The following is a 60948-nucleotide window of genomic DNA, read 5'->3' as shown; positions in this document are numbered from 1 at the left end:
ATTTCAGCATGCAGAAAACATTGAATAGAAAGCGAAAGCTTCCCCTCCACTCCCATCTCCACTCCTATTTGTGGAGGTACGTGCTGTCAATCACACAGTGACGAACCCTCCTGACTTTGGACTGTGCCTGAGCGGACAGATCTACAGACAAAACTGAATCACACTTTACACACTGCTCAACCACTCATCTCTCAGGAATTCATTTCTGTTTCTCATGGATATCTTGCCGTGTCAACACAGGCTCGATTTTCTTCTAAAAACAACATTTTATGTGGTGTGTGCCTGAGACTATATGCACTACATGCATGCAGGAACCCAAGGAGGCTGGAGGAGGGCGTCTGATCCCCTGGAACTAGTTAGAGGGGCTGTGAGCTCCCTGATGTGTGTGTCCAATGGGATCCAAACCTGGGTCTTCTCTCTAAACTACTGAGTCATCGCGCCTGCTCTTAAAATTAAGAGGTCAGAAGGCAACTTTTGGGGAGTTGGTTTTCTCCTTCTGCTTTTATACCCAGACGCTCATTTCTGCCTTTTTTCCGAAATTAATCCACAATTGCTTCATATGTTAGTGTGATGGTTGTTTTTTGTCAACTGGATACAAACCTACACATATCTAAACAGGGGGAATTTTAATTGATAAAATGCCTCCATATGTTTGGCCTATAGGCAGCAAGTCTGTGGATACTTTCTTGATTAGTGGTTGACATAAGGGGGCCCAGACCATTGTGGGTGGTGCCACCCCTGGGCTGGTGGTCTTGGATAGTATAGGAAAGAAAACTGAGGGGGAGGAAGTATGGTAGGACCCAGTGGTGTCAAGGACACCACAAGAAAATCCACATAACCAACTAACCTGGGTTCACAGGGGCTCACAGAGACTGAACAGACAACCAGGGAGCCTGTATAGGACTGACCTAGGCCCTCTGCATGTATGTTACAGTTGTGTAGCTTGGTCTTTGTGTGGGACTCCTAGCAGTGAGAGTGGGGGATGTCACTGACTATGTTGCCAGCTTTGGGGACCCAATTCCTTCTGCCGGATTGCCTCATCTAACCTTGGTGGAGGAGGAGGTGCCTGGTCTCACTGCAGCTTGATACACCATGGCTGGTTGATAGGCTGGCCTGGATCTGAAAGGAAACAGTGGATAGGGTAAGGTGAGGGAGGGGAAATGGAGGGGGAGGGGACCCCCAATGGAAGAGGGGAGGGAGGGGAAGCTTTAGTTAGGATGTAAAAACAAGAAAGAAAAAAAAGTAAAACAAACTGAGCAGGCCAGAGAGCAGTACTCCTTCATGGCCTCTGCTTCAGTTCCCGCCCGACGTCCCTGAGTGATGGACTCTTCTCTGGAAGTGAGAGCTGAAGCAAGCCCTTCCTTCCCAAGCTGCTTTTGGTCACTATCTCAGTCAGTGTTCTATTGTGTGAAGAGACACCATGACCACGGCAACTCTTATGAAGGAAAACATTTAATTGAGGTGGTATACCCAAAGAGTCTGGAATGTGTGGGTGGAAAGTTCCATCCCAAGCCCCCTCCCCTGGGAGTTGCCTCAGTCCAGACTCCACCCCCAAGAAAGCCCACCAAAACGATGACCCCTCCTCAGAGATGCTCAAGACCACTCCCACAGGGTATTTAAACAGCAACCCAGAGAACAAATGCGTGGTCTTCTGGTCTCCCTTCCCCATCTCCTCTCTGGGGCGCTGGAAAGCCATCCGGGAGCATTGGTATCCATTAAACCTGGGCTTTTTCTAATTCGGTTTGATTTGGTCTGATTTGGATTATTGCGTTGGTGGAGAGGTTTATTGGGACACAAACACTTTTCAGCGGGGAGCGTGATGGGGAACAGGCAGACATGGTGCAGGAGAAGGACCTGTAACTTGTTGGTACGCAGGCAACAGGAAGTAGACTGTCTCTTCCGGGTGTGGCCTGAGCACATACAAACCCTCAAAGTCCACCTCCATAGTGACACACTTCCTTCAACAAGGTCACACCTGTTCCAATAAAGCCACACCTCCTAATAGTGCTACTCCCTTTGGGGGCCATTTTCATACCATCACAGTCATGATGTTTTGTTGTTTTGTTTTGCTTAATATTTTTTTTTTGATACAGACTTTCTCTGTGTAACAACTCTGGCTATCTTGGAGCTCACTCTGTAGACCAGGCTGGCCTTGAATGTACAGAGATCTCCCTGCCTCTGCCTCCAGAGTGCTGGGATTAAAGGCGTGCACCACCACATCCAGCTAGTCACAATGTTTTTCGCAGCAATAGAAATCTTAATTAAGGCAAATGGCTTGAAAAATTGCCTCTGTTTGTAGAATATACGTATATGGTTATTATACGTAGAAAGAACATACATATATCACGTATTGCTTTATGATGGATATCTGATCTTAGATGTCTTATCAGGTGATCTCATATGAGGATCATACATAGTACTTCTATAAACTAAGATAGACATAGAGTTACTAGACTTAGTTATAAGATAATTATCCTAATTGTGGTACATTATCGACTACATATTGAATATCTTTACTGAGAATTATATATTTTCATACACAATTCTAATAGAAACATTATATCCTCCTAATATGTCAGTTTGAGTTTATTTAGCTCTTTCCCTCCTTTCTGGACCTGCTCATTCTCATATTCTTTACAGATACTGTCTGCTGTCTCTGTGGCCTTTCCTTTCTCATGATTTTGGAAATTCTCCAGGAGTCTCTCATGTTTAATGGCCTGCTTAATGGATCTTATGAATTCCCCTCACAATATTTTATTATGAACTAGGGAGATGGCTCAGTGGGTAAAGTCATTACCAGAAAAGCCTGACAAGTTTGATCCCCCAAATCCACTATGGCTGGACAAAGTAGCTCAAGCATCTGTCACCACACTGAACCCCTATTGGGACAGAGGAAATGGACACTGGAGAATCACCAGAAGCCCCCAGGCCAGCCAGCTTAGTGAACAAATGGTGAACAAGAGGTATCCTGTCTCAAACAGGGTGGAAGGTGAGGATCGACATCCAGGGTTGTCCTCTGACCTCCAAACATGCACACCCACGCTCACATATGCAAATTATTTTATTGTGGTATATATGTATGTGTATACAGATATATCTATACACACATATGTATATGGTGGTATTTACCATTTTAACCATCTTTAATGTGCGGTTCAGTGGCATTAAGAGTTGCTGACTTTTAAAGGCCATTCCCTCTGGGTTTTGCTTTGGGATAATTAGTGCAACAGTGGGAGCTGACACATTTTGGGTTGCTCATTGCAGATGTATAAACATGCAACTGATCTTGTGATTAATCTTCTATCTTGCATCTCTGATGAACTAGCTTAATAGTTCTGGCAGTTTAACTGGTTCTTATTGGGACTTCTCTAGAAATAAGATCATATTATTTTTTAACATAATTTTACTTCTTTTCAAACTTGGATTCTTTTCCTTTTCTCTTTTCTTCTTCTTCTTTTTTTTTTTTGTTTTTTTTTTTTTGTTTTTCGAGACAGGGTTTCTCTGTGGTTTTTGGAGCCTGCCCTGGAACTAGCTCTGTAAACCAGGCTGGTCTCGAACTCACAGAGATCCGCCTGCCTCTGCCTCCCGAGTGCTGGGATTAAAGGCGTGCGCCACCACCGCCCGGCTTTCCTTTTCTTTTTTTCTTATCTCTGCTGAAACAGCCAATAAAGGCAGAGCAGCAGCAACGAAAGCAGCAGGAGTCTCTTCGTCTTCTTCTTGACCCTTGACACAAAGGTTCGGCTTTCCACCACGGAGCTCGGTACTCGTTGTGGACTTTGTGCAGATGCCCTTTGCCATATTGTGTAAGATTTCTTCTGTTTTTCTCATGTCGAAGCTTGTCAAAGGCCTTTTTGTGTCATTTGGGATTATCATGTTCCCTGTATGTTTTATAATGTACTGTCACCTAGGTTTTCTTTTTTTTTCTTTTTGATTTTTTGAGATAGGGTTTCTCTGTGTAGCCCTGGTTGAACCAGAACTTGCTTTGTAGAACAGGCTGGTTTCAAACGCAGAGATCCATTTGCCTCTCAAATTCTGGGATTAAAGGCGTGCATCATCACACCTGATAAACCTAGATTTTCTTAATTGAACCATATTTGATTTCTGGGATCTTCCTCTTTAAAATCTTATTTTATCTGTCCCTTTTTTTTGTTGGTGGGGGAGGGCAGCATTTAATATAGGGTATCACCAGGTAACTCTGGAAAGTCTGGAACTTTTTATGCAGACCAGGCTGGCTCCGAACTCACAGAGATTGGTCTGATTTTAGGCATGTGCCACCTTGGCCGGCTACTTTTGGAGTCTCATGGGGTGCATCACCCATGGGCAGGTGCACAGGAGGTGGATGGCTGAAGAGCTGGATGCTCATGAATATTCATGCTTGTAAATATTCTGCCTTCGTGACTGATTGACAGCCTCACTGGGTACGCATGTCTCTTTTCTTTGACCATTTTTATTTTCCCCTTTTCCTCTCCTTGCAGGTAATTGGTTCTGGGGCTTACTGCATGGTAGATTCGTTCTCTCTTTTCCTTTAAAATTGCTCCGCGTGTTGTCTCAGCAATTGCTACAGAGAAACCCAGTGCCATTATCATTCCTGTTCCCTGGTTTTGCTCCCACTGAAAGCTTTTCTTCCTATCTTCTTCTTATTCTCATTACTCTGATATTTTACAGTGTTGCAGTTTGGTACTATTCCTTTGTCCTGGCACTTGGTGTGACCGCTCAATTTGGAGACTAGCTTGTCTCAATTCTGTTTTTATTTTTAATTTTTTTTATGTGTGTGAATGTTTTGCTTGCATGTATGTCTGTACCACATGCATATCTGGTACCCCAGGAGGGCAGAAGAGGGCATCGGATCCTCTGGAAGTAGAGTTGCAGATGCTTGTGTCCAGGAACATGGGTCCTCTGGGTCTTAGCCACTAAGCCATCTCTCCAGTCCTTAGTTTATTTTTTATTAATATAATTCAATATTTGACTAGTCTGCTGATTTTCAAATATGTTTTTTCTATTTTCCTCTCATTGTCTTGTCTGTTTGGAGACAGGTTGGCCTTGTCTTTGTGCAATCCTCCTGCCTCTGCCTCCTGAAGCTTACGATTGCAGGATTACAGGATGGCAGCCACTATGCCCCCTCCATGTCTTCTACTTTCCAGAAGGTGTCCTCACCTTTAACTTTTGAACCTTGTATTAAAATTTTATTTCTGCAATCACATTTTAAAGTTCCAAAGCCTTTCCTTGTGTGTCAGTGTCTCCTTTATTGCAGTGAGCTGGTCAAGGATTAGCTTCCAGGAAGAAGAGTCACCTTTTCCACTATGACAGGAAAGGAAGAGGACAGATGTGGGTGAAAGACACCGTGTAGATGAGGTGGCACGGAGGTGCAAGCTTTGTTTCCTGGGACATAGCTGGTGAGGCCACGGAGGAGAAGACGGCAGAGGAAATGGTATAGGGGGCTTGAGGAACAAGTGGAAAAAAGCTGGAGCCAAGCTCCTTAAGGCCCAGTTGCCCCTTAGATAGCCAAAGGAGTTCAATTCACAGAAGCCTGAGGCCATCAGTCTACCTAGACACCAATCTGTCCAGTCTGCTGAATTCCTGCACCAGAGGAGAAAGCTGCGCTCTTGGGCAGCTCCATGGTTGGTGTTTTCCTGGTGAAATGGTTTGGAAGGGCAGGGGGGCAAAGGCGTTAAAGGTTTTGATGAGACAGCCACAGTGAGAGCATGGCAGCCCTACCATGTTCCCACCTGCTTGCACACTCTGGTAACTGTAGAGTCGAACCCTCCAGGCTGACATTTCTGCATGAGAGCTTCATGCTAATTTTAAAACTGAAGGATCCATTGACTTCTCTGGCGTGGACCATTTATATAAAATTATATAAAATGTCAAGTTATCAGACCCCAGGAGTTCTTATTGTTCGTGTTTTTAATTTAAACAATTATGTGTGTGGTTATGTGGATGTGGAAGGACAAACATATCTGGGGTGAGTGCATTGCACGCATGTGGTCAGAGAGAAGAAACCCGTGTTAGCCATGGGCCTCATCAAGTAGGCTAGTCTCACTGGCCGAAGCTTCCAGGAATTTGAACTTAGGTCTTCAGCATGCTAGGCAGGCATTTTACTGACTGAGTCATCTCCCCAGTCCTGTTGTTTATACTGTTGTTTTTAAAGTGGAGATTTATTTATTCAGGAGATATTTATTGAACACACACTTCTATGTGCCCAGCAGTGATTGTATGAGTTTTCCTTGTATGTATATCTGTGCAACATGTGTGTGCCTGGTACCTGAAGGGCCAGAAAAGGGCGTCAGATCCCCTAGAACTGGAGCTACAGTTGTGAGCTGCCATGTGGGTGCTGGGAATTGAACCTGGGTCTTCTGTGAGAGGAAGTGCTCTTACCCACCGAGCAGTCTCTCCAGCCCCAAGCTGGTTACACTTGTAAGACAAGCAGGTGCATTGCCATTAAACAGTTACCATCGTCTCTTTCTTTCTTCTTTGGTTTTTGTTTGTTTTCCAAGGCAGGGTTTCTCTTTCTCTGTGCAACAGCTCTGGCTGTTCTGGAATTCATTTTGTAGACCAGGCTGGCCCTGAACTCAGAGATCCATCTGCCTTTGCCATCTGAGTGATGGGATTAAAGGCTTGCAACACCACTGAATGTCTCTTTTTTCTTAACAATAACTCTCATGTATCTCAGGCTAGTCTCAAACTCACCAAGTAGAAAATGGCCTTCAGCTTCTCATCTTCCTGTCTCCATCTCCCCAGTGCTGGAATTGCAGGGGTACACCCACAGACCTGGTTCATGTGGTATCAGGGAACAATCTTGAGCTTCCCGTGTGCTAGACAAGCGCTCCACTAAACAGTCCTATCTTCAGCTAACGCCAAATCCTGCAGTTCCGTATCTGGGATCCTGAGCTCTTAGTGGAATCATCTGGGCTCATATTGTGGCCCTCAGCAGCCCTGCCTCTCCAGCTCTGCTGCCTGTGATACAGATAACCTCTCTCTTAGCCTGGTGCTACTTTATACCTGCATCTGTCCCTAGTGGGCACACCACAGCCCTGGCACCTCAGAAATCAAGGTGTCTTCACTGCAATTTGGGGTCCACCCTTATAGATTCATATAACGGCGATCAGGGCCTGCTTTCAAAAATATCTGGCCCAACAGCATGGTGCCCAGCTCTCTGGAACCCCGGATCAAGCTTTCATGACCCCGTCACTCTCTCTTCTCTTATGCTTGCGAGACCAGTGCCATGTGGACAGGCTGCCAAGTTCCCGTCAGCTTGAGATACAGTCTGACCCACTTTGGCCACAGCCTCTGTTTACCTTGGTGGCTAAATATGAGGCATTTTCCGAGGTAAGTGTTCCTAAGCAGGGAATCCCTTCCACCGTGTTCTCAATTTGGCTTTCTCCTTTGAATGCATTTTTTTATTTTTATAAGCTGTATCTTTTAAATTTAAATTCAGATTTTCTAGGAAAGTGGTTCTTAACCTTCCTAAGGCTGTGACCCTTTAATACAATTCCTAATACTGTGGTGACCTTCAACTATAAAATTATTTTCATTGCTACTTCATTACTATAATTTTGCTACCATTATGAATCATAATGTAAATATCTGTGTTTTCCAGTGGTCTTAGGCAACCCCTGAGAAACAGTCATTTGAATCCCTATAGGGGTTGCAGCCCACAGGTTGAGACACTAGGACCTCTACCTAGCAGCAGAGGGAAGGAATTGCTCTCCTCAGACATGGCAGCACTGATGTTCACCTGTGTGTGTATTCTAGGCATTTCACCACAAAAAGAGAAACAGACTCTGGCTGCAGACTGTTCAATGATGTGAATTTATTTATGTTGTTACAATACACAGACAAATCATAATGTATTTTCTTTATAATGTTTCCTCTCTCAAGAGTCACTTTAGTTTAAACCAGAGGATTTTCTTTGAGAATGCGCGCGCACACACACACACACACACCAAGAATAAACATGTAACTCCATAATTAGCACGTGTGAATAAGGGGAGAAACAGGCTTCATTTTCAAACCCTGGGGCCATTCTCTCTGCCTTAGAAATTAAACAGAAAGTTCATCCCTGTCCTAGGCCAGGGCTGGGCAGAGGCTGGAGAAGCCTGGTGGGGACAAAGTGTAAGTGGTTGGCATTGCTAGAGACCAGGACGCAGGGTGCCAGAAATAGCCACCCACTCCCTCTCCTCCTGTGCTCCCAGGTCAAGGTGCAATGGTCTCATCTGGGGACACAGTGGGTGGTGGAATGCTCAGAAGGCAGATGTCTTTTGACTTTTTTATGATTTGATTTCTTTCCACGGAGTCTGATATTAGTGCAGAATAGCTGAGGTCTCAGAGTTGGGAGGCCTGCGAGCCCTCTTCTCCAAGGCCTTTGGTCCATCTGGCCTTTTCCCACAGGTAACTGTTACTGGCCGAGCTGCATGGCAAAGACTGTTGTTCCTCTCCCTGGGAGCTGTGTGGTCTTACAGCCCCAGTCAAGAACACAGAACATTTGCTGCCTTCTCAGAACAGTCAGCGAGTGACCGGGCAGACTAAAGACAAGAAGATGACAGGTTCCACAGCAACCCGGACAGTTGAGATAGCAGAGGCTGACTCCTCTTTACTCCCAGCAAAGGGGCAATGATGTCACAGCTGTCAACCTAACCCTCCCTCCCCTTGGCCCTTCTTGCCCAGTGTTCTCCCAGAAAGATTGTGCTCAGTTACCCTTGAGGGCTGAAAGGGAAAGGCAATCCACTTGGTTGAGGCCACCAGGGTGTTAAATGGCTCTCCCCCTAGGAGGCCTAGGGAGGGGAGGTCTCCAAAGGGCTAAACCAGGAAATCAACAGACCCTTTGTTTTCTCACTTCTGATGAAATAATAAAGCTCCATAGCTTTAAAATAGCCCTTAATATTCCCAACACCACACCTAACACCTATACCTGACAGAAACTGTTGAGTGACCAACATGTATGTGTGCACACACACACACACACACACACACACACACGACTTACAAGTGTACTGCACTGGGGGATGACCCTGCTCTTCTGCCTGCAGGCCCACCTCAGCACCAGATGAAGCTTGGCACTGGCTTCCACCTATGGGTAGGGTGATTCCTGCTGGGCTCTGATGCTCCCCATGTAGGCTGGGAGGCGAGTTTGGCAGTAACTGAGTGGAGACTGAAGGTCCAAGTCCCCGAGTCCCAGCAGGGACCCAGCTGGCAGTGAGAGGCAGTTAGAGAGTGGCAAGAAGGGCATAAGCGACCAGAGAGTTCGGACTGGAGGGGGAACCTTTCCAACTCTCCACTGTAAGTGGCCTTTGTTAGACTCAAGAGCAAAATGAGAAGGTTTAAGGGACAGAGCGAATGCGATGTCTCAGGGGTTGTGTGCTAGGCAGTGCGGCACTCTCTGGGCAGGAGGCTGGACTGGCAGGGGCCTCTCACTCTTGTGTAATGTCTTGGCTGAGATCCATAGACACAGACAGGATGTTGCTGCCACCTTGCTGTCTAGAGATACCCTTCAGGCCAATGACTCCAATGTGTCTGGCATCCCAGCCTGCACTGCCTACCAGCCCAGACTGCATCTTCCCCACAGCCAGCAGACTGCACCTGCTGGTGTCTAGGCAGCGTCATGGAACCCGAGCCCCATTTGTTTTAACATGGGCTCCATCCGTCTGCTCACTCTGCTGGAACCAAGCCCTGGAAGTGGCCACTCCAAGGCTGAGTGGTCCTCAATGGAACATGTCCAGGAAGGTGCCTTGGCTCTGGATCTCCACCTAGAGGCAAAGGGGAAAGACAGCCAGGGGCTCCCAATGGAAAGCTCCCATATTTCTGAGACTTACACATCTACAGGAGAAGAACCATGGGGTCTGGCTGAACCATGATAGGGGCTGCCCAGGAACCAGGCAGCAGAGGATGGGTACACAGCCAACAGTGGAAAGGGAGGAGGCACCTTTTGTGTAAAATAAGAATGCCAAAGTTATGGTCACTTCTTAGAAGGGGGAGAGGGCAAAGGAGAAAAAATCACAGATTCAAAAAAAAGGCCACAGGTCTGAGTAGAGGATGCCTGCTGGACCCAGCTCCTCCTAACTCCTAAGACAATAACCAAGGTGACCGAAGATGCAGGCTGCCCTAGTGTCAGGATACCTGCATTCCTCTCTACCAGTCAGGCCTCAGTTTAGTCACGCCATCACTGGGGCAACCTGGAGACAAATGGGCTCCAGGACCGAGGGCCAAGACTCCCTTGCCCAGGCTCGTCTGCTCCCAAACACCTTCTGGGAAGGGCCAGCCCTGGTCAGACCGTGAGGACAGGGGTGCAGGAAAGGAGCACCATCTGAGGAGAGAGCCTGGCAAGGGCGGGAGGAGGTCCCACCTGGCCAGTCACTTAAAGGTGTCATCAGTGTTTTTGAACATGAGAATGGCGTTATAGATCTTCAAGGCTGGGCCCAGCTTGACACTCATGATCTTCACAATGTCCGCCTGTGTCAGCAAAAGGAAGGCCTCGCCGTCAATCATCTGAGGGGGCGGGAGAGGGAGGAGGAAGTCGGAGGAGAAGGAAAGGGTGGTGGGGGGACAGGTGAGAGGAAGGGAGGGGCAGATATGTGAGGTGGGTATGGGAAGGGGAGAAGGGGCATGTGACAGGTGGGAAAGGAAGAGGGGGTAAAGAGGAAGGACAAGGAAGGGAAAAAGAAGAAAGAAAGACAGCAATGGGGGTGGAGAAGGAAATCAGGACAGCTTGGTTCCCGCTGTACACATAGAGCTTCTCTTTCTCTTTCTGCTAACAGGTCTGTGTCAGCGTCTATACTGGAAAACCCTCCCCGGAGCCCTTACAAATAGTAGCTTCGAGAATTCAGCTGCTGCTATACAGTTGTGGGACATCGTACTTAATTCAAATGTGAAGCTCCTTGTTTGAAAGTTATTAAGAATTTCAAAATAGTGACAGCTAAGGACAGAGCCAAATCCAGGTTCGTCTAAGTCCAGGGTACAGGGATGCTGCCCAGGAAGCCAGGCAGGCTCGTGGTCTAAGTAGTTTCTTTCATTAATCCTCCTTCAAAAATGCTACCTGGGCTCCTTCTGTAACCGGGGTAACGGCCTCCATGTCTACACATGTGATCTTGCATTTGTGAAATGCCCGCAGCCAAAACAAAGACAAGAGAAAGCCCATCACAGTGCCATGGGAGCCCACTGGTCAGTCTCAGTGCCACTGAGGGCGAGCTGGGCAGACGCTGCATTCTGAGAGCTGCGGCATGGGGTGCACTGTTACCTCTGACCTTTTCCCGCCCCCAAATCAGAGAGACAGAGAACACTTGGATCTAACGAAGCCTTTGGATCTGATCTCTAGTTTAAATGTTTCCTATTACAATCATTTATTTTGTGTATATGTGGGTGTGGGCGTGTCCCGACATGCATGTGGGGGTCAGAGGACAATTTTTGGGAGTCAGCTCTCTCTTTCCATCATGTGAATCCCGGGGATCAAACTCAGGTCTTTAGGCTTGGTGTGAAGCGCCTCCATCCGCTTAGCTAATCTGCTGGTCCTCACTTCTAGACTTTTAAAAATGTCATGAGAAAAAATAAAATGAGAAAAAGAAGAAAAAGGCTACCTTCCTAGAATGGAGGATATTTAAGGGCTATATAAAACCGTAAACAATTTATGTGGGTTTTACTTAGCTCAAGAACTATTGTTTAAAATGTTATGAGATAACAGGAAATGCAGATATGGGCAGGGTGTGGATGGCCTGAGGAGCAACCCCTGATTGCTGGCGCAATAACAACACTGTCTAAAGTCACGAGTCACAGTCCTTGGGTGAATCATGATGGTGCCTGTAATCTAACAACCGCATGCCAGGGCAGACAAAGCCGGTGTGTGGAAGGCTGATGAGCGCACATTCTAGTCAGGGAGAAAAGTCGGGTGTGAGGAGGGAGGGAGGGAGATGAAGAGAACAGAGGAAGGAGGTTGGATGGGACTCAGGAGGGGAAACCATGTAAATGCCCATGGACAGGAGGCCTGCAGCCTGTTCATCAGATGGAGAGAAACTGAGAGTGTACACAGCACTACACAACAGGGAATGGAGAGAGAGACCCACAGCGCCCCTGCTGTCTGATCCCACTGCATCATTTAAGAATAGGCAAGCCCAGTCTATAGTGCTATAATCCACAGTGCTATAAAAGGTTTGAGGATCCACAGTGCTCATGTTTTGGGGTGGAGCCTGACTAGTGGGGGCTGAGGCAGAACTTTCTGGTGTGATGGGAATGGTCTGTCTTGATGGAGGTGGACTCAAGTACACACATTTATAAAACTTGTGGTGTTGGGTGTTCGCCTCAGTCAGTTCAGTCACCCTAGGGATGGTAGGGTGGAGCGGAGGGCCTAGCTATTGAACAGTGGCAAAGAACAGCCTTAGCTTGCAAGAAGCTCTGGGCTCAGTCCTCAGCACCAAAACCCAAGCCAAACCAAACCAAACCAAACCAAACCAAACCAAACCAAACCAAACCCCAAACAAATGAAAGTGAAACCAACAAGCCACCATGGAGCAGGCATTTGCTCCCTGTTGGTCAGAAGGTTCTAGAAACAGGAGTCCAGCTAGACACCCAGACAAGCACAAATAAGATCAGCAACACAGGGGGCAAGACCAGCATCCAGCCGGGAAGAGGCAGACCGTGCTGGGTCTACAGACATCCATCTTTCTTACAGGGCACAGATTTAGGCAGCTGAGCCCACACTGTGCTGGGGCAAGGGACTGCTTCTGTTGATTTGGAAGGAAGACTCAAACACACTCGAGGACTCCTTCTACTGTCAAATTCCCCAGATTAAGAGAGTCATGAAGAAAGTTCTTTATTTAGGGGCAACTGTGCACACAAAATCAGACTACCAACTATTTCTAGAAGTCTCACCCGTATTGGGCTTTTGGTATAGTGGTGGGATTTCTATATGACTCTATAATGTTGCCTGACAGATGTACACACATGCCAGTAATATGATCATGTAGCTATCTGTACTCACTCCTGGTTTCTAAAGTTCACAGTGACCTGCCAGGTAGCCCTCAGTGCACTTGCTCTACCTCCATCTTAAAAACGGCAGGATGTGGGCTCAGAGACAAGCGGTTCAAACTGGGAGAGCTAGGATTCCGGCCCAGGCTGCCTTCAACCTGACATTCGTTTTCCCATAACCCACTGCTTCATATCTTCCCTAAGCTCTTGGGCATTAACTTTCGTGTGTTGGGATCTCTGCAACAAATATCTACACCTACGCCACCCAATATCTGCTTTGGGTTCAGTGGTATGCAGGGATGCAGCTCAGTGGTGGAGTATCTGCTTGGCCTGGCTGAAGCTGTGTTTGCCCCCCAGCATCCCAAATTATGAAACGCTTCAAACAGCCCCGGGAAAGACAGCATAAGAACACATCTTCCTTCCCAAAGGGGATCTGAACACAGTGTCTCCAAGCCAGGCCACAGTCCCTGCATGATTTCTCAGACATGGGCGACTGTGACTGGTCTTGCCTTGCAGGGTATCAGAGGTCCCTCTCGGGCTCGGGTAATGCTGGTGAGGGTAATGGATTTCCGCCATCTCAACGGCAGCAACTTTGTCTCTGTCCCTCTGCACTGGTACCTTACCTCATCTTTGAAGAGGCGTGCTTGGTCCTCAGAGCCTGTCAAGGTCAGAACGAAGCCGAAGACCTTGGAAATCAAAGGAGATATTCGTTAACCAGGGGAGGGTAAGTCTACATGGTCTTGGGGCCCTTTGGACTACGCCCGCAGTTTCTTTCTTATTAGCCTTAGGAAGTCCTCATGTCTTTGTACGGTGGTACATGAGGGAAGGCCTCTTGTTCCTTAAAGTATGTCTGTCCTGCTAGAGTCCCAGCTTGACTGACAGGACCCACCTTCTCTATCCACCATAAGAGGCCTGATTTGGTCAGCCTTGCTGTGCCGCTAAAGGGGCTGTGCATAGGAAGAATGAGCCCAAGGTGGAGGCTGTGAGGAGCGGCATGAGGCTCCATCTGAGCCAGCCCTAGCCTGAGCCCCCTCCTAGGGTGTGGTTCAGCGGGCAGGAAGAAGAGGGGGAGAGGCTAAGGAAAGACTCCATACCTCTTCAATGGTCCACTTGGAGACCGTGGAAGCCGAGATACCTGCCACTCCTGGCAAGAGCTTGCAGTGCTGCTCCCAGCACAGAGAGAATGAGCGATCAGGGTGGGTGGCCAAGGTGGACATGAAGAGGGACTGGTGCACCACACTGGGAGGAAGGGCTAGAAGGGAGAAGCAGAGAACAGTGGGCTAGCACTAGGGAGAGCTCACACTTAGGACGCAGGGGACACTGGCTGGCACAACGGACAGGGTGAGGACCCCTCCTCCTGAAAGCCTGCAGAACCACGTGGGTGAGTTGGTATGCTGCTGGCCAAATGGGTTGCTTGCTTGCAGGCTTCGGCACCCACTGTGTGGAGTAACCCCAGCACTCTGGGCCTTTGAGGGTTCTCTCTTGGAGCTGGTGGCATCAAACAACCCTTACATTCAAACGAGTTCATCCCCGACATCAGTGCTGAGTTCTGTGTCCTTTCTGAAGCCCTTTTGGACTCTGAGCAGGGTCATTCTGGCCCCAGAGAATGAGTTCTTATCAGCTGTCCAGCCACAGGCTGCCATCGCTTGCTTCCTCATCCGCTCAGGAATCTGATGCCACTGTTTGACTTCCTCTTTAGCTGGTCGGGCACTCACCCCTTTGACTTTACTCAATTCAACTGCTGACAACCTGACCCCATCCTCTGCACTCTCCTGGAGGCCTACTCTGCCTCGGTCCACAGTTCTGGCTAATTGCTCTAATGTAGTGCTTGCTGATAATTCTGGATGCAGAATGCAGCGCTTCCAGCGCCGTCTTCTCTATGGCAGCCTCTGCCCGGTACAGACTACCCTGCCCCACCTCATTCCCTAAGCCTTAGCCTCGTGGCTTCTTCAGCTCCTTGTAGTCCCACCCTGGGCCTCTGGGATCCTACCACAGACCCACTGTCATTCTCCTGCAGCCTCTGCATCTCAGTCCACGCCTGTGCATTGCTCACCGAAGCATGACTGATGCTTGTTCCCTGCGACTGCAACAGTTCCAGCTGTGACCCAGCAGCTGTGCCTTCCCTGCCTGATCATGGTTTAGGACCATAGGTAAAGATGGTACCCTGGGTCCTATCTTACTCCCCAGAGCAGAGCCTGACTCTAGTGAGCAGCCGCAGCATTGTATTTAATGCTAGAAGGTTCTTCCAAAGAGGTTCCCTGATGGGACGGTCACGTGCGCATCTGGACCCTGCATCAAGGTCTACCATGGATGGTGTGAGGGGTCTCCTCTAGAAGGGGAGCTGCAGCCAGGGTCCCTTCCTGGTTAAAGGCCAGCCGGTACAACAGACAGCCCTCTGTGGAGATGAGAGACCTGGGCTCTGTCCCTGAGATGCCTTAGGGGCCAGGGTGAGGCCTGAGTCCCTCCCTTTTCCTTTGGCCATAGCTGTAACCACTGGAAAGACTGACTTCTGGGCTGGAGAGAGGGCTTAGCAGGTAAAGGTACGTAAGGTACTGTGCAAGTGTGAGAACTTGAACTAGATTCCCCAAGCCCATATAAAGGTAGAAAGAGAGAACAGAGGTGACAAAGTTGTCCTCTGACCTCCAAGTGCACACCATGGCATCACTCACTCCCCCAACCCCCCAACCCCTCCACATTCAGTCAGGAGGTGCCCTCTGGTGGTTAGAATGTAGTCCTGCACATGGGAGCTGACCAAAGTACCATGGCAGGCAAGAGAGAGGCCTACTATAGCCTGACCCTGGCTGGGATAGCTTTCTAGGGAGGACCCAGACGTCAGCCAAGATGCTTGGCATTCAGACCTGAGGCTACAAAAACTATCTTCTGTTTCCATCAGGAGGAAACAGTAAAGAGAGAAGCCAGGGTGGGGGGAGTCTTCCAGGCACGAGCCTCTGACTGGTGTACAGTTAGCTGTGCTGAACACACGTGAGCTCTTATTATTCTCAGCATCTGACTGAGGACGCCAGGCTCAGGGAATCTGGTGTGAGACACCAGGGATGCTCACACAAGACAGAGCAGCAAGGGTGCAAGCAGCCAGTGGTCTGTGTACCGGGAGAAAGGTCTGAGAGGATAGCAATCCAGACACCTGCAGCTCCAGAACTGTGAGGTGAATACATGCCTGCTCTTCAGGCCACCCAGGCTGTGGTAGTTTGTTACATAAATCCACGCAAATGAACCCAAGGGGAATGGGCACTGAGATGACATTAGGGCACAGGGCTTTAGCCTAATGCCATGTGGCAGACATCAGGTCCAAGTTTGAATTCCAGCTCAGCCCCTCAGAAGGTGAATGACCCTGAGCAAATGATTTCGGCTCTGAGCCTCCCATTCCTCCCTAGTTAGACACAGTGGGAGGCTGGAGAGCTGGAGAAGGCAGCTACAAAGTGCTCATCACAGTGTCTGGCTCAGTGAACGGTAATAGTAGCCACCATAGTCAGTTCAGCCAGTGACTCCCTATGCTCTCAAGTGAGGAAAGTGGCTTGTTCAAGGTCATGCGACTGACAGCCATGGTCTCCTGAGGAAGCTTAGAATCATAGACGAACAGAGCAGGGCCATTGCTCCACTTTGTGGAAACCCAGCCCCCCACCCCCTTTTCCACAGACTCCTAGAAAGTCCTTAGGACCAGAAGCCTTGGCCACTCAAGGCCTCATCCTGTGCTCTTGCCCCTGCGCTATGCACCAAAACTCTTCAAAGCAGTGGCCTCCTTTCCAGCGGCTCTCATTCCGCTGCCCTGGTGTCTTGTTCCATCAATCACAGGCCCCCTGCTCAGCATCCTCTGTCAACTGGACTCACTCACCTTGAAAATCTTCTTGCAGACTCTTGCGATACTTTGGAGGACGTCCAATCCTGGAGAGAGAGGGACCGGGGCCCGCAGCAGAGGATCAGTGGCTGGCCCAAGAAGACACGAGGCCCCACACCCGTGAAGCCCAGGACCTGACTCCCTGGCCTCCGCACCGGCCATGATGGCGGGGCTTCTTCCTTGGGGACAAATTAGACAGGTTCTTCTTCCTGGCTGCCGTCTCCGAGTCAGACAGCTCCGCTTTCAGCCGACTCTGGTTCCTCTCGGCCAGCGGGCAGCCAGAGAGGCAGTGGTGAGCCGTGAACTTGCCTGTAACGTGGCCAGAGCCATCACAGCCAGGAGTGGGGCACTTCCTGGGGAGATGAAGGCTTTAGTTGGGTGGACCCATTTGTCTCTACTGAGCCCCCCCTAACCTTGGCCCTGGGTCCTGGGGAATCCTGATGGGTCTCGCTCCACAGCTGTAAAAGACTCTTCCCTGAACGATGCCTGCTTCACTCTGGGCCTCGGCTGTTGCTTTACTTACCGCTGGTGAAAGCTGTATTTGGAGGGCTTTGTGTGGGGTGGGCTCCTGTGGCTGAGCGTGGGACAGCTCCCGGGTGAGGCAGCGCTGGATTCTCTGGGCCCTACAGGGGCAAAAGAGAAGTCAGCATGGAGTCCTGGAGACAGGAGAAAGGGACAAAGAAGGGATAGTGTGCATGTGGTGTCGGGGGAGGGGTCAGTACCCAGAACTAGTTCCTTGGAGACCCAGCCCTGAGCCAAGCTGTGCCCATTCCTGCCATCAGGTATCAGCTACCATTGGGGAAGGAAGGTTTGACTTTTTCATACTTTGCTGGGACCTGCAGGCATGCCCTGGTTTAGTGAGGCAGGAAGAGCTGGGGGTAGGGGGCTGGGCATCCCAGGCTCGCTGCAGGCACTGGAGCCCCGCCTGGGAGGGCTGTCAGAGGTTGGTGGAAAGGGAAAGTTGGCAGCGTGTCCTGAGAGTACACACGGAGAGGAGGCTCCAGGGGATGTCCTGTCTTGGAGCACCAGCCTGCAGGGTGGATGTCCGGGTGGTCAGCGTCGATCCAGAAGTCATAGTTGTGACTCCAGCCATCAAAGTGGAGCTGGGAAAAAAAGGCCCTTGGGGGTCAAGTGTTGTTCGTGGAGCCCGGCTCAGTCAGGAGGTGCTCTGGGCTCCGACGTGCTCCCTATGCCTAGGCCAAGATCTTGGAGATGAATACAGGGGACATCTACACAGTAACTGTTCTCAGCCACGTGTTTTCATCTCCATTAAGTCCCTGTGTAGGACAAGGGTTATTAGACCCATTTTACAGATGATAAGATTAAGGCTTGTAGAGGAAAAGGAACCCTTCCAGGCCTACAACAGTGAATCACAGATAAGGAAAGAAAGGTCTGGGGTCTTCAGCTTCCTAGTTCATGCCATGCCCTGACCTCTAAGCATTCTAGAGAATTTCTGTCCCACTGACCTGTCCACTCCCCCAGGCCTAGGGTCCCAGAGCCACCTTTATCCGATGGTCCTCCACATCTTCCACGCTGGCTACCCGAATCAGTGCTGGGTTCCGGCGGTCCACAGCCTCCAGCTTCATGTTGACCAGGAAGCTGTGAGGGGGTCTCTGTGGGGAGATAGGTGCTTTGAGGCTAAGGCCCAGCTCTGAGGAGCTGAAGCTCCAGGAAGAGAGCCACAGGAAGGACTGTCTTGGCCGAGGCCGTCCACTGGCTGACTGACAGGACCATGTCTTCCTAAGCTTAGCTCTAGGGAAGGCGAGAGTCCACTTACCACTTTGAAGGCCCAAGTGGGCACAGCTGAGGTCCCAGTTTCTTCTAGATAATTCTCCCAGCAGAAGCTATCAGGGTCTGGATAGTCTGGAAAGGAGGTGAGAGCAATAGCTGAGCCAGCCAGGTGGCTCAGGGAACTCTGTCCCCAGTTGGGATCAAGAACATGGAAGGAAGCCAGGGGTGGTGGCGCCCGCCTTTAATTACAGCACACGGGAGGCAGAGGCAGCCGTATCTCTAGGAATCTGAGGCCAACATGGTCAAAAAAGCCAGTTCCAAGATAGCTAGGGCTACACAGGGAAACCCTGTCTCAAAAAAACAACAGCAACAAAACAAAACAAAACAAAAAAACAGCAACAAAACAAACAAAAGAACATGGAAGGGGCAGAAACACTTGGAGAAGAAACTTCCGCCACGTGACCACGATCACAATTAGATGCTTGTCCTGGGGCAGATGGGTCCTGGTGAGAACTAAGCCCACGGGACCACAAGAGCTCAGGGTTGTTGGAATCCTAGCTCTCATCACTTATGGCCCCATTGCTCTTAGTCCTATCCAAACCTCTGCTACACTTGGGCCAGCAGTGGTCCCAAGTGAAGGACGTACGTCCTTTGTTTAGATCCCTGAATGCCTGAGGGAGCCATCTAACTTTCCTTTCCTAAACCCCAAATGTCAAGGCTCCAGGCCCAGTCTGCTCCCTACCCTGTCCTAAAGGGCCTGCTAAGGAGGTGCAGGGACCAAGTCTCACATGCTAAGAGACAAGGAGGGAGCGAGGGCCCAGCCTGGGAAGGATGAGTGCTGGGCAGCAGCCTCACCTTGTGGAGGGGTGAGCGGCTTTCCATGCTTCTGGCACCAGCCCACTGGGTGGATGTAGGGACTGCTGGGATCACACCTGAAACCCAAGAGTATGTCATTGTCCTAGGAGAACGGGGGAGGGCTGAGCCAACTGTCCCCACAGCATGGCACTGGGGACTTCCTCAGCCTCCTTCTTGGTGAGAGGGACATGGGTGATTAACACTGGGTCAGAAAATTGCCACACTGACTGAAAACTCTATCACACCATAAGAGCTAATAAAGATTTATGTTGTGTGTGCATGCACGTGTGTCCACGTTCACACACCTCTTAATCAAGGTATTTTCTGATGAAGTAGGAAACACTGAGCTTTGTAACCTGTGACTCAGCTCAAATCCAGGACAGCTCGCTATCCCCCTCCCCCTCAAACCCAGAGCAATATCTGAATAACTGGGTAGGGCCACATGGTGCCTCCTCCCCTGGTGCCTCTTCCCCAGCAGGTCCCAGTACCAGTAGTCATAAGTATCATCCCAGTTGTCAAAGTGCACCAGGAAGCGGCCGTCTACCACATCGGTCACACTGGCCACACAGACGAGGGAGGGGTTCATGCGGTCCACAGCCTCCAGCTTCATGCCCACCTGGAAGCCCACTGGGGGAGAACTCTAGAAATAAGAAGAGGGCTATCACAGCCGGGGCCAGGGTGGCCGGAACTAGCCCGGAGCTGCTAGCCAACACAGGAGCAGGTTCTCTGCATGGATTGCCTGGGAGTGGGAAGTGGGCACCAGGGAGAAATAGGCAGGGAATGAGGGTTGCTCTGGGCCATACAGGGACTTCTGTCCTCCAAGTGTAATGACTTGTGGGAGAAGGTCAGGGACTGTCAGGAGGCTCTGTATTTACCCAAAAGTCCCAGCAGGCTGAGGTCAAGTCTCCCCTACCCTATTGAGCCTAGCCAGGCTTGCCTGAGGCAGCTGGGGCAGTAGTTGGGTGTGGGGGAGGGAGCGCTGCTGTGTTCCACCCCTGAAGGGAGCAGGGAGCAGGGAGCAGGGAGCGGCCAGGGAACTAGTATTGACTGCGTGGTTGCCACAAACAGAAGCTTCAAAGACAGCACTTCCTCATCTCTAAGCACCTGTCTAAGACAGTCATTCTCCTGCTAGAAGTGACTCTGTGACTCAGAACACAAAGCAGTTAATGCCAGGGCCAGAGGTCAAACAGTTGACTTAAAAATCTGCATTTCCGGACTGGACAAAGGCGGCCCACGCCTTTAATCCCAGCACTCCACGAGGCAGAGACAGGCAGATCTTTGTAAATTCAAGGCCAGCCTGATCTATGGAGTGAGTTCCTGGATAGCCTGGACTAAACAGAGAAACTTTGTCTTGAAACAAAGAAAAAAAAAACCCAAAACAAAAAGGGGAGTTGTTCTCTGATACAGATACATACACACATACACTAATAATAATAATAATAATTTTGCCAGGTGATAGTGGTGCATGCCTTTAATCCCAGCACTTGGGAGGCAGAGTCAGGCGGATCTCTGTGAGTTCGAGGCCAGCCTGCTCTACAGAGTGAGTTCCAGGACAGGCTCCAAAGCTACACAGAGAAACCCTGTCTCAACCACCCTGCAAAAAAAGTATTGTAAAAAATCTGCATTTCCCATGACTAGGAGGTGGGCCCTTATTAACCACCTCTTGTCCCCAAATAAAGTCTCTGGAACTGGACTGGAATGGGAGAGTAACTGTCCCTGTCAACAGCATGATGGAGTCCCTGACCCTTCAATATGGTTATGGTGGCAAGGGACATGCTACTAAGATGCACGGGCAGCCCCCAGTATGGAAGTATTTTCAATGGGAGCTCCCTATCTCTCAGACCCTTTGCTTGGGGTTATGTGATACTTAACTAACTGCTCACACCGCCACCCGCCTCTGAGCAGATTAACACCAGGAGGTGGGCTGGTGGGGATGTGAGCAAAGGGGAAGGCTGCCAGAACAGACTTTGACCTCATTCCACTGAGCTGCAGAGCAGACCAGAGGAAAAACATCTGAGCCATGACGAGTTAGTGTCCAGGCTGCAGCAGTAGGCTAGGCCTCTGGGGCATGTATGGGGGAGGATTCTGCAGCTCAGAATGCTATGGTTTGCGCTTCCCCAAAGGGTCCTTTGCTAGCAGGGGACTGAAGACCCCTGGCTAGTCATGGAGAGATTGAATCCTTATTAAAAGAATAAAAAGCAGGCTGGAGAGATGGCTCGGTGATTAAGAGTGCTTGCTGCTCAATCACAAGGACTGGAGTTCAGATCCCAGCGCCCATGGTCTGCAAGTGTAACTTCCGCTCTAGGTTCTGATGCCCTCTTCTGGGCTCTGCAGCACTCAGGCACTGGCATATGCACTCACACCACACACACACACACACACACACACACACACACACACACACACACACACACACCTGTAAAATAAACCGTAAAAAGAAATAAAGCTTGAGCCAGGCAGAGGTGATGCACGCCTTTAAGCCCTGCACTTGCAAGGCAGAGGCAGATGGATCTCTGAGTTCAAGGCCAGCCTAAACTATGGGGTGAGTTCCAGAACAGTCAGGGCTAGGCAGAGAAACCCTATCTCCAAAAAAAAAAAAAAAGAAAAGAAAAGAAAGAAAAATGGCGGGGAGGGGGGAGCAAGCAAGCATGTACTTATTGTGCTTAAATCCCTCTGGCTTCCTGTGATCTCCTCCACAGAGCCTTCAGCGGTGTGGGGCAATCTGCCATGAAACCCCCTCAGAGGCTCAACAGAAAGGACTATCTAGTCATGGACTTTCTGCTTCTGAAGCTACAAGATAAAAATAAGGCTCTATTCTTTCTGTACTGGTCAGGTTAAAAACTTTGTGATAGCAACAAAATGGATGAGGGCTGGTGAGATGGTTCAGGGGGCAGAGGCACCTGCCATCAAGACGCACTCTCTGAGTTTGAGCCCCTGGGTCCACATGGTGGGAGTGGAAAACCCACTCCCACAAGTTGTCCTTTGACCTCCTCCAGGTGTGCTATGGGGCATGTGCATCACACACACACACACACACACACACACACACACACACACACATACACACTCACACTAAATGTAAGAAAACGGAATTTGAAAGAAAATGGATGAAGGCAAGATGGAAGGAGGAGACCGGAATGTGTAATGATCATCTCCCATTTTGGCTTTGACGTTTCCCCAGACACGCCTCTTGAGCAGAAGAGAGAGAGAGCTGAGAGCAACCCCTGTGCTCCATGCTCCATTCTGCCAAGTCAGATTCCCCGCGCTGGCTACAGCGACTCTGGCCTGAGGGTGGTATTCACCTGTGCCCAGATCCCCCGCGCTGGCTACAGCGACTCTGGCCTGAGGGTGGTATTCACCTGTGCCCAGATCCCCCGCGCTGGCTACAGCGACTCTGGCCTGAGGGTGGTATTCACCTGTGCCCAGATCCCCCGCGCTGGCTGCAGCGACTCTGGCCTGAGGGTGGTATTCACCTGTGCCCAGATCCCCCGCGTTGGCTGCAGCAACTCTGGCCTGACGGTGGTATTCACCTGTGCCCAGATCCCCCGCGCTGGCTGCAGCAACTCTGGCCTGAGGGTGGTATTCACCTGTGCCCAGATCCCGCGCTGGCTGCAGCAACTCTGGCCTGACGGTGGTATTCACCTGTGCCCAGATACTCACCTGGCTCTGGCTTACGAACAGGTGCTTGGGGGCTGCCTGAGCTCTTGTACTGCGCAGGTACTGGCTCCAGCTGAACTCCTCTGCCTTGTAACCTGGGCCCCTCGGGGGAATGAAGAGAATGCTGTGCAGAGGCTGGGCCATGGTGAGGACCCCAGGAATGAAGTAGAAACAGGCAGGTCTGAAGTCCCCCAAACCCTCAGGGCCCCTCTGCTAAAGGAAGATGAGACTGGTGAACACTCAAAGAGTTTAGAAGCCTCAGGGTGGAGTTGTATCACAATGGGACAGAGAAAGTGGCCAAAGTTTTGGGCTTAAAAAAAAATGTGGGATGCAGGGTGACCTGAAGGGAGTAAGGGAGTCTGGGGACTCACTGTCTTCCAGGGATAACCCAGGGAGGTCTTACCCTTGGGAGGCTGCAGCTTGTGGCCAGTCTTCTCAAACCAACCAGCAGGATGAATGTCAGGGGAGTTGGCATTGACCCAGAAGTCATGGCACTCTGAATACCCATCAAAGTGCAGGCGCAGGCGGTAGCCACACACCTGGTTGTGACAAGAGTCAGAGGCATGTCAGGGCCAGCAGATTACCACCTTCCCACTATTCCGCCTTTCCTGGTCTAGCCTGCAGTCCTAAGGATCCAATGCTAGCAGGCGCCCTGGGTGCCGAGGGTATGGTGGGTCTGCTGCCCTCCTAAGCCCCAGACGGGAAGCAGAAAGTACTACAGGTCATCCCATGCCCTTGGACTCTTTCCTTTAGCCACATTCTCTCACCGTACACTCTCAGTATACCCTGCTATGCTCACACCATCTCATGCCCCAGGGACCATGCTGCATCTGCTTGCAATTTCCTGCTCAAACACAGGTGGCGGCAGATAGGCCTTCCTACACTTTCCCTGCCCACTTAGGCCAAATGGAATATTCCTTGATCTGCAAGCTGTATTGCTGTGCCCATCTCACAGATTCCCTTCCTAGAGGACAGGGCCCTATTTGATTCAAGACAGCATCCCTGCCTTTTGGATCTTTCATGTCTACCCCAACCCCAGCAAAGACAACGTATACTATTTAGTGATACCAGTGTCCCGCTGCTCCCGTCTGCTTCCCAGTCTTTGCCTTTAGCCTTCCCTGTATTCCAATGGATCCTCTTGTTTGTCTGGGCTCCCTGAGGTAAAGCAGTGCCTCTCACCGCTACCCACAACGGCTCCATCACTCTACACTGAGACACTGGGAGGGTGTTTCCAGCTCACCTCTGCCACGGTGAGGATGAAGTACATGGACGGGTGTTGAGGGTCAATGCCTTCCAGCTTCATGCCCAGTTTGAAGCCATTCTTGTTAGGGGCGACTGCCTGGGACTGTCAACGCACAGAGTGGAGAGGACCCGGCTTCCATCCAGCCTTATCCTTGCCTCATGGGCTTGGGGTGAAGGAGCTCCCTTAGGCCCCATCTGCCTGCTGGTCTCAAAGGGGTGACTTATTGGGGATCTGTCCTGCAAGGGGTCCCCAGAGGACGAGAGAGCTGCAGTACTATTCTGAAGGGCTGGATCAGGGCTAGAGGTAAGGGTTCTCCCACCTACCTCATGGTGAGGTCAGTGTTAAACCACAGAAAAGATACCAGAACCCACAAGTCAGCAGATGAAGGGGGGGGCCTGGAGGGCACCTCCCTACTTCTTCCCACCCAGGAAGTCCCTTACAGGATACTCTTTTCAACTCTAGACATCTTCATCTTGCTAGTATGTCAAAGATTGTCCAGAAGAAAACACTAGAAGCCCTGCGCTTGGTGGTGAGTCCCTGAATTGAGAAGGTAAAATCTCCTTAGACTGAAATTGTCCAACTCACATCCTGGAAGAGGCTGACTGGGGCAGTGACAGCCTTCTGCTCCTCCAGGTAGGACTCCCAGGACCAGCCTTCCTTCTTCTCCTCCGACCCTGCAAAGACAAAACAGGCAGGCTGGTTCCTCAGTTGCTGCCAAGGCATGGACAGTCTTCCTCAGTTTCCCCTGCCTGAGCTCTACAAGCAAACCTTTGTCTGTCCACACGGACGTCTTGCCACACTCAGCTAGGCCAGTGTCAGGCACAGGGGGCTCAGACCTGAGGCGAGGTCACAGATTCTGTTTCTCCTCCACCCTCAAGCCACTGCCCTTTGGAAAGTATCAGCCACGCTGTCCCTGGACATGTGCAGGGTGAGGATTAGTGAGGAAGCCTGAGCCAGAGGACTTAGTCGCACTGCTACCTAAGCTCACAAAGGGAAGAGTAGGAGGGAGAGCAGGGAGGAAAAAGTGAAGGACAGAACACACAAAAGTAAGAAACCTTTCTAAAGAGTGTTTTCTTAACTCCTTACAGGCATAGACATACAGATACGGGTGTGAGCCTGGTGTGCTCCAGCACACAGACCAATTCCACAGTCTTCCCAGATATGTACATGCCGAGGGCGGGCACATGTGTATGTGATGGGTACATGCATTCATGGACATGAGTGTGTGCAAACACACACAGATATGAATGAAGTGCTTTCAGAGTCTACAGTTTGGGTCTTGTTCATAACCCTAAGAGGACCTGGGCGGGAAGGATGGGTTATGTTCCTGCTGGTAAACTCCTGGCCTCCACGAACAGGACTCTTTTTTTTTTAATTTTTATTTATTTATTATGTATACAATGTTCTGCCTGTATGACAGAAGAGGGCTCCAGATCTCATAATAGATGGTTGTGAGCCATCGTGTATTTACTGGGAATTGAATTTGGGACCTCTGGAAGAACAGCCAGCGTTCTTAACCTTTAAGACATCTCTCCAGTCCTGCACAGGACTCTTTAAAAGCTGTAACAACCAGTTACCACCAGTAGGCTGAGCAGCTCAGCTGAGGTGCCTTCCATTGAAGGCCACAGACAACCAGAGACCCAACGATGCATAAGCATTGGCTTGCATTTTGGCAATGGACTCAGCTTTGTGATGTCATCTAGTGATGTGGGAAGGTTATTTGTCAATCTGTTGTTTCATTGGTTAATCAATAAAGAAAACTGCTTGGCCTGATAGGTCAGAAAATTAGGTAGGTGGAGTAGACAGAACAGAATGCTGGGAAGAAGGGAAGTGAGTGAGCTAGATGCCATGCCTCTCCTCTCCAGGGCAGATGCAATTGAGCCAGCCACTAGGTCAGACATGCTGAATCTTTCCCGGTAAGACACCACCTCGTGGTGTTACACAGATTATTAGAAATGGGTTAAACAAGATATGAGAGTTAGCCAAAAAGAGGCTAGATATAATGGGCCAAGCAGTGTTTAAGTGAATACAATTTGTGTGTTGTTATTTCGGGGTATAAGCTAGTCGGGTGGCTGGAAGCCGGGCAGCAGGAATGCAGCCTGCCGCTTCTTCTACAATCCACAATGTGAGGATTCTGAAACACGTGGGTCAGGAGAGGTTCTTATGAAACACCAAGACTAGAGTCAGGTTACTGAGTCTTCCTGCTCTTACTCAAGACAGATTAACCCAACTCTTCCTTGCTCTGGCTCACTCAGCCTTGGGTCATCCCAGCTTGTGGTGGTTTGTTGCTCAGGAAGATGGTTCATTCCTCAGTGGAACTCAAGTTTGTTCTACAACTGCCTAAATTCCTTAGTCACTGCACCAAACCTTGAGCTCCTGATGACCTGACCCAGCTGAGCTAAGACAAATATTTTGTTCATCAACTGATCAACCAAGCTATCAAACTCCCTCTCTTGGAGATTGATGTCAATGCCAAATCTAGCACACATCTCTTCAGGGCATCCTTTGTCCTGAGTAAGACTCCTGCTACAGCCCTTCTGCTACAGCCAGCCCTCCCGGACTCTCCTAGCTCTCTACACAGCTTCATCTATTACTCTCTGAGCAGGAGCATGAAGAAACAAAATCAGCCCCCAAAGAAAGTCTGACAAGAAAGTCCAACTACAGCTGTCTATAGGAAAGATGGAGCCCGCTTCTGACTGGTCTACAAATATGAGGCCTTTTTACATGATTTGTATGAAGGCATCACAGAGGCCAGCTGTAAAACGGATTCCTTCCAGCTTCCAGAGTGCTCCTTTGCTTGTTCCTGCTTCCTCAGATGCCCTTGGCAAGCTCAGCCTGGTCAAAGCCAACCTGGAAATGACTACAGCAAAGCTTGGGGCCCTTTGGTGCTGTTTATCCCTGTCAGTGATACTTCCATCCATTCATCCATCCAGGAACCTGGTAGTGACCTGTGTGCTTCTCTGCTCCCCAGAATCCCCCAGTCCTGCTGATTCCAACTCCTGTTTCTCATTTAGTCCTTGCTCTAAATATCTCTGAAGTAAGGCAGTTTCTTTTTTCCCCCCACATTATCTTCTCATTTCAAACTAAAGAACAAAACCAGACACAAAACCGGAACCTGGGAACTAACCACCCCCTCCTGCTCATGCTTTACCACGAACCTCGGTGCCTCTGTGGCTGTGAGTTTGCACAGACTGAGTCTCTATTTCGGGTATCCCATGCCACAATTTTCTTCCACCCTCCTAACTTTTTTCTCACTCTCTAAGACCCAGATCCAGCTGCAGCATTAGTTAGGGTCTCACAGGGGACAGATGTTCAGCAAGTGTTTATTATACGACTAGAGAAAGGGCAGATGGCTGTACCAAGTCACGGTATGACTGACTGCACATGGCAGTTGTCCTGCGAAACAGCTTTGTACTTACACACTTCACACAGAATACCTGTTATATGATATATAACATAATGTTATATTAAATATTATACATCATACTGTTATACGATAGCTACTTGTCTATATATTAATCTCTGCAACTATGACCTCCTTAGGCAAGACTTGGTGTCTAGCTCACTCTGAATGCTGAGCTCCTAGCCAGTGCTTGATACAGAGTAGACAATATCTAGAGGATAGAGAGAGAAAATGCAGCAGACAGGATGCTAACACCATGGATCATCTAAGGCTACATAGTAAGATCCTGTCTAAAAGAGGGATGGGGCAGGGAGAGATGACTAGGTCCTGAGGGCACTGCCCATGAAATGCTGCTATTGAATTATTCTGAGAAACTAATGAAAGCCAAGGACCATCTTCTCCCCCAAAATGAAGGGTTTGTAGAGTTTTGCATGGATATTTAGATTAGGAACTTCCGTTAAGAAAGTGTTTCTAAGCTGAGCATGGTGGTATATGCATATAATTCCAGTTCTGTGGAGGCAGAGGCAAAGTTGGCCTGAGAGGCAAGGTTCCAGACCAGTCTGGGCTTACAGAATCAGAAGATGTCACAAACAAACAAACAAACAAACAAACAAACAAACAAACATCAGAACGTCTCTAAGCTGGGTGAGGTGGCACATGCCTGTAACTCAAGATCTGCAAATCAGAGCCAGGAAAACTGTAAATCAGAGGCTAGCTAGAGCTAAAGACTAAGACCTTGTCCCAAAAAAAATAAAGACACCTCACTAAACCAGATGGGATGGTAAATGCCTTATAATCTTAGTACTTGGCTAAGGCAGGAGAATCGTTCATTTGAGGCCAACCTAGGTTGTATAGTGTGATTCTGACTCCAAAAAAAAAAAAAAAAAAAAGGTCCAGGAGTGGTGGTACGCGTCTTTAATCCCAGTACCAGGAAAGCACAGGCAGATGGATCTCTGAATTGGAGGCCAGTCTGTTATGTGTAGCAAGTTTCAGGCCAGCCCAGAGCTACACAGTGAGCCCTGTTTCAAAACAAAACAGAAAATCATCCTTAAAAGCCAAAATAAATTTTGAAAGAAAATGGTCAGGGAGGAAGAGAGGAAGAGAACGCAAGTGAGAAGGCAGACAGAGCCCCTGGAGTTGGCATGCTGGCACGTCTGTTCTGAACTGCACTCATTCTGAGGCCCTGCCAAGCCCATATGTCACCACAGCAGTTCAGCATCAGTTTCTTACACCCAATTTAAAAGTGAACAAGGGTCTAAATTTCTCCAAATAAAATATATAGATGGACAATAAATTCATAAAAGAGACATCACGTATCACTTACTAGTCATTAGGAAAACACAAATCCAAACAATGGGAGACATCCCACAGGATGGCTAAGATGGAAAAACAGAGTCACCAAGTGTTGAGGACATGGATAAGCTAGAACCCTGCACATTCTGTTGGGGATGCAAGATTACAGTACAGTCACTTTGGAAAACAGCCTAGTAATATATCCAGATGACAAACGCAGAGCTATTATGTGAAAGAAAATTTCACTCCTAGGTATAAGCCCAATATAAACGAAGCATATGTCTACAAAAAGCTTGTACAATAATTCAGATAAGAGAATATAGCAACCCCAAATAGAAGCGATCTGCCCATCAACTGATGAATAATCACTGGTGTGGGAGGTCCTTTTGTCTATATGTTGCTTTTATTGGTTAATGAATAAAGAAACTGCCTTGGCCTATAGCATGGGAGGAAGGCAGAGTCAGGGAGAAGCCATGGAGCCACCAGAGATAGACGCTAGAAACTTTAGCCAGTAAGCCACAGCCACATTGTGATACACAAATTAATAGAAATGGGTTAAATTCATATGTAAGAGTTAGCCAATAAGAAGCTAGAGCTAATGGGCCAAACAGTGATTTAATTAATACAGTCTCTGTGTGATTATTGTGGGGCTAAGCTAGCCAGGTGACCGGAAACTAATGAGTGGCTTCCTCCAACAAATCACAGCATGGATGTTATTCAGGAAAAGGGAATACAGTCCCCATGGATATTAAAATATTGCTAGACCTTGATACCACCATGCTAAGGAGAAAGAAGACAACCACAAAGTTCAACATGCATGATGCTATTTGAATAAAATGGTCCAAACAGGCAAATCTATATATGCAGAAGGCAAACTGCTGGTAATTTGGGGGAATGACCACTGATGGGCACAATTCACCCACTGAACAGGCATTCCATACCAGGATAAATATCCAAGACACAGTGATTAATAACCTCAGCCCCAGGCTGGCAGGATGCATGTAAAGGCACTCGCTGCCAAGTCTGATGACCAATCATTGACCCCCCAGGAACCATGTGGTGGAAGGAGAGACCTGAGTCCAGAAAATTGCCATCTGTCCGCCAACAGACTCTGAGGCACATGCGCCTCCCCCAAGTAGATAAATGCAATAAAACTATAAATAAACAAATAAATTCAGACCCTGGGTTGATATAATTTAAGTGCTGGGGACGGAAGATATAAAATGGCTACATAGATGATTATCAGTATGGTAAGCTCTGCTTAAATCCAGTTGCAGCTCTCACCTGGAACTACAGAAATACTAACAACGGGCCTGAGGGCTGAAGCCAACTATGAAGGACTCTTCTTTAGAACCAGAAGAGCAAACAGGAAGGTCAGGCTAATGACCAGTGTGGGCTTGCCAAAACCACCAAAGGGAAGTAATACTACACAACTCCTTAGGTCTTCAGATACCGAGCCCAGACTTCAAAGGAGGGCCTCCTTGCCGGGCGATGGTGGCGCACGCCTTTAATCCCAGCACTCGGGAGGCAGAGGCAGGTGGATCTCTGTGAGTTCGAGACCAGCCTGGTCTACAGAGCGAGTTCCAGGACAGGCTCCAAAGCCACAGAGAAACCCTGTCTTGAAAAACCAAAAAAAAAAAAAAAAAAAGAGGGCTTCCTCGCAGCTGAATGATGCAAGATAAACAGCCCCAAGAATAAACATATAGCCATGCACAAACCGCAAGTGGCCACTCGGTCGCGTTCATACACACTAACCTGTGCTCACATGTACCATAGGCAACCACAACCACGAGCCACGCTTTCAGTCTCAAACCTCCGGAAGTATATAAATACTTCACATAAACAACCGCACACAGGCCGCCATACCCAGCTGGCCTCGGCTCCACTCTTCGCCCTCTGGGGTGCTGGTGGTAGGCTGACTCTCTGGATCTTTTCCTTCTTGCTTCTGTAGAAAGAAAGACCAATTCCAGCTTCCTGTCCTCATGGGTCAGGATGTAAGTTCAGCCTCTAGTCCCTGGCCCCTGCCTGGCTCTCTGGTCCAATGTTATGCCCGAAATTGGAAGAGTTTCTTGCAGAGTATATGTTGGAACTCTGCTCCTGAAGTCAATTTGTTGCTTGGGTTTGCACCACTGGGGGGGGGGGTATAGATTCGTATGAGTACCCTTGTCACACAGCCTGACTACCATTCTCATTCCCAGATGGGGAAGCTGAGTACATGAATATCTGCTTTGTGCTGATTTTACATGCTCAAGAGACTCTTTCTGCATCTACAGCTTCAGTCCTGTGTTTCCTGACCTCTCATTTAGGTACTAGACTCTAAAGATTTCATTTTCCACTGCCACGCATCCACCTTAGGTGCCAATGCCCTTGTGTGTGTTGTAACCCTGACACCAGTTCATGATGGGAGCCACAGAAAATTAGGTCAGGAGTAGTCAGGAGGTGGAGGCAGAAAGATAGGGGTTCAAGGCCAGTCACATCTACAGGGTAAGTCCAAATTCAGCCTGGGCTATATACTAAGTCCCTCCCTCCTTCCCTCCCTTCCTTCCTTCCTTCCTTCCTTCCTTCCTTCCTTCCTTCCTCCCTCTCTCCTTCTTTCCTCCCTCTCTCCGTCCTTCCCCCTGCTCTCCCTCCTTCCCTCCCTTTAATTAGGTTTAATACCTGATTCAAAATGGAACCAGAAGATATGGGAGCAGGCACAACAGGATCTCCACCCCCTCCCCCATCACGGACTGGCAAGATTACAAGGCTGATGCTCCAGCTTCGCATTTCTCTCCCCGCCCCTCTTTTTACCATGGCCTCTGTTTCTGACTCCTCTGATGGGCTCTGGTACTCCCTATGTTTCCTCTTCTTCATGGGCTTTAGGAGCTCGGAAGTGACAGCACAGCCCGAGTTCTCTACTATGACTGACCTACAAAAGGAACGTTCTCATTAGAGGAAAAAACAAAACCAAAAAAGCAAAACAACAATAAATAATAATAATGATAATACAACCAAAACACTATAAATTCAGTAGAATTCACAGTATTCACATTCTCCTAAGCTTGAAGTCGGAAAGATACCTCAAGGGCTAAAAAACAGAGCAAGAAGGGCTGTAACTCCTCGTTCTTACCGCTTCTGGAAAGGCAGAGGGCAGTGGTCATCTGAAGAACCAAGGTCTGGAGCAGTGCTTTGTTGAGGCCCAAAAGTCTGGCACTCACCGGAGCTCGCGTCTTCTGGGGGTTCCTGAGAGGTGTCTTCTTGAGGGTCCTGGCGGACATCTGTGGAAACCGGCTGGGCCTTAGTCTTCTCACCCTGGACTGCCACATGCAGGCTCCGCTCACATCCCTACAGCCCATCTTCTACTGGACAGCATCCTTCAGCCTTCTCCACTTAGGACTGCCTCCCTTCACATTCCCATCCAAGAGTCTTCAGGGAGCTCAAGGGTCACCCACCCACACACTGCCCCCGGAAGCAGGATCCTACCAGGGTACTGGGTGCCCGTATCGCCTCCTGTAGAGCTACCTTCATGTCCGACCAGGCTTTCTCGCTGCCGTTCCGGGCTTGGCGGTCGCTGTACTCCCATCATGTTCAGCGGCGCATATTCGCTTAATCGTAACTGGGAATACAGAAAAATTTGAGGGCCGTGACTAACTACTACATCAGTTCTCCACCCACCTTGGCTCACCCACACTTTACGTTTGCTCTGCCAGCGAACACTTCTGGGGGTCTATAGACTCCACCCACTCCGCCCTGACCACGCCCCCACATACGGTTCTGTTCCTGGAGATTACTCACTCTAAGCCACGCCCACCAGCCTCAGCTTTTTCCACCTCAAGCCCCGCCTTCAAGCCCACAGGCCCCGCCCCACAGCTGCCAATCCTCCTGGGCACTGACCCGTAGGCCACTCCCAGCTGAAGATGTACAAACTCCTGTCCAATCCAGGAGCCTGACTGTGCTATTGGTCCCTGGCCCGGTGCTTAGCTGTGGCAGAATGGTGGCAGTAACTGGTTCGCTGCTAGTCACTCGCTCCAGGGCACCCACATGGGCTGGCTCTAGCGGATAGGACACCGCTGAAGCCGGGTTGGGCAGACTAAGGGTAGTTGGATTGGCTGGAAACAGATACGCAGATAAGACAGAACACAGATGAGTCTGGTTACCCTTTCTCCTCCCATGCAGGTGTATACAGGTGAAAAGCAGGTATAGAAGAGTGAAAAGTGGCCAGGTGAGGTAGCACACGTCTTTAATCCCTGCACTCAGGAGTCAGAGGCCAGCCTGATCTACAAGGCAAGTTCCAGGACAGCCAGGGCTACACAGAGAAACCCTGTCTCAAATCAAACCAAAACAAAACACAGTAACAAAAAGAGTGAACGTGTCATCCTTGCCCCTGTCCACATCCTCTTGAGCGAGTACGGGACCTCCAGACCACCGATCTTGACTTACTAGGAATAATAAAGGCAGTCGCAGGCAGGTGAGGACGGGGACCTGCGCTGTCTCTGGCCATCAGGTGCACACTGACCTCCCCTGTGGAAGACCCCTTCAGTGTCCTTAGCACCTCCATTTCCGTGTGTCCCTCCATCCAGATGAGTCTACAAATCAAACACAGTCACCAGGATGATGAGGATGGGGAGGGAAGGGAATTTTTGGAGGAGAAACCGGTCACCTTCAAGTCAGCAACTTGCTGAGAAAGGTCTCATCTCCAAGAGGAGTATAGTGGTCTTTTTGTTTGTTTGTTTGTTTTTGAGAGAGGGTTTCTCTGTGTAGCATCCAGAACTGAAGTGTTTTAGGATACCAGCATCAGGTCTGACTCCTGCCTTTACCAGGTTATTGATAGAACTCTGTCCAGGCCCTGCATCCTCCCCTGCTCATTATTTGTGAGGATGGGCATAATGGCACATGTGAGAGTACCACGCACGCTGCGTGTACAGAAATGGCGTATAGGAAGCATGATTCAGGCCAAGGTTCTGTTTTTGTCAGTGGCACAGCCCAGGCTGAGTCCAAATCACTTCTTTCTTGATCCCCCACTTCCCCGTCTTTGAGAACTCAGAGTCTTCAGGACTACATGCTACTCTATCCAAACAGGGTCAGTCCTTGTGGAAGGTGACATTTTTCCTGATCTTGTTCTTTTGTGTGTCCCTGTGCACCACTCCCTCTAACCCCAGACACAGCCATGTATGGTTAGCCATAGATTAATTACAGAGATCCATAACGCCTAGGCTGCAGCCTCTGTTGAACAAATGCATGTACCTGAATAGCAAAAGAGTAGCATTTGAAAACCCAGTCAGTACAAGGTCCAGAAGCTGGGGCTTTAGCTTATTGCAAAGCACTGGACGAGTATGCATGAATCCTGAGTTCAAATCCAGCACAGGGGTTGGGAGACAGAAAAGAGAAAGGAAGGGAGGGGAGGGGAGGGGAGAAGAGAAGAGAAGAATGGCATTCCACAGCACAGTTACTACTCAGCTGCTCCTTAGCCATGGCTTCAGGCATAGATGGTAAGGAAGAATTTTGAGGCTGAGCCCAGGACGGAGTCTTGAGTTAGACTCTCAGCTTCGCCACATTCACTTGGTACCTGTGACTCCAGATAAGCAGCTTTCCCACTCTGAGCCTCGGTTTTCTTTTCTTTTCTTTTTGTTGTTGATGTTTTGTTTTTTTGTTGTTGTTTGTCGTTTTTCAAGACAAGATTTCTCTGTATAAAAGCCCTGACTGTCCTGGAACTCACTCTGTAGACCAGGTTGGCTTCGAACTCACAGAGATCTGCCTGCCTCTGCCTTCCAAGTGTTGGGATTAAATGTGTGTTCCACCACTGCCTGGCAAGCCTTAGTTTTCTTAACAGTAAAGTAAAATGAAGGTGACAATGGCACCTACCTGAAGGGGCTTTGGTGAATGCTGGCTGTGAAGTACTGATACCAGCAGGCCTTCGACAGACAGCAATCCTCTCCCTTTAGACAGAAACTCCAGGGAGTTGGGCAGCTTCTAGCCAATACCATGGGCACTGCCTACTTGCAAAGTCAAGTTGCAATGGCTGCTGTCGTGTGCCCACCCTCCCTTTCTCTCTTGTTGTTCTTGTGTATTCATTTATCTCCAAGTGTTTCCTCCCTAAAATGGAATATATTACAGATGTCTATCATTAGAAGTATAAAACCATGGTATAAACTGGTAGATAGGGTCAGATATGTGACTTGATGAACTAAAGAAGCATTCAAGCCAAACAAGATGAGTTTTTAAAACTTGAGTTTATAAAGATCCAGTATCTTCCAAATTTCAATTCCAATTCATTTTGCTTTTTACAGCTTAAGTGTTTATATCACTTAGAAATATTAGCCTTTTTTATGTGTACAGTTGGTTTTGCTACACTGTGTGCATGTAGTACCTGCTGAGGCCAGAAGAGGGCCTCTGATCCTCCTGAAACTGGAGCTCCAGATGGTTGTCAGAGACCATGGGGTTGCTGGGAATTGAACCTGGGTCCTCTGCAAGAGCAACAGGTGCTTTTAACCCTGAGCCATTTCTTCTGTGTCACGTATAGTTATTTTAAACAGAATAAAACTCTTATTTAAAATACTGACGATTATGAAGAGAGGCTGCTTATTCAAAGAAGTCTTTAAAAAAGAAAAAAACAATCCCCTCTGGCAGGTGTCTCAGAGAAGCAGCTGAAGATGGTCTTTCTGACAGGACTTTGCTGTCTGGTCTCAGCACGTCCCAGAGAGCCAGTGAAGTGCCAACACTGCTCTATGCTTTGGGGACAGTGGTGCTCCTGAGACACAGGGTTCTCATGAGCCTTCTACTTTAAGGGATGAGGCTGCAGCTGGAGACACATTTGAAAGTTGTTGCACACAGATGGTGTTTAAGACATAGAAGGGAATGCAGAGAAAAGAGGGAAGCCTTGGAGCACCAAAACAATTGCAGGTTGGGAGGGCAGAGGAGATCCAGTGCCAGTGAGAAAAGCTTGCAGCGAACTGGAAGGGGAGTCAAAAGAAGCCCTTTCTGGAGACTAATGGAGACAACTGTCAGCTATCAGCCTCAGGGGAACTCTCATTCAAATGTTCTCTCCCTAAGACAGCTATAGATGCTCAGTTGACTGAGGCCTATCAAAGCCCCATCCTTTTACCTTCATTTGAGGCATCTCTGCAGGGCCATCTCAAGTTTAGGGATTCTTGCTCCCCAGGTTGAAGCTCTGTTGAGACTGTATCAGTATTTCACAATCTCTGTTCCATCTTGCTGGCTTCACAGGGCTACGCCCATAAACCTACACTTAAATCTGTGTTTCCAGGAAATCCTACTTAAAACGAGAGTAGTTGTACATAGCAAGTGCTCAATAAACAATTTTTGAACGTATCCATTCTGTCTGTCAGGCTTTCCACACACACTCCTCCCAGAGCCCTTTGATGTCTTGTATACAGCAGACACCCAATAAATGCCCTGGTGGTTAGGTGTTGGAAAGAAGAGAGATAGTTCTGGAGGCACACAGAAAACTTGGAGGGGCTTCCCCTGGCTCGTCTCTGCCGAAGCTAATGTAGACGCTAGCGAGTGGAATGCGCTGTTGGAGTGTCCAAGTCCACCCACCACCCGCCTCCCTCGACTAACGCAGACAGTTGCAGGCGGGGCGGTCACTGATCCATTTGCTCTGCGGAAGGGTTACTTTTTTTAAACGCCAAAATGGCGGAATTCTTTAGGTTTTTTTTTTCCCCCCGCTTATAGCCAATTTTTTAAAAATCCATTTTCTGTTAAAAAAATATTGAAAATCAGTGACAGAGGAAAGTTTGCCAAATGGCCTATGGAAACCCGAACTCGCCCTCCACACCCTCTCATTAATGGAAACTCTTAATTGATTGCATCTCTTTGCAAGGCCGAGTCTCTGCCCTCCCCGCGGCTCTGGATGCCGACAGCAGTGCCTGTGGGCTCGCTCGCCCGGCATCCCGCAGCCCCCAAAGGGAGTGCCCAGCCCTGGTACTGCAGAGCCACCTCCCCAGCCCGCGGCCAGTGCGCCAGGAACTGAGAAAGTACCTGGGGCGGGGCCCTCAGGACACCTGCACTCGTCACGCCGGCCGGGACCGGGGTGTGACGTACCGGGAGCCCCCAGCCCGAGTCCACCGACCCGTGCTTACCTGCAAGGCTAGCGGGTGCAGCCCGCGCCAAGTGACCGAGGGCGCCCGGTGTGGCGCGCGCCTGCGCACACAGGGGGGCGGGTCCGTTCCCTGCAGAGCGCGGCGTGGAGCTGCTTAAGCCGCCTGGTCTGAGCGGCCATGGACCCAGGTTGCAGCTTTTGCTTTTTGTCGGAGCTCTGGGGGTGCAGGCTTAATTGCCTCTTCCCCACAGGACCCGTTAGCTTCTCGGGAGAAGTGGGTGGAGATTCTTACAGTATTCTGGGAACCACGGAGCCGGGAGTGGCAGCCAGCCTGATGGACCTCCAGCTGAGTGATCTGTACCAGGCAAGGCGCACCCCTGTATACACCTGGGTCCCCCATTTGGAGAAGGGGATTTCAGGATTTTCGGAAAACTGTCCTAGGATGGGTGAAGAGCACGCACACCCAGATGAAGGAAGCTTGGCACCACGCGGCGTCTGGCCTTGAGCTTGCCTGGCATGAGGGACCCTAGCTGTGCCAGCCTTTGGGTGACCTACTGCCACTGGCTGATGACGTGACCTGGGAATATCACTGTACTCCTGTGCTTCCGTTCAACATTGGAAGACTGTCAAGCCATGTTCTAGAGTTCTATAATGGCTCCTTCAGTGTTGATTCAAGCAGGTCACTGGCTCCTCTTGTGTCTTCTATTTCCTGAGCTCATCACTCTACCAGACCGCTGCTTTATTGGTTCTTATTCTGGTACCACGGCTGTAACGTCATAGAAACGAGTATTTCAAGACTTTGGGAGACCCTGCGCTCTAGAATGAAGGAAATCCACCAGGTCTTAGTATTCCCAGTTCCTAGCACAGTGGGTACTAATGAACAAATGTCTTTCGGTTGACTCTTCAGTGCCCCACTTCCTTCTTACACACAGGTTTTTAATTTTACCCCCTTATTTTGCCCAGAAGGAAAGAGGTCTATTTGGCTCTTAGGTGGTAGCCATCAGCCAAATCTTTAGATTCCTAGTCCAGATGAAAAATAGTTCTTACGGGGCTGGAGAGATGGCTCAGAGGTTAAGAGCATTGCCTGCTCTTCCAAAGGTCCTGAGTTCAATTCCCAGCAACCACATGGTGGCTCACAACCATCTGTAACGGGGTCTGTTGCCCTCTTCTGGCCTGCAGACATACAGACAGAATATTGTATACATAATAAATAAATATTTAAAAAAAAGAAAAATAGTTCTTACTTAAACGGTAAACTCTCCTAATTGTTGTGGCAAACAGTTTAAATTTGAACTATTCTTTACATGTGTTGTCTGGTCTCAACAGTTCTGAACATTTTGTGTTCTTAGGGACAAGATTAGTCAGAAAAAGGATGGGGACTGCCATAATCATAGAAGCCTCTTTAAACACACCAACACACAACCATTGCTGTTTTCTTTTATTCAGACTATGCTTATTTAAGATTCAAAAATGGTTAAGTATTAAAATGGTTAAACCTATTAAAACACATGCTTCCTCAATAACAAATCCATCTTTTAATGATTCAAACTGATGCATGAAATTTGAGCAGGTGGGATTCAAAAACAGCTCATATAGATTTCAGTTGCTATTTTCTACCTATTTACGGTCTCATTGGTCTTAATACCTGTTGTTCATTCCAACACCCCAGGGATGGAGAGCCCCTTCCAAGCTGATGTGATATGGGCAGTTCTGCCCCTATGCTCAGTTTACCCTGCTTGTCCCAGTTTGCTTAAAGAAGAGAGTGAGCAAGTCCAATGCTTCCTTCATATTCCACTCCGCTTCCCAAGATTGGGCACAGATGGTGTTGGCATAGAGAAGCATGGAAAAAACTTGTTTGGAGGCAGCCCATTCTTCCTGTTTCACTAGGAGCTGAAGTCACTGTTGCAGTAGTCCAAGGATCTTAGAATAGCAGGGTTTTGCCCTTCACGTGAAAACATCTCTGTTTCCCCAAACACATCAGACTATGCAAATTGGGAATCCTTTTAACACAGAAATTCCCTGTCTAAAGACACCTAAAAAGGCTAAAATACCACAAGGGAGCCGGGTGGTGGTGGCACAGCACTCAGGATGCAGAGGCAAGCAGATCTTTTGAGTTCAAGGCCAGCCTGGTCTACAGAGAGTTCCAGGATAGCCAGGGTTGTTAATCACTGAATTTGTAAGAGCGAATCAGGAGCAGCACACAGGGAAGCAACTCTGTCCTGGCATCTCTTGTCATGGAGGGGTAGGGCGAGGCCCGAGTGACTGGAGTCTTCGATTTTATCACTCACAGTGACAGCATTAAGTCTTTGTGGTATTGTGGACTTGGAACTGAAATTCCCTGTCTAAAGATCACTCATTTTCTGAATGAGTGGGGGCGCCTTTCAAACTGCCCCTTGCTTCCCTTGCTGGAGGAAACAGTCATTATTAACTGACTCCATTTTTTTTTCCTTTGGCTTGTTCTTAAATCATTTCTCCACAGCTCACCTTGACTTCCAGAAAGCCCTGCAGACTGTTAATTTTTGGGGGGGGCGGGGGTGGTACGAGACAGGTTTCTCCCTGTAACAGTCCTGGAACTTTGTAGACCAGGCTGGCCTTGAACACAAAGAGATCTGCCTGCCTCTGGCTCCCAAGTGCTGGGATTAAAAGAATGTGGCACCATCGCCCAGCCACAGGCTGGTAATCTTATGTCAGAATTTAGCTGCCCACTCAATGATTCCCCAGGTGACAGCAATAACCCCACAGAACTAGCCCTGGATGACCAAGGCTGCTTGCCTGTGTTTTTCTTACCCCTAGTTCTGTCTTTCTGGAGTAGCCCTCAAGCTTCTGTTAGTATCTTGAAGGAGTCTAGGAGGCCGGTCCCATTCTTTCCAGATGGCCATACTAGATTCTTTACTGGGAACAGAACCTAAGAATCCATGCATACTAGACCAAACTCTACATCCCCAAACCTTCTTTTGGAAAAAAGGTCCTATTGAGACAGTTTCGCTAATGTAACCCTATGTCAGCCTCCCAAGTAGCTGCGATTACAGGTATGAGTAACAAGCTCAATTTAGCCACTATTCAGGCTCTTAAGGTGACAGCCAAATTTGGTCTTTGGGGACCAAGAATTAGGCAACTACCTCATTAGACTACAGGTTAGGAAAATACATAGGCCATTTGGGGTGGGCTCAGAAAGCATTTTTCTTTATTTGGATGCTTAGTGGAGACACGTCATCTTAGGATCGAATCCCTAAACTCATACCACATGCACTAGGAATCATGCACACACTACTCTTTAGAAAGTATTGTGTGTATATGATGTGTAAGTGAAGGTATACATGTGCCATGTCTCATGAACGGAGGTCAGAGTACAACTTTTGGGAGTCAGTTCTTTTCTTAAATCATGACATGCATGGATCGAGCTCCTAATGCCAAGCTTGCAAGCATGCATGGCAAAGCTTTTACTTGCTAAGCCATCTCCCTGGGCCTACCCTCTTGGCAGTCATATTGAAGCAAGAAGGGCAAAGCAAAAATTGGTTCTGGGTAAGTGATTTACTTGTACAATTAAATGTACTACTCCAAAGAGACAGAACACCAGTCATGGGAACCTGCCCATTTAACCATCAGCAGACCCGTCTACACCTACTTAAGGTACCAGTACAGTTTGAAGAGTATAGGGCTCAAAGGCACATTCATGTAGTCCTGGTAACGGAGGCAAGATTTCTTGAGTGCCTGGGCAACATAACAAGGTACCATAGTGTTAAAAGGTCACCCTCAGACTTTTTGTATGTAAGGGTGCTCTGACTGCATGTTGTTTGTTCCTCATGTGTGCCTGGATACCCTGGGTTTGGAGTTACCATGTGGTGCTGGGACTTGAACCTGGGTCCCCTGGAAGGACAGCCAGTGCTCTTAACCACTGACTCATCTCCCTAGCCCTAGACTGCTTTATCTATTGAGGCTGCTGGGGCTGGTTTGTTTTGGAAATTTTGCTTTCACCTGATTTCTTGGAAAGTCAGCCAAATAGCTTAATTTGGGTTGGTAACAGAACTTTTACCAGGAATAACTCCTCCACTTTGGTCTATTGTCATGTTTACACATCTAGAAGACAACATGCAGCTCTTTTGACCGTGTTGTGTTCCAAGGTCTGAACAGGTTGTCAAGCTTGGTAGAAAGTGCTTTTACCTGTTGAGCCATCTCCAGTACTCCCATTTTAGTCTATTCTTTTAGGGTTCACTGCTGGAGCTCAATCCAAAACAATGACCCCCCTGTAAGCTTTCACAGAGGAAGGGAAGCTCACAATTTGGCTTGTGAGCCCAGCCTCAGATTGTAGATGCTGCATCATTTCTTTTGAATCCACAGGCTGTGGAAGCCTGGGGTCTGAGTAGTACAGGATCTCTGAAAGAACAGAGGACCAGAGAAATAAAAAGCGATGGGACAGCCATGACTCAGTATATGGCCCTTCAGAAATGTAGGTTCCAGATACTCTGGATAGGTAGGTAATTCAGCTGAGCAGACTCAAGCAGACACAGGACAAGGTGAGAGTAGATGCGTAAGTCTATCCAGCCCTACAATCTCAAGCCCCATTGTTAAGATCAGTGACACCAGTAAGATACACTGAGGGGAAGAACAAAGACGTTCCTTCTTCCTGTGTGCCCATCTTCTTTGCACAGACTAGTATAAGCATGGACATGAGACCCACATCTAGCTGCCTAAATAGTCCAAAAGGAAGGGACAGCCCCTTACATAAAAGCCTAATTTAGGAACTCTAGGGTTTTAATACTCATTGAGAAGACTGGTTAGCCGATGCATCTCCAGCTCCCTGAGCTGGGCACTGCAATCACTTAAGCCTTAAAAAAGGGTCCCAACGACCATCTATGCTGTTTACTTGCTCTTCGTGCCTTTAAAAAGTTGAAGCATAGTAATCATCAAATGGTGTCTTAGGGTGGAAGAGAGGAAATGATGTGTATTGCTGAGGGAATCCTAGTCCTCATCAGAATACCACTGAGGTGGTCAGGTGATGGCTCAGGGGCTAAAAGCACTTGCTGCCAGTTCTGGTCATTTGAGGTCAATTTCCAGAACCCAAATGGTAGGAGGGAACTGCTGAACTGACACCCACAAACATAATAATGTAAGAAAAAAAAATACCATGAGTCAGGAATATAGCTGTGGTAGAACACCTATCTGGAATGCATAAAGTCTCAGCAACTTTGCTCTCTAACACTACAGAATGCCACAAAACACCGGGTTCTCAAGTAGAGGTTTGCAGTGTGGTCAACACAGACCCAAGAAGACCACAGATTGTTCAGTTACATAGCAGTTTCCTGAAAATCTGGGTGTGGTGCTATTTTCTTCATCTTTTTGCAGTGCCAGGTACTGAATGTGCTGCCAGCACTACAACCATTAACACTCCTGGCCTGTGACTCAACTGTACTGAATTTATAGGCAGGTGCCACCACACTTAGCTCCAGGGCAGGATCTAGGGTAGCAGGGCCAAATGGAACTTGATAACCGGAACATGTAGTGGTGATCTGTGATGGTAGTCATGTTTAGGACTGCAGGGTCTCAAACCCATAGCTAGAAAAGTGCTAACTCAAGCACAACCCAGGTCCACACCTTTCTATGAAGGTAACGTTCTGTTAGGGGAACTCAACCGAGTGCAGTCACAACTAAAACGAAACTAGTATAATAAATCTATACATAATTTTTTTTCTACTTCTAGAAATAGGCACCATCTACTTTAGAAATCAAGTGCTCTGATGAACTGAGCAGAACTGGCTTCATAGGCAGAAGGTTGAAGGACCAGAGTAAGATGGGGGTCCTTCATTTCAAAGTGTTCCTTGTCTCATAAAGGCCAAAGCACAAGGGCTTCTTTATCAGGTCAGCTAGAATTGGTCTGAGTGAAGACCTCTCATTTCTTGAGAGGCCAAATAAACAACTCTGTTTTCTGCATGACTTCAAACCTGAGCATGAGTGATTCCCCTCTGCTCTGTTGGGCCTGGTGCAGGAAGTCCACACCAACACTCCCCTGACAATTTCATATGAGAGCTTATTAGGACATGTAAGGCTGGTTTCCACCCCGTATTTCTGGATGGATCAGTGTGTCCAGGGTGGGACCTGAGAAGCTGCATTTCAAACAAGTTCCCAGCTGTTGATTTAGGTAAACATCTGTGAAAAATAAAATCTATCCATTTACAGCAAGTGCAAGGCATCGGATATACTTTAATTAGAGCAAATCAAGACTGGGAAATACACAATGACCTAGCTACTTCAATCTTTATGGGGCAATGGAAAAATGTTTATATAAACCCACCCTCCATTTGGGGGGCAAACTTACCTATGCAGCCCCGATTTCAAAAATCATCTTGTGTTGGATTACAGGCTTTGGCTACACTTGGCAGGGCTTAAAGAGATTTTGGATGCCCTCTAGAACTATGTACTATAGCATTACCATTATTAAATGCCTAGAGTTACCTTCAAAATTGGAAACGCACAGGTATATATACTGTTAAAGCTTAAGTGGGTGGTGGTTTATCCCACTATTCTTACTGGTGTCTTAAATTCACTGTAAAAGTTAACAGCAATGGTCAAGTGTCATGGCACGTCTATAATCCCAGCTCTCAAGGTGAGGCATCTTAAACTGCTGTGAATTTGAGGTCACCTAGATCAGAGTGATCATCCCAAAACATTAATGAAACCTATTTTGTACACAAAAGCCTCCAAAACATCCTTCTGCAGTTTGTCACTTCCTAACCCAAAATGTTTGGGGATTTTGTTAACTGAGAGCTAATGTACTGGAATCAGAGCCCTGGGATATTCAGACTACTCCATGTCTATCTATTACTCATGCTGTCAAGAAGCATCTCCAAAGTAGAGTGCAATACCTGCATGTCCTACTTCCTCCAAGGAATCAGGTGGACTTCGCTGCATCACCCTTTGTTTACATTTTGGAACTGAAACTCCTTTCTGGTCAAACTAGTGCCCATTACTTTATTAACTGCTACAATAGGAGCCTGGGAATCACTACTGAGAGTCAGTTTTAACCACAAAGGCTATTTATTTAGGATCTGAAGATAACTGTACTAACCCACCCTTTTAGGAAAGGCTACACTTGTGGTTAGAAATTTAAAATTATCAAGAGTCTGAGGCGGTAGGATTGCTGAGCTGAAGGTCAGCCCCTAAATAGTGTTAAGAAAAAAGGGACAAGCACAGGTACAAATGTGATACTACATGCCACTGATACTGCCTTAACATTACAAGTCCAAAGTCATGGTTAGTTTGAGACCAATCTAAGAAATAAAAAGACACCTTAAGTAGTGTCTACCTTAGTAACTAAACTTAAAAAATTTTATATTCCAAGTATTTTTTTTTCAGACAAGCTATCTTGCTAATTATACTGGCTGGCCTAAAATTCAGAGCAATCTTCCGGCTTTAGCCTCCCATGCTACCACCACAGTCAGTCCCTATTAGTTTATTTATGCGAGAGAAAGCTGCATCCTGAGCTATGCTTCAAGCCCTAGATCATTCTTAGAAAAACAAGGAACTCCACCATGTATATGAAATCAGATCGACCACAGGTGAGGCTTTTGAGAACAACATTAAGCAATAGAAAATGCAATGGTATTGAAAGCTAAACCTGTAAAGCCTAGAGTGCCCAGGATTAAGGACATAGGTTAAGGATTTGCAAAGTATTTAAAATTTCCCAATTTGAAAAACTGTGTTGAAAATATCAACCACAAGATAAAAATGGACAAGAATAAATACAGGAAAATGAGACAAACTATCTACTGTCCCCAAACTCTGCCCTCTAGAGCTAAAATAAGAGCACATATCAACTACTAGCCAATGGTAACTAGAACTCAAAAAACTACCGGCCAAGTACTTGGTGCCAAGGGACCACACAATAAACTCAGAACAAGTCTTTCCCTTGGTAAGCGTTTTATTGAGATAAAGCATAAAATACGTTAACAAAGTAGAAAAAAAGAATATCCAAGATGAAAGCAATGGTAACACAGGAGGAGTGGGAACATAAAGGCTGAAGTAGGCAGGACTCAAACTGGCCATAAAGGCACTGTGGCATATCAAGAAACACTATCACGTCCAACAGGACTCAAGATGTTCCCCACTTCTCTTGTGCTCTGTTATCGGTTGGTGCTGTTGATACTCCACCCAGGGCATCACCAATGTGTGCAAGATGGGATTCTTAGAATCTGCGTATTACTTGGCAGAACTGAATTCACTAGTCAGTAAGGAACTAAATTTGCTAAGGCAAACGCTTTAAATGCAGTCAGTGGTTTATTCAGTGTATTTAACAACTAGGGTCTAGGCCTAGATTTTTAATAAAATGGCCTTTGCCCCTAGAAAAAATTATATGGATGTTGGCATTTACCTATACATTATATGCTTATGGGGGCAGGTAAAAATAGTCAAATGCCTCTATCATGTACTACATTAATAGAAGGCAAGCACAGTTGAAGATGCATGCGGTCAGAAAGCCTAATTTTACTGATAACCTTTCCTCCCTTTAAAAGACTGTGGCTCAGAAAGCTTTTATATATTTTTCCCTGAAAACAAAGAACTTTGGTCAATCCCAATTTTTAAAGAGCCATCACTTCTGTCTTTGAACAGGCAAAATGGTAAACTACGAAAAGAAACAATTTTCTTTTAACTTCTGAAATTTACACTGGAAAAATAAACATCTAAACAAAGTATCAAAAAAAAAAAAAGATGACTAAAGCAGCAGCTTTATCTGACACTATTTCCTAAAGTTAGTCTTTTAGATTTTGTAACAGAAATTTCTTGAAAACATTTCCTTGCTACTGATACCGATGTAGGCCCTTGAATACCCAATGTCCCACTCAGCCTCATTGTATTGCATTTCTGATTATTCAGTCCCACACAGCAACCCTATAGCACTATAATCCAACCCTTGCTAGGTTATGTAGCAACAGCTGAGGAAGCCAATTCATCTACACCTTGACTCAAGACTGAGGAAGTATTTAGGATGAAATGACTTTAAAACATCCGAACAATGAAAGGGTTGTAAGGTAATTCACTTATTGATTGCAGTCTCAACAAACATGGAAACTGCAAGTCCAGTTATTCCTACAAGTTTGCACTGTTTATTTTAACTTGGTTTCCACAGTGTTCATAATGCTTTATGTATAAAGCACAAAGCATTTCAGCTGATCCATGTCACTGTTTTTGCAAACCAACCACAAAAGCCCCACTAACACAATGGGACTGATTGTTGGGAAGTTATAACCAGCAAATATCTTACCAAGTAGTCTGCTAAGCACCTGTTACATATAAGCAACTTTCAGCAGAAAATGCAGCATTATGTGCTTTTCCCACTTTGAGGAAGATAACTAAATTCCTAATCAAAGAAAGGCTACTTCTGTTTTCAAAACATTAGAGACCACCAAACCACACACTAACACTAATCACACTGACCACCTCCAGAACACAGGATAACAAGATCCCAAGTACTAGGACTTACTTCTTGAGGAGTTCATTTGTAATCCTTTAGTTTAAAAACCTCTTAACTGGACAACATCTTGTGACACTAACTACAAAGTCCCTTTTACTTTTAACTAAACTTATTAAAGGGGCAGAAAAAGACTTTGGTAGATATAATTAACAGCACAAATTAAGGTTATCCAAACTGATTAATTTATTGCTGGTCTGAGGCTTGCCTTGTTTTTACACTTCAGTGAAACTTACACTGTCTCCATCAATGGCAGGTATCAAAACTTACAGGGCCCTAAGTAGTGACCTATTCAATAAGGCAATCATCTTGGTAGCAAACTTTTATTTAAATCTTACATAACTCAAGCTTTATAAAAAGCCAACATAATTGAAAATTTGGGTTCTCCCTGTAAAGCCTGCAGTATCCAAAGCTTGAAACAGTTAATTTAAAAATAAGCAAACAAAACAACAGAACCCTGCAGCAGATTCTGCTGCAATATTTTTTTAAAAAAAAAAATCTAAATGAGCTTAATCTTTACAAAAGTTATTTTAGGCTCAAAGGCTATAAAATCAAAATTATCTTAATTCTACAAAGAAGGGACAGGGCTTCATACTACCACTTTAAAACCTCATCTTTTTCTCATTAAATTTGGCCACAAATTAAATTCCTGTGTTCCCTTTTCAGGAAATCCTCTTGAAGAAGAGGCCAAGTACAAACTCGGAAGAGTAACTGCCTAAGCAAGTAGGAAAGTGTTCTGTTAATAGTGTGCAAAGAACGTAGAGTTCAGGGTTAATCTCTGGAACTTGATCTGGACCTTGAACGAGATCTAGAACGGGACCTGGAAGCTCTTTTTGGTGGAGGGGACACAGAACGGGCCTTTGAAGGTGGAGCAGGCAGAGGTGAATGGGATCGAGACTGGCTCCGGGATCTGGATTTTGACTTTATATCTCCTTTTCCATTTTCTTTGGGGGACCGAGAACGTGACCTACTTCGGGACTTCCCATACTCATCCTTAGATCTGCTTCTTGAATGTGAGTGGGAACCCCGATCAGATTTAGGCTTAGATTTGCTCTTTGATCTGGATTTCCTGCCTTTTGAGCGGGATCGGGATCGACCTTTGCTCCGCGACCTAGATCTGTGTAAAAAAAAAAAAGTCAGATTTTTCAGTATCTTGTTAGAAAACACATGTATGCCATCAACAGGTAAAATTAAGAGAGACCCAATATCACATTATTTACCGGGAGCGACTTTTTGAGATACTTCGAGATCTACTGCGGCTGCTCCTGCGACTCCTACTCCGTGACCTTCTTCTAGAGCGTGATCTACACACAAGAGACAGCGACATTTTTAATCTCTATAAGAACGTGTTTGTACTACTCAGCTATGGCTGAATATCTGTTTACCACAACCAAGAAACACCATAAATTTAATTAAGCAACAACTGAAAACTACAAGCCACCCCAGCCTCTCATGTTACCTGGATCTACTTCCAGAGTAAGAGCGTCTATGGCTTGTTCGTGGCTTATCTTCAATAAGCCTAATATTTCTGCCATTTATTTCTGTGCCATCCAGTTTATCCAAAGCACGCTTCATGTCAGAGTAGGATCTAAATTCAATTACACCCTCATTTGTGCGTTCTTTGTGAGCATCTGCATAAGTCACCTCTCCTGCTTGCCGCATGAAATCCTAAAACAGTAAGACCGATAAGCCCCAGAATCTAGAGCATGTCTATGCAGCACTAACTCTTAATGACCGCCCACTGTCACTTAAAGCCCAGGTACATACCTTTAAGTCTTGCCAACTGCAACGACTAGACAAATTTTCTACAATAAGCCTGAATTCTGTACGAACAGGTGGTCCATATTTGTCTCTGCCAGAAGTTCTCCGACTGCTGTATCCACCTCCACCACCTTTATCACATGGAGGGAGTAATTAGATGCATTGCAATGACAGGGACACATGTTTTTGAAAGTTAGTACAAACATAGCAACGTTTATTACTGGAGTAGGACTTTGCTATTATACTGCTAAACCCTCGATACATTTGTGATTTGCCACAAATTAAATTAAGGGCAAGTCAAATAGACTAAATCCAACTAACCCTCTCCTGCAATCTGTTAGAGAGTGACTGCTCCTTTATTCAATTTACCTCGCTAAGTTTTATTTTACAGAACATTGTAAAATATAAAACTTAACTGATTACATGCATTTCTACATTTACAAAAATGTTTACTAGTTACACTAAGTACTTACATCACAGTGTGAGGTTTTTGGTGGTGGTTTGGCCACAAAACACGCAAGGTAACAGTCACCTAGTTCAGATTAACCAGTTTTGTCTAACCCTTGGAATCCTCACCATCACCCTGCGTCTAATGGCAAAAGGCTGCTGTCGTCATGGCTTCCGGTAAGGTCAGCCAAAGGGTCATAGGGCAAGGGTCACACAATGTATGGAAAAGCCAAGGCCAATCAGGAAAGGCAGTCATCTTAGCCTCAGTGGACACAGCCTCAGCCCCATTGGTCACTTTTAAATTGAAACATCAAGGACTTGTTAAAAAGTTTGAATTCAACATGCAACAATTTCAACATTAAACATTTCACATAACCAAAACCCCCCAACCCCCACCCAGTAACATGCCCCAACTAGTTCCAATACAGCATAAAGCTTATTTAGATTTACTTTGTGGTGTTCTACCACATTACTTAGTTTAAAATGGCATTTTCTTTGGCCCTCGTCCAGTCTCCCCTCTCCTAAGACTTATGCTTCAAGCTCCTCCCCCTCCCCGCCCCCTGCCCCACCCCCGCCCCAGCTTTCCTGAAAACTTCCTCAATGCTAGCTAAAGCACTGACAGGTAAGCAAGGGGTAATAGTACAAATACAGGCAACCCTGCTTTCCACGTGCGGAGAGCCCGCGTCAGTGCCAACGAGGGCCAACTGAAGCCATCCCTTCCAAACTTAGCCAACCTGCCACCAGACCCAATCCCCGCGCTCCGGTGTCCCGTGGCTACCCGAGCATGCGTGGAGGGAGAGGGGCCTGGGAAGACCCAGGGCCAACGACCCCCGGCCTCCGCGCCTGCCCGGGTTGGGGAGGTCCCGCCCTGCCCCGCCCCCGTGACTGCACCCACCGCCCCCTCCCGGTACCCAGGACGCGGAGCGCGCTGGGGAAGGACTCACTGCGGCTTCCGTAGCTGTAGCCATCGCGGTCGCGGCGCGGGCCCCGGGCGTGCTCTACGATCACGCGCTCGCCGCACAGCTCCTTGCTGTTCAGCTCGTAAACGGCGTCGTCGGCGTCGCGGGAGTCCTCGAACTCCACGAAACCGTACCTGAGGAGGGGCGGAGCGCGGGCCGCGCACCGGCGGGCGTGTCGTTAGCCAGCGCCGCGCGCTCCCGCGACCTCCCCTGCGCGCGCTCGAGGCGCCGCCGCCATTTTGGAGGCCCTGCCACGCGGCGCAGTGGCCTCGGTCGACTCGGTCCTTGGGGGGGCTCCCTCCGCCACGGGGCGCGGACCCCCAGATGCGACTCACCCATTTTTGAGGTCGATTTCGAGGAGGCGGCCGTAGCCGCTGAAAAAGCGTTGGATGTCCTTCTCGCGGACATTGTAGCTCAGGCGTCCTATGTAGACGCGCGGCATGGCCGTGGCGGGTGGGCTCCCGGGGGCTAGCTGAGGTGCGGCGGGCCGCGGGGCAGGGCTGCGGTGCGGGTGCGGGGACGGCGAAGGCCCGAACACGCGCCTCACACCGCAGCTGCGGCCGAGTCAGCCACACAATGGTGTGCGCGCGCGCGCGCAGGCCTACGCTATATGCGTCCGGGGGGCGGGGCGCGGCGCGTGACGTCGGCGCGTAGCACGTTTTGTCCCGCTCCGCGGTCGGCTCCGGAGAGGTCGGCGCTGCTGGCGGCGCTTGCCTAGCTTAGAGCGATCCGATCTCGCCCCCGAAATGGTCCCCCGCGCTCGGCACCCGTCTCCGTCCACAGCCAGGACCAGGCCCTTTGACTGGTGCCTTTTAATAAGCTGTTCTCGTGCCCAAGCACCCGGAGGACGGCCCCTGCTTCTCATTGGTTCCCAGGGATGTCAGTCTGGCCCGTTATCGTCTCTGATTGGTCTACTAAAAAAAAGAGGTTGCGCTTTCCCTCCAGCGTTGGTCCGCGCTGGTTTTGGTGGGAACGTGCTCCTGCACCCGGTCAGTTCCACAGTTTCTCGGCCGGGAGGTCTTAGTGACCTGCGGGGACGTCCTTCTCTCTGCTCCGAACGCTGACAGCTCTGAATTCCACGATCACCGCGGCTGCTCACAAAGGGAGCGTGGCAGGGCTCCACTCACCTACCAGACGGTGTCCCAGGGTTGTCAGACCTGGTGGTTCCCCAAGAACACCTTTCCTACCCATACTATCCTTAACCTGGTTGGCTCGGAAGGCACGGTATTTATGTGGCAGGAATACGCACTTGGTACATATGTATGTATGAATACGCATAGAGGTGACATCTGTAACGCTGTAGAGCAAGATAAGACACCCCCTCCCCTCCCGAGTAAATTAACTATCGGGTAGCATGCCTTGGGGGTACTCAGGAATTTTCTTAAATACAGCAAAGGAGTGACCAGAGGTTAGGAAGCTGAAAGCATGGCGTGGTGTGATGGAAGCGAGGAGAACAGGCTGTCACTGAGTTATTACCTGCTCTTTAGGAATTCGTTTTCTGCCTCGAAACAGGGTAGCCCCAGTCTTTTCAGCTAAGGTGGGAAGGAGCGATTTTGTCCTCTAGGGGCCGACAGGCAACGTTGATTGTAGCGAATGGGGGAGATGAGTATTTAGTATCTAGAATGGAGAGGTCTTCCTTAAGTTAGAAATAGAAAAAATACGGGAAGACAGATTTAAAAAAGGAAATGTTCGTGGAACGTGGTTAGAATGAATCCAACAAATACTATTTTTCTCTATCAATTTGTCAATTTATTTTATTATTTTGTGCATTGCTGTTTTGCCATGGGCGTCGGATCCTATGGAACTGAAATCACAAGACAGCCGTGAGCTGTCACGTGGGTGCTGGGAATTGAACCCTGGTCCTCTGGAAGAGCAGTCAGTGTCGTTGTCGTCTTCTTCCTCCTCCTCTTCCTCTTCCTCCTCCTCCTCCTTCATTTGGCTTTTTGAGACAGGGTTTCTTTGTTTAATCTTGGCTGTCCTGGAACTTGCTCTGTAGACCAGGCTGACCTCGAACTCACAGAGAGCCTCCTGCCTCTGCCTCCCAAGTACTGGGACTAAAGGTGTGCACCACCACAGCCTGGCCAAATTGTCAATTTCCAAAAGTGTGTTAAAACTTATTCTTTGTGGACTGCTGAGATGACTGAAGCAGGTAAAGGTGCTTGTCCAAGCCTGAGGACTCGCATGTGATTCTGTAGAAGGAAAAAACCAACTCTTTCAAGTTATCCTCTAACCGACACATGTGTGTCATGTTCTCAATAAATAACATAACACATTTAAATTCACTATTTGTAACAGCAAATATATATACACACATGCGTGTATATGTATACATATATAGATGCCTAAATTACACATGAGAAATCTTTGTCAGATCATCCTATTACCGTATTTTGTTCGCCTCTTCTGCCTTTGCTCCCTCCACATAGTACCCTTCCTACTTTCATCTCTCACACACATACACACACACACACACAAATCTGAATAAGAGAAAACATAGGATATTTTTCTTCCAAAGTATTTAGTTAGATCAGCAGCACCTTGGGGAGTCTTGTTGCTGACCTATCCTGGTACTTTGGAAGAACAGCTTAAAGGTGAAATGGCAAGTGTGCAACATGAGAATTTATTATTCCCCTTTAGTGGGGTGGGGGAGGGAAAAGGAGCAGAGCTAGGAGGATTGCTATGCCTTTTAGATCAGCCTTGTTACAGTGGGACATTGTCCTAAAAACAACCAGGAAGGGAGGGGTCACTTGTAAAAGTGCTAGCCGTGGGAGCTTGAGAAACCGAGTTTGATTCTCTCCTGAGGAAGGACTCCTGAAGTGACCCATGGCCACCACACTTGATACACATGCTCACAAGTGCACTCATATATACACTTTGGCACGCACACACAGAGTTGGATGGAAACTCTACTGTGTTTCCTGTTTGTGAGGTTTTGGATGTCAGGGCCTCCACAGTGATGTGAGCCAGCTCCTACAGGTGTTGCCCCAAGCCCCCACGCTCACCCTTACTGATTCTGTTCCTGGGTGGAATCCCAGCCAGCACAGCCACCCAAGAGTATTTGTGTGGAACACAGTGAATGCAACGGGCTGCTCTGGATGACAGTCCAGAACTGGAAGGTGTCTGTGACAGAGTTAGGAAGAAATATTAGTCAGGTAGGCTTCTCGTCTGGCCGGGAGACAGGGGTTAGCATTGCTAAGCCACTCCAAATCCCCTTTTAAAGACATTTGAGCCAGGTGTGGTACACGCCTATAATGTCAGCGGGTTCAGTGTACTTAGCAAGGTGCCAGGATGTGGTTCAGTTGTGAGGAGGGCACATTACTCTTGCACCTGAAATCGTTTCATGAAAGGCGAGTGACTCACAACTGCCCATAACTCTAGCTTCAGGCGGATCCATTGCCTCTGGTCTCTGTGGGCCTCTGTACACACAAGCACACACACACACACACACACACATTTTTAGATAACAATATTAAAAATCATCTGTGCTCTTGTTTCAAGAAGCTACTGGTGATGGTATTGATTGTAGCGAGCTGCGTGGTGTCACACCTGATGGAGATGTATAATCAACTCCTGAGATGGCTAAGGCCTGACCTATGCTATGATCACGCAATGATTATCAGCTGCCTGCATATGCGTGAACCTATGGGCAGTGCCCACCTGGCAATCCGGGATTGGCAGCCCATGCCTACTTAAGGGCTGGGAGAGGTTTGCCTGGAGAGAGGGGAAGAGAGAGAGAAAGTGAATAAAGTCCTGGAATAAACTGCAGTGAGAAGAGCTCCGGATGTTGCGTGTCATCCTTGCTGGACGAGGTGGCCGCGACAATTGATGACTGCTACACATCAGCCAGGGGTTGCACTGCCACCCTGGGCAACTTTGCCAAGGCCATCTTTGATGCCATCTCTAAGATCTACAGCTACCTGACCCCCAACCTCTGGAAAAAGACTGTTACCAAGTCTCCTTATAGGGAATTAACTGGCCATCTTATGAAAACCTGTGCCAGAGTCTTGGTTCAGAGGACACAGGCTCCAGCTGTGACTACCACTTACAGGTTTTATACAAGAAAAATTAATTGAAGTCTGTTGTAGAATATTATTTTAGGGTGTGTTGCATTTGTTTATGCTCTGGAACGTTTACTTAGCGATGTTGCTTTTGTTTATGCTGCATTTGTTTAACTGTGAAGATGCCTGTCTAAAACACCTGATGGTCTAATAGAGATTTGAACGGCCAATAGTGAGGCAGGAGACAGGATAGGCTGGGCTGGCAGGCAGAGAGGATAAATAGAAGGAGAAAAGGAGAGAAGGAAAAGCAAGAGAACAAGGAGAGGATGATGCTTGGGGCCAGCCACCCAGCCAGCCATGGAGGAAGAGTGAAAATAAGATTATAGAAATAAGAAAAAGAAAAGCCCGGAGGCGAAAGGTAGATGGGGTAATTTAAGAAAAGCTGGCGAGAAACAAGCCAAGCTAAGGCTGGGCATTTATAAGAATAAGATGCCAGGCAATGGTGGCATGTGCTTTAATCCCAGCACTCAGGAGGCAGAGACAGAGGGATTTCTGTGAGTTCGAGGCCAGCCTGGTCTACAGAGCAAGTTCCAGGACAGGAACCAAAAAGCTACGGAGAAACCCTGTCTTGACACACACACCAACAACAACAACAAAAGAAAAAAAAACCACTAAGACTCAGTGAGATTTATTTGGAAGCTGGGTGGCCGGCCTCCCCACAAAGCCAAAAAAACTAAAGAGTAAAAACAGTCAAAACCAACAACAGTAACAGAATTTTGTTTATAAAAACAATCTTTAAATATGCCCTAGCACTCAGGAGGCAGAGGTAGGGGCATCTCTGTGAGTTTAAGGGCAACCTGATCTATATAGTGAGTTCATGTTATCCAAGGCTACATACTGAGATCCTGTCTTCAATAAAATAAAAAACTCATCTGTGCAAGATCCATTTAGAGCTGGGTTCCTCAGACTCCACACTGCTGGTCTTTAGGCAGATTTTTTTTTTTTTTAAATCATGGGCGTCCTTTGTGCTGTGGGGCATTCAGCAGGCTCCCTGAGCTCCGCCCATGCAGTGCCCTTAGCTTCCTCCCATCTCCAGTGTGATGAAAATATAAAAAGTCTCACACCTCAAACAGTGACAGGCGTGGCTGAGGGGACAGAACTGCTTCTGACTGGGAGGACTGGCCCTGTGTCCCTTGCGTTTGTGTGCCTCCCTGTGCTTGTGCAGTTAGAGGTTAACCAGAATTCTCAATAAGAGGTCACTAGACATTGGGGTTGCCATGCCTAAGAGCGGGCGTGTGCTGAACTAGTTAAAGGTTTGTTATCTGGGTATGCTGAGGGCATTTAATGGTTCCAGTGTGAACATACACTTTTTGTCATATAAATCTGGACCTGCAGCACCCGAGCTCATACCACAAAATGCTTGTAGCACAAACAAGCTGTTAGTGCCACGCGGGACAGCACGGGAGACCTGATAAGTCTGCGAGTTGTTGTAAGGTGGATGAAAACTCCCACCAAGCAGACTCACCTTCTCAGGGTGAGAGTAAATTTTGTATACAATTTGTGTGCTGCTGGGGACCAAACCCAGGGCTTTGTGCAGACTAGGCAAGGGCTCTTCCACCAAGCTCTACCCCCAGGCATCAGCTTCTAAGCACACTTCTTAAGGCTGCTGTAACAATGTACCCGCAATTCAGTGGCTGAAAACATTATGAATTGGTTAGCTTCCATTATGGAGATTAGAAGTCTGCACTGGTTTCCTGGTAAGACCTTGTCTTCTGGAGGCTCGGGGCACTAATCTATCCCTTTTGCCTTCTCCAGTGTCTAGAGGTTATTTACATTCTCTGGCTTGTGGCTCCTTCTGCCACCTTCAAAGCTATTAACTTGCCGGGCGGTGGTGGCACACGCTTTTAATCCCAGCATTCGGGAGGCAGAGGCAGGCGGATCTCTGTGAGTTCGAGGCCAGCCTGGTCTACAAGAGCTAGTTCCAGGACAGGAACCAAAAAGCTACGGAGAAACCCTGTCTCAAAAATCCAAAAAAAAAAAAAAAGCTATTAACTTGATAGAATGTATTACACTTGGGCCCCAACCCCAGTTTCCCACATGTCCCCCTCTGAGCCAATTTTCTTCCTGCCTCTATGCGGACCCTAATAATGACATTGGGCTCATCTGCATAAATCAAGACAAACTCACCACTTAAAGTTGCATAAGTTAAAGGCCTCTGCAAAGTTCCCTTTGCTATGTAGGGTGACTTTCCCAAGTTCTAGGGATCAGGATGTGGAAATCTTTAAGGGAGGGAACATTTTGCTTTACAAGAGAACTCTGAAATTGAGTCAAATTCAGGAAAAAACAACTAGGGAATTGTGGCTGAGGAAGTGGAAAGACAACTAGGGGATTGTGGCTATGAAGGTAGAAAACACATTATCAAGACTGAGTGTTGCCAGGCGTTGGTGGCGCACACCTTTAATCCCAGCACTCGGGAGGCAGAGGCAGGTGGATCTCTGTGAGTTCGAGGCCAGCCTGGTCTACAAAGGGAGTTCCAGGACAGGCTCCAAAGCTACAGAGAAACCCTGTCTCAAAAAACAAACAAACAAACAAAAAGACTGAGTGTCACAGATGGTAGAAATGGAAAGGATCTCAAGGAACTAGTGGTCACTAAGTTCATAAACCTTTGACTCAATAACCTCACACCTAGAAACCTGTATCATCTGGACTACAGCAATGCTCTGGAAAACTCTTTGTTTAAGAGAACTATTCTCAACACTGAGGATTCAACTATGCACATGTCTCTGCAAATTAGAGCCTTAGCCACAACTGGCCCTCTACCTGTTTTATAAATAAAGTTTTTTTGGCATATGGACACATATATTCACTTACATAGTGGGGTGCCATTCTGGGCTTGTTCAGAACCCTGGACATGGAAATCTGTGGGAGAGTTTCACACGTCCAAGGATTCATTGGGATATGCAGGTGGGAGGAGATTTTCCAACTTCTGTTTGTGGTCACCTGTGAGTGCTACTTGAATCCAAGGAGAAAGGGATAAGGATCTGCAGGAATGCCCTTTCTCCTTCTTTACACCGAAACACATCTGAACAGAAAATTGAGGTTTGGCGAGCAAGTCATGGAACAGCCAGACAGCATTTCTGAGAGTTTAAAGTTTTTACAGTCGCTTTGGGGAAAAGTGCACCAAAATTCTTCTGCTTCCTAAATCTGGAAGTGGCCACTCCATGGCTGAGCCATCTCACACCCTACAGAAATGAGTTCCCAAGCTTGCCAGGGAAAGTACTGGAAATCCAGAACAGCATTATGGGCAAACCCCTTGTGATGGCTGTTCTTGGTCGTCAAATTGAGTACAACTGGAATGAACCATGCTTCAGAAATGGAGGGCACAGTTGTAATCCAGATCTTGAGGCAAGAAGCCAACACATTTTTAATCCAGATCTGGAGGCTGGAAGGTACACCTTTAATCTGGGCCACACCTTCTGTTGGAAGCATATGTAAGAAGGAAGGGTTTGTTCTTCACCTGCTAGCTAACCCTGGCTAATAATATTGCCTCATCAGCACATCCATTCCTTCCTCGGGAGCCCAGCAGACCAGCTGAGACACCCAGCCTCATGGGACTGAGCAGCTACTAGATCCATGGACTTTCCACTCGTAACTAGCCATTGTTGGACCGCAGCTTGTAAGCATCCTAATAAATCCCCATAGAAATATTCATTCTGTGTAAGTCCCCACATACATACATAAGACTGAACTGTGGAGTAGTCACACTATGCGCCACCACACAACAGCAAGACTGAGCCACAACGATGCAGATCTTACAAGCAAGGCAGGGAGGAAACAGCGCCATCCCCCACTGCTATTCCACCTGTGCACACCCTGCGAGACTGACTGAGGGTGCTGCTGGTGGGGGTGTGGCTAGAAGAGGCTTCTGGGGTCCTGGTCCTGGCTGAATGAGCTAGGTGTCGATTGCACAAGTAAGTTCTGCTCGTGGACATCTGTGACGTGGTTACTTATGCTTTGGGTATTTTGCATGCCTGTATGTGTGTTTTCATGGAAAACTTAAAGAATATAATCTCAAGAAAAGTTGCCGTCTGGGTGCGGTGTGTCACGCTTAGGATCATAGATCTTGAGATGCTGAGTCAGGGTCCCCAGGAGTTTGAGAGCAGCCTGGACTCACGGTGAGTTTCAGGCAGCTTGGACACGGAGTAAGACGATTTCAAGAAAACAATCAAACAAACAAAAAACCAAACAAACCACAAAACCAACCAACCAAAAATAACAAAAAATACTATTACTTGTAATGGAGCCATTTGGGTTGTTCTGGGGACTAGATCTTATTAGGGACTTTGTTATAGTGTCTGACCACTAATGTCAATTTATTGGAACCAATCATTTGTTTTTGTATTCCAGTTAAAAGCGAAGACTGGCTCTGAAAATGTGCCTTTGTTGCCACCAAGTGGCTGCAGGCGTGATTGCAATGGCAGAGGTATTAGTGGGTTTCAGTGAAACTCACAGACAATTGAAGTTCTGAAATTGGAATCTAGTTGTCCGATCTCCTGTTCCTCTGAGGACTTCCTACCATTGCTTGAAAGGTCATTTTTGGGTATCTTTTATTGCCTGTATCTCCTCTTCCTTCTTTTTGTATTTCGAGACAGGGTTTCTCTGTGTAGCTCTGGCTGTCCTGGAACTCACTCTGTATACCAACCAGTAAGCCGCCAGACAGACATGGAAGAAACAGGAAAAGTAGAACACATAGAAAAAAAAGGTAAAAAAAAACCCTCAAGACAAAATGTGGATGAAAAGAAACAGTTAATTAAGCTAAAGAAAAAAAGTTACTCAGAAACAAGCATAAGCTAAGGCCAGGCATTCATTACTAGCAGCAAGGCTCGGTGTCATGATTTGGGAGCTGGTTGGTGGCCCAAAAGAAAAACCCTGATACAGATAGCAACACATGGCATTGGAAGAGGATAGCTCTGGAGTTCAAGTCCACTTACTGTGATTGTTTAACCCATGGGCTTTAAACCTTAGCTTTTCTCCACAGAAGGCCATTCATTTCTTACCTCTTCCATTCTGCACAAGTAGCTTTTTCTGGCCTCTCTGGGGCACTGGGAAGAGGTAAAAGAGGGCACCAGGAGAAGAAGTGTATAAAGAAGGCAAGGGGAGAGCCAAGCTCCCTGTTCTAAATTCAGGGTCAGGCTGGCAGTAACCACAATCAGCCACTGCTCCAAGGGCTCCGAGTTGGCCGTAAAGAACGAATGACCAGAAAGGGTGTCCCCCAATTATTTTTACATTCAAGATGCAGAGATTACAGACACTCAGTAGAGCCCATCTCAGATCCAGGCTGGCTCCCAGTGCGGGCTGGCAATCACTCAGAAGACATCCATCTCTGGAGAGTGCTGGGAGTCAGGTCTCACCTGTTAGGGGATGCTCAGACCCCATGTGTGTGCACGCCTCCATGTTTCTCACAGAAAGCTGGCTGAGCTGGTTGCTCTTTGGTGGACAGTCCGAGAGAGCAGACCCTTGGTCTCTGTCTGACTCCTCCAGGGGCTTCCCTGGCTTCGGCATCATTCGGGGCTGCAGAGCAAATGTAGTAAGAGCATCAGTGGCAGCAGTGAGGTTACGGGACGGCTGTCACCAATGCAGATGGGTCAGCTGAGAAGGCTTTGACTCTTTCACCAGCTTGAAAGATGTACTCAGGCTTCACAGAGCCCTCTGGTGTCCGCTGATAGCATGAGACACAAAGTGCGTAGCCAGGCTTGTGTGACACTGAGTGAGTAGCCAGGCTTGTGTGACACTGGGAGGGTAGCCAGGTAGTCAAGCACTGTCAGTCAGCATCATGGGAAGCCTCCAGGAAGTGAGCATCCAGTTTCCTCTGTGACGGCAAGCATTTTCCTGTTGTAGACGTTGCCATGGGCAAAGATCTACCTTGCTGGATGATCAGCTCGGAGGAGAAGGGATACTCACCAGCTCGGCTTCCCTGGTTCCCACTGTATCTTTATCAGCAGCGTATCTCTCAGAATTTCAATGTTGCCTATGGGGATGTTAGCGGCGAGACCTAGAAGCTGGAGGAAGGAGGTCTTCTGGGGGCCCCACACTAATGTTTGGGGCTGGCGCAATGGCTACACATGGGGACAATGACACCAGTGTGGACAACAGTTGGCACCGTATTGGTCAGCAGCATGCCCCTGATTTCAGTGAGGCCCTCCTTGGTGGACAAGAAGTTCACCTGCTCCCAGATACAAGGCAATAGTTTCTCCAGAGCTGAATTGTTCTCCAGATGCCCCGTGCAGGCATTGCACACCATGCTGTGCTGGCTAATCTCCACTGCCAACCTGACAGGACCCAGAATCACCCACAAGCTAATCCTCTGGCCATATCACTTGTTAGTTATCTAAATTAAGGTGAGCATCTGAGAATGTCTGTGAGGATTATCTTGATCACGTTGATTGATGTGGGAAAACATGCCCACCGTGGGTGGAACCATTCCCTCTGCTTGGGTTCTGCCATGTGTAAAAAGGAGAACTGGAGCCTCTGAGCACATCCATCTATTCGTTCCCCTCTGCCTTTTGGCTAAGGTTCAATGTGTCCAGCTCCCTCGAGCTCCTGCTGCTCTGCCTTCCCCATCATGCTGGCCTGGAAGCTGCTGCTGGGAGGTAAACCCTTTCTCCCTGGAGTTGCTTCTCCCTGTTGTGTTATTTTATTACAGCAGCAGAACCACAACTAGCCCAATGATGTTCTCGTTCCATGAGCTCCATAGCTTTCCCTGTAGGGACATTCAGATCTGCTGCACCTGTCGGTAGCCCACACTGTCTGTCCCAGCAGCAAAGCATTTTGGGTAATCATCCACAAGCCCGATGATCTTAAGGAAGTAGTTGTATGTCCAGCCTCCACTTCTGCCCCCGTGATTGATAAATCCTGCTTGGAAATCATGATGGCGTGTTAGGGATTGCCAAGCAGGGGTTATAGATGACATTAGGTTAATTAGGATGCCCGGCAAGAAGCAGAGTATTCTTTTTCTGCCCCCATAGAAAAGAGGGTCAGGAAAGTAAAGGTCAGATGTATGTTTTGGTTTGGATTGTTCTAGAAGTAGGTCCCTAGACAAGAATTCAAGTGTATTCAAAGATCTGAGAGGTATCCCAAGAAACCCCTAGTAAGGTGGGAAAGGGGCCCAGCATGCTGGTATATTATCAACCCACTTAAAACTGTGGGCAACTGAAATCTCACCTGGGGATTTTGGGAAATGATTCTCGAAATTTTATCTCAAAATCATTCCACCTGAGGGACAAGGAATGTGAGGTG

General features: G+C 47.9%; 2 protein-coding genes across 2 annotated transcripts; both read right to left on the bottom strand.

Annotated features, from left to right (window-relative positions):
• Positions 1 to 7790: 7790 nt before the first annotated feature.
• On the bottom strand, positions 7791 to 35048 carry L3mbtl1 (L3MBTL histone methyl-lysine binding protein 1). The gene is made up of 22 exons (XM_075962948.1): positions 34828 to 35048; positions 33406 to 33551; positions 32860 to 33074; positions 32488 to 32581; positions 32096 to 32243; positions 31777 to 31894; positions 30853 to 30931; positions 24876 to 24964; positions 24288 to 24392; positions 23451 to 23586; positions 23051 to 23142; positions 19879 to 20030; positions 19391 to 19467; positions 18582 to 18667; positions 18307 to 18417; positions 17793 to 17907; positions 17328 to 17427; positions 16960 to 17157; positions 16802 to 16851; positions 14046 to 14203; positions 13575 to 13637; positions 7791 to 10482 (listed from the first exon to the last, which is right to left on the bottom strand). The coding sequence occupies exons 1-22, from the start codon at positions 34947 to 34949 to the stop codon at positions 10348 to 10350; spliced, it is 2589 nt and encodes an 862-aa protein (XP_075819063.1). The 5' UTR covers positions 34950 to 35048; the 3' UTR covers positions 7791 to 10347.
• An 11601-nt stretch (positions 35049 to 46649) lies between these two features.
• Positions 46650 to 50250, bottom strand: Srsf6 (serine and arginine rich splicing factor 6). The gene is made up of 6 exons (XM_075962947.1): positions 49990 to 50250; positions 49640 to 49788; positions 48255 to 48379; positions 47947 to 48155; positions 47708 to 47791; positions 46650 to 47604 (listed from the first exon to the last, which is right to left on the bottom strand). The coding sequence occupies exons 1-6, from the start codon at positions 50094 to 50096 to the stop codon at positions 47259 to 47261; spliced, it is 1020 nt and encodes a 339-aa protein (XP_075819062.1). The 5' UTR covers positions 50097 to 50250; the 3' UTR covers positions 46650 to 47258.
• Positions 50251 to 60948: the final 10698 nt, after the last annotated feature.

The sequence above is a fragment of the Microtus pennsylvanicus genome, chromosome 2 (assembly GCF_037038515.1).
Source record: "Microtus pennsylvanicus isolate mMicPen1 chromosome 2, mMicPen1.hap1, whole genome shotgun sequence".
Lineage (NCBI taxonomy): Eukaryota > Metazoa > Chordata > Mammalia > Rodentia > Cricetidae > Microtus > Microtus pennsylvanicus.
The sequence above is the reverse complement of the archived record's forward strand: the minus strand, read 5'-3'. Positions and strand labels throughout refer to the sequence as shown.

Coding starts and splice junctions, on each gene's coding strand:
- L3mbtl1 (XM_075962948.1), bottom strand. CDS start 34,949: ATGGTATTGGCTAGAAGCTGCCCAACTCCCTGGAGTTTCTGTCTAAAG. Junction 30,932..31,776: donor AGTCAGAAACAGAGGCCATG/GTAAAAAGAGGG, acceptor TTCTTTCTACAG/AAGCAAGAAGGAAAAGATCC. Junction 19,468..19,878: donor GATGATACTTATGACTACTG/GTACTGGGACCT, acceptor CTTGGGTTTCAG/GTGTGATCCCAGCAGTCCCT.
- Srsf6 (XM_075962947.1), bottom strand. CDS start 50,096: ATGCCGCGCGTCTACATAGGACGCCTGAGCTACAATGTCCGCGAGAAG. Junction 48,380..49,639: donor CTACAGCTACGGAAGCCGCA/GTGAGTCCTTCC, acceptor CATGTGATAAAG/GTGGTGGAGGTGGATACAGC. Junction 47,792..47,946: donor TACTCTGGAAGTAGATCCAG/GTAACATGAGAG, acceptor TCTTGTGTGTAG/ATCACGCTCTAGAAGAAGGT.